This window comes from Lepisma saccharinum, unplaced genomic scaffold (assembly GCF_977018435.1).
Source record: "Lepisma saccharinum unplaced genomic scaffold, izLepSacc3.1 HAP1_SCAFFOLD_516, whole genome shotgun sequence".
Taxonomy (NCBI): Eukaryota; Metazoa; Arthropoda; class Insecta; order Zygentoma; family Lepismatidae; genus Lepisma; species Lepisma saccharinum.
In genome coordinates this window covers 3,360-75,448 of record NW_028143199.1, presented here as the reverse complement: position 1 = coordinate 75,448, position 72,089 = coordinate 3,360, and the positions used below count along the sequence as shown (strand labels likewise).

The window sequence follows — 72,089 nt, the reverse complement described above, 5'->3', positions numbered from 1 at the left end:
GGTAGTATACCTCATGAGTTCTAGAGAACATAATGCAGATGTGAAAATATGACAGAAGCACGAATAGATATTTACGGAAAGATGTTATGCAAATTTTTCTTTGGTTTTGGTTAATTGAAATTTTGTCGATCATTACTGAATAATTTGTCACCTGTTTAATTGAAACCAAGTTAAGCTGGGTTAGTTCTATGATGGGATATGGACAATATATATATAAGAGAGAGCTCTCTGGATTGTATGTTTACTCGAAAGCAAGTTTCAGTCTATGTTACGGAAGTCATTTTTGAACAAAAAATTAATTTTGGCATTGTAGTTTTCTTTTGATCAGAAGATTGTATATTTTTCTTTCAACCTAACTATGTTTGGATTTGTAAATAAATTTATAATCGTTAATTGGTATTTCCTTATAGTAAATTTGTCTCCTAAGTATAAATTAACTGGCATCCTTTGGGTTTGGTGAGGTGTCCCGCCATCACTGGTCAGTGAGGCGGAGGCTTTATCAATCCAAAGGACGTCAGATTCGATTATGCTGATTTCGCTCGCGACTCGCATGCGTATCCTCACTGGTCAGTGGGATGCGGGTGCGATCACGAGGGAAGTTTAAGCACGAGAATGGTTACCTTATTTTGGAGTCTTAGATAAGTAAGCATAAATTTAATTTTAATTATATTATTATTCAAAAGCAGACCTTTACCCGAACTTTGGGATGCGGGGTCTCATGCCCCGCAGGAACTGAGCGTACTCGTGGCATTTATGTATTTATAACAGAAAGATATTTGGTAGGCAGCGACGCCCGGTCTTTGTCTGTCGAGGGGACCGAGCCGGTGTGTCGTGTGTCTTGGCAACGGGCTGACGCCCTTCATTGTTGCAATTTCTTCCTTTGGGCCCGTTTATACACACATCTGCCAAGTATCCTGGAAATCGGGGGGGGACACAGGGGTCAGATCCTCACTTCAATTTGTCCTCATCTTGACATTTGAGGGGGTTTTGCCCCTAAAACAGTTTTTTTAGCTGAAACAAAAAAAAACACGTATTTCTTCCATTGGGCCCCACTATACACCTGCCAAGTTTCATGGAAATCGGAGAAGGACACTTACATAACCTCCCTTGTTAGTCTTACACTTTGTAATTATATAACACCGCATATATTATAATGTTTTATTTTAATTTGTAAATCTGTAACTGTAGAACAATTGTATAATTTTTGTATAACATTTCTATCTTGTTATATGTGTTAAAGGTTTCATCCTGGAATGGAATGTCCCACATTTATGTGTGTTTTCATTTCCAATACATTCGAATGAATACATATTCGTTTCAATGGCATTTACAAAATCACCTCTGACATTTTATGTTAAACAAGTAAGATTATTTTTGTGCACGAGTGTGTTAGCCGATGCGTAGCAAAGTATTTTAGGAACAACACTTGAAAAAATTTATTGTAGGACTAACTAATGAAAAATTTCTTTCTAATCGAAGATCATACCTTTTAAGGTGTGGTAATATTATAATGGGATTGAGATACGAAACTCTCGGATCCGGATCCAAATCCGAAACAGATCCGTAACTTTTGAACCCGGATTTTTCGGATCCGGATCCGTTTGGCCATCCCTAGTCTGAAGTGAAGTCTGTGACACTTGTGCAGAGACGATTTCGTGCACGTTATGGTTTAGGTGCTAAAGAAGTAGTTCCATCGTACATTTCAATAAAGAAATGGGAAAAACAGATACGCGAAACTGGTTCATATCTCAAATCTCGTTAGAGACTTCCAGCATTTCAATGGAAAATAGATAGGAAGAGGTTCGAATTTTATTGAATGGCCCCCACGGTTACCAGATCTCACTTTGTGATTTTTTGTTGTGGGGGGTGCGTTAAGGACAAAGTTTACTGTACACAGGTTAGAGATTTTCAAGACTTGCGTGAAAGAATTGTGGTTGCAGTAAGCAACATTAACCCGCACATGCTTCAAGACGTGTGGCTTGAGGCTGACCACCGGTTTGACATTTGCCGCAGTGGCGTATGCTGGGTTTAAAACCTGGGCTATCTCTTTTTATCATAATGTTTAAATGGGAGACTCTTTTTCGTTCAATTTCTTGGATTTTAAGGTGATGTGACATTGCGATTAAAATACATACATTAGAATTTAGTAAGAATTATAAAAATATCACTGTGTCATTAATATAAAAACAATAAGGAAAACATTTCAAATATTTCATGATTATTTATAAAACATAGAGGCCCATATTGTGAAATATTTATGTAGGCCTACGTGCGAGAATAAAATATACGCGTATAATAAATTTCTTACCTTGAATATTTAATTTGGACAGGAACTCCATTCTTCTCTTGGCAACCTCTGCGGTAAAATGGTTATTAGCACAGCGCACTATGACGCCTCCCAGTCAACACACTAACGTTGCCACAACGTTGTATGTATGTTGTATTTATGATGAATGTTGTATGTAGGGGAACAACGTTGTGATAACGTTGCATCAACGTTACAAAAAAAACATTCCATTGAATACGCTTTAGTTTGGATGGTCACCACCATGAGCGCCACAAGCGTCAGATCGGAGTGTTTTGTTTAATCTGAATTTGTATGTGCACTGACCACCAAACCTTATATTTCCTACAGCGTACACTAGATGGCAGTGCGACTCAAATGCAAAACAAACATAACTTTTAGTAACACAAATAAGGATAACTTCAATTGTAATTAGTAAATAAATGTGTTTTATTATCCTTCAAAAGATGTGTGAATATTGAAGTTGTAAGGAAGATCAGAAAATGAAATATGTTGAATACAAGTGAAACTCCCATGATAAATATTTTTATCCCACACTATATAATCAGGAGCTAAGTGCTGCAAAAAGAATCCTATTAGCAGGTGTAGTTAGAGATTTGTTAATTCATGAAAATCTCCAGACTAGCTATTGTCTACTTTGGTGGAGCAGGAAAAGTTTCTATAATATGTAAAAAGAAACTGACGTTGCAAACATGTGGTATATACAAAAATGTGGCAAGATTGCTAATAGCTTACCATGTGAAATAACCATATTTTAAATGTGCATTGTTATATTCGTAAATTACACAGGCACCAAGGTAATGTTGCAAAAAAGTTGTGGCAATGTTAACCCCTTACATACCTAACGTTGCTACATAATGTTCAGTATATGTTGCGACAACGTTGCAGCAACGTTGAAATAAATGCCCCTTAAACGTTGACACAACGTTTTCGCAACGTTGTATCAACATACATTCAACGTTGTAACAACGTTAGGTATGTTTAACGTTGCCACAACGTTGTGGCAACATTACCTTGTTGACTGGGCTGGGGTCTCGGGGTCAAATCCAGGCATGGACATGGGTATTCTTTGTGAATGGCCCTTCATGAATTTCAACGTATCGTCACTCATTCTCATCGTCGCGATTAACTAAAGTGGCAGAAGAGCAACGCAAAATAACAAATCAAATCCATTCTTCTCTACATGTCCTCAAGATTTGAAGTTTATCCTCATGCAAAAGCAGAGTAAATTGTTTCGGCAATAGTTCGTTAATTATGTCATTCATTTTCGTTCACTACAGGACACAGCACAGATCATTCAAAAAATATATACGTAATTCACTCACTCAATACACATAAGAAAATCCACACAGTAAGAAACCTAATTTTCTTAAACTTCCTTCAACGCGATTTCCACCAGGGAGTCGTAACGTACCCAATTTGCGTTACACGGTACGTTCCATTTTGTAGGAGGAAGAGTATGGTTCAGCTGCTGGTACCCATGGAACGTAACGAAATGCAATATGTTACAGACTGACGTTACAGAGAACGTAACAAAATGTATTATGGTAGATATTAACGTTATAAAGGAACGGAACGAAATGAGCACATTGGAACATAACGTAATATGCAATATGGTATATACTACCGTTACAAGGATACAAGGAACGTAGTAACGAAATGCATTGTGGTATATACTAGCGTTACAAAAAAACGTAACGAAATGCAACATGGTAGTAAATAACGGTACATAGGAACGTAATGAATGCAATCCTCCGTAACGGAACGAAGTGAAAGGCAATATGGTTAATTAACGTTACATAGGAATGTAACAAAATGTAAACCACTGTAGCGGAACGGAACAAAATGCAGTTGGGTACATACCATCTGCATAAGGAACGTAAATAAATTCAGTATGGTAGATGTTAACGTTACAAGGAAAGAACAATTCACAAATGTTTGCTAGTAACGTTATAGGTGCGTGACAAATATAATCTATTAAACATCAAGGAAGAAAAAGGAATAGCCCAAATCTCTTGCCATTCATTGGAACATTGCGAAAAATAACTCAGTATATTGTGTGGGATTAATGTTTCGTTAAAAATATGGTTGTTTGTAAATTAATGAATTTCCACCAGGGTTGTTAAAGGATCAGGAATTTTAAATCAATTCAATTCAGGTTCAGCAGGGAATATTAGCAAGCATAAATGGATCTGGACCGTAAAGAGCCTTTTTATGTTTAAGGTATTTAAATAAGTTCCAGGAACCTTTTTTCTGGATCAATTGAAATACGGCACAGGGTCCTTCGTTCCGGATCAATTTAAAGACGGTCTAAGTTCCATATTTGAAATGAAACAATACGCAACTTGGACCGAATTTACACTGTGATAGAACAGGTTCCGGTATTGTTGCGGAACCCAATAGAACCCATTAGTTGATGGGTTCGTGGACGTTTAAAAACCCTGATTTGAAAATTACATTTTTGGCTCGAAATTGAATAAACCTTCCATGTAGTGTAGAAATGAGTAGCCATAGGCGTGCGCACGAAGTCCAAAGGGGGGGTTAATGCCCCGCCCTAATCATGGACGTCTGCAGATATTTTCGACGGAGGGAGAAGCGAGGTATTTTTCCATGGGGCATATTACCCCGATAATAGTGTTGCCCCCTCAAGAAACACCACTTGAATTCGAAATTATCGCATTCCTGCATACCCATTATAATAATTAATGTAAATTACTATGACTGGAATCAAATTATACGTGTGAAATATATACTTTTAGCTGACATTCGTTTTCTAAAGGAGAGAGGTGGCCATCCGCACCCCCCTTTCAGATTTCCATGCCCCTATATTATTATACTTTAATCCAGAAATTTAGGGGAGAGGAATTTTATCGCCGGTTATTAAACTATATTATGCTCTTGAAGAAAATGAAGTATTTTTAAGCCAATGAAAGTTCACAAAACAACTACGGCTAAAGAAGGTGCAGTGGCGCAACCACAGGGGGGGGGGGGAGATTGGGCCTCAACCTTGGACGGAAATCAATTCTAAGGGGTAAGGTTGCAAACATTGAACTATGGAAAGAAAGGTTGCAGAATCTAAGAGTTGCAGGACAAAACGATACTAAAGACGGATTTAGTTTTCACGTCTTTCGTGCATTATTTCTTCCAGACGGTCAAGAGCATCTGCAAGGAGGCACAGAAGGGCAATTGCCCCCTTTCGATTTATATCTTTATACAAATGTAAATAAAGTTATATAAAATTGTCTAGCTCGTTTCGCTCGCAATATCTGCTTTTCTTACAGTCTTGTCAATTTCAAACCCTTAGCTATAGTGGAACCATGAGCAAAACAACCTGCGCAGACCCACGACTCCTGTACACCATACTCCCGCTTGTAGGGGAGGGGGAGAGTGGACCATGCTTCCTTATGGCCCGAGGTGGAGGGAAGAAGGGAAAGCTGCGCGGGGACTTTTCGTCCCAAGGTTTTTTTCCTTGTGGTCGATGTATAGGGGACGGCGGCAGTCAGCCCTGGACGCCGAACGATGTAAATAGAAAAAAAAATGTAAAAGAGAATGTCATGGGCCTCCATGATTTTTTTGCGCCATATTAAATCAATATTGTTTTCAGTTTGCAAAAATTTGGATCTAAAAGTTTTCTTGATCGCTTCGCTAGCAATTTATTTTCTGTAATGCATTGTAAATTACCAGAGGGAGAAGTAACAAGAAGTAAGTACGTCAGACTATTACAAACAGTTGAGTCTTAAATGTATGAACAATTGTTTGGGGGAGAAGAAGCGCACACATTTCAGAGGCATATTTTTTGTTGTTTGTTGTGGGGGCGAATGAATTCATTATGTAATGTATTAATATAGGCTATATAAATTGTGTACGTATAATAATAGTGCCATTATTACTACTATTATTAATAGTTTATCCAAGTACTCCCCCCGCAGACAAGAATTTGTGGTTACTCCTCTGAGGGGGTGCATCATTTTCTATGTAATTGAAAACTATCGCGCTTCGTTCTCTGGCAAATTTCTTAAAAATAAAAGTAAGGACATTTTGAACAGGACACTTAATAACATAATGGCGATGTCTTCCATTCCTAACTCCCAGGTGTGGGCAGACGTTGTAACATGCACTTTTAGTGACCATTGATTTCTACCATAAATTGCTACTACTAGATAGTGAACATAGAAGTGCATGTTTGGACACACGCCAGAGATTGTGCTTATGGCAATGGTCATCGTTAGTGCTCGAAAGTTGATGTGTGTGTGTGTGTTCAGTAGACTTTCAGCTATGCAATTGCGGGCGCGCACTTATGTGTGTGTAACAAATTTACTTTGTTTTTATATAGTCTTGTGCAACGTACGCATACTGTACTTTAGCGAGGACAAGAATTTACATGACCCCAACTCAGCCATGCAAAAATTAAACTTTGATAGTTATTGGAGCCCATTTTAATATTACAATTGTGGGTTCAGTATTTTTGAGGTATCGATAAGACATGTGGAACGACTGATTCTAACAAAATGAGTCAAGTTCAAAAGATATGTGGATGCTATTTGTCATCTCCATTTACATTCCATGCTGTTACACGGGATGATTTGGTAGTAGAGTGATTGACTATTCGGTTTCCATTCTTCAAAAACTCATTGTCCAGAACATTAGAAAGTAACATGCTGATTTGGATACACACACACAGGCAGACACGTGCGTCCATCAAGGTAATTAATGTACATTAATTTGCATTTGCGTGCGTCTTTTGATAATTTATCAGATGCCATGCAATAATTACTTAGACAAGATAATGACAATGATGTTGCCATTTTTTGATATTTTATTAAGAGAATTTTATAACAAGAGAACTAAACTTAACCTTAGGAAGTAGCGTGTTTGAAAAACAAGAATTGATTTTAGGTTACATATTAGGAGGCTAACAGTAACGTCTGTTATTGAGTGGTGTTCCTGAGTAATTTGCTCTAAATGTTACATTTTGAGGTACATTCTAAAATGGCTGTCAAATTTATCATAAAAAATCTAAAAATTTACACTAATCTCTCACAAAGAAATAGATATCATGGGAATTAATACAATAAAAAAAAATTAGGATTTGTTCACCAACCAAGGAATAACAATATTTGCCATATATTCAACTCCCTACAACATCGAAGCTCAATTTTTTTAAAAAAAATGTAAATATACATATATTTAAAGTATGCATTCGTACTGTATAAGCATAAGAATAGAACGGAGGTTCTGAAAAGTATATATTGAAACAGTTTTTAAAATTTTGTTGAATATCTTTATTATTCTCTTAATCATTCCAAGGTAAATTCTAAAACAAGGAAAAAAAAGACCTTATTACTTAAAAAACTAGAGAAATTTTGTATCTTTCAAAACAAAGCAAATACACTGTCATTTCCTTCAGGTGTCAATTTAAAACTAAACAGAATTCCACAAATTTGACATGAATAAAAATATATTTCATACTCTTGTATAACATCAGTATATCTGTGCAATTTTGTGAACAGGTAAGACAGCTACTCAAAACTAAATGTATTAATTACTAGGAAACATTAAACAAGTACGAGCAAAATTGTTCTTTTAATTAAATTACTTCTTATGGAACCTCTGAAAAGATTTTCTTTGGTTACAGCTACTTATGTATAATGAACTATAAGATCACAAAAAAAATCAAGTAATTATATACATTATTAATCTAGACAGTAATATTCCCCACATTTTCAACATGTTGTACAAGATCTTTCTGTGGTGTATCATTGGATTCCACAAAGTTTGCTACAATGTTTGTAGTCAATTCTGTGCTGCTATTTCTGAGATTGCTTTTTAATGAAGATTTAGTTAGATTTTTTTTCATGAAAATATAATTATTTCTAATAACAAGTATGTCATCAATAATTTCGGTTGCCATATTACACCTGAGTGGGTTTAGTATGAATTTCAGAGATGAAAAGAGTCTCTCGACACTAACTTGTGTTGCAGGAGTAGAGAGAACAATACAAGCCAAAATGTACAATTCGGGACAACTTGATTTTCTAATTTCCCAGAAATTTAGAACATTTTCAGTCCTTTTCAGTCTTCGAGTTGAAACAAAGTAAGTGTCCAATAATGACGCAATATTAAACTTTGGTGCAGATATGGTATTCCGCCGCAATAAATCTTGTTTCTTTAAGTAGTTTGTGACATGGTCACTGTCATCATCTTCAGTGCTGGAATCTTCTTGTTTCTTTACCTCTCCACACACTGATAAGGATTTCATGTGTTCAAGTCTTAACCACAACTTCTGGAGATACACCTTCGCCACATGGATGTTTTCTTCACTTAAAACAGAAAAGTACCTGGGATCCATGTAAATAGAAGCAAGAAATCCTGGATACTCAAATAATGATGGAAGTCTCTCTTCGTTATTGACATATAATGCTTGTTTTTCTCGTTTGTCCATGCCCTCTACTATGTGGCGTGCAAGGTCTGTGTTGATTGTTGATGTTTTAAGGCGACACTCCAGCCATATCCCGTAGAAGTCGCCAAGTAGAAGCTGTTCTTCTTGCAGCCTCTTTGTGGCTACTTTGGCTGGTTCCAGTGACGTCAAAATAGCCTCAATGTATATCCAGTCTTCTTGCTTTATTTTAACTTGCTCTTGATAGTAATCCCCTATGAACTTTTTAAGTGTAAAAAGTGACTGGAGCATATCATTTGTGCTGTTCCATCTTGTCGGGACATCAAGGGATGGTACCGGCAGTGATTCTGCATTCAATTGACGCCGTGCTGTAGGCGATCGTAAGACACGGCATGCTGCTTGACATGTCACAATAATATCCTTAACTTCAGGAATGGAATTGAGAGCATCATTCACGACTAAATGAAGAGTATGCGACGCGCAACGAACGGATTGGAGACGATAATCTTTACTCGTCAATTCCATTTCAATATCTTCATCTTCGTAAGTGTCTTGAGAAATATTAGACATCTTTGTTTCTTGATCTTCCCCAATAAGTTTCCCGGCTTTAATCATGTTTGCTCCAGTGTCTGTAGTTAAACTATATATATTCTCCACGGGCACATTATACTTATCCAGAATGTTCAACAATTCGTAACGCAAATTGCTACCTGTTTGAGACACAAATAACTCTTGAACTGACAAAGTACGCAATTGGAGAGCCCCATTTACAACAAACTGGACGTTGACACCAAAGAATGATCGTCCATTTTTCGAAGTAGAATCAACTTTTAGATGTATCAATTTTCCCTCCATTTCGCCGCGTATTGTTTCTCTGATCTGCTGGGCCTGACTGAATAGCATGTTCCGTACACCTTCCTTGTTCACGATAAACCTGCAGAGAATAAAATTTGCTTTAATCCTTAATTGATAAGTTGTTTCTTGATTTTTGAAATTTTCAAGACATTTGTTTCAAACCCAAAATAGAATTAAAATTCTTAAAAATATTTTTCAAATAGTATGAATTAATTATATTATCAAGCTTTCATCAACTAGGCAAATGCTACAAATATGAGAAAGCAGAACACTTTTTTGGTGAAAGTGAAAAAGATTGTTATTTAAAACCATAATAGGTTAACCTCTATCAGTGTGTCTAGAAACTAACGCAGCTTGCATGCAATAAACAGTGTTATTTGATGCAATCAACGCTCTTTAGTAAAGTTTGAACTAATGAGGAAGTTATAACACCACCCTCCCTGGTCACAGCACTGGGCTTTGGCAATAGGTCTTTTTGCTTCATTCAGATATACCTAAGGCTGTGAAAAGGATATATGTGACACCTATATTTTTTTTATTTTCTAAAATATATTAACAATAGTATATAGGGGATATCTAAATAAGTTGTACTGCATGCTCAGTTCCATCCAGCACTGGAAAGCTACAGAATGTTAGCATAACCTGTCTCTAGGCATATGGAGTACAGTGAGTTTGTTTTGTCTCTGCGCAGAGTTAGCACGTGATATGGGACAGATGCCGGCATTTTCGTCCCGTAACGTCTAGCATGCAGACAATTATACAGTATTTATATTACATATTCCGACCTAACCTGTGTTATAAGAGTTTAAAACGAACGCACTGTATATGTAACAACTTTGTAAAATTGAGGAAAATTTGACATAATATTTGAAAACTTTATATTAATTAGTTTTGTTTGAGTGTACAAAAGTGTGTTAAATATCATTTGATGAAAAAATGTGTCTCATACATATCAGTCTTCAGAAAATTACTTTTCCAGACAGTTATACTTAGTTTACTTATTCAAAGAGTAACTGTTGCAGTTGAAATTACTCATGATTATGTCAGTGAGTAACTAGTTTTACAGTTATTTGAAAAACTAACTTAACGTAATTGCATTCCTTCTAAACATTGTAAGGATATACAGAACTCTCTACCTTCATTACATGAGGCTGGATCAATAAAATCAATGTATTTGAAGTAACCTGAAATGAATTTCTAAGGAATTCTAACTAAAGAAGGTAGCTGTAACCGTAGCAGAGTTTCATTTTTGCAATAGATGTAACTTTATGACGTTACTTTTACTATTCTTTAAGACAAATTTTTAACTTTAAAATTTGTAGCGTTGGGGGAAAAAGTTAAATTTGGCAACACTGTTTCAACTATGGGCTCCCGCGTAGCCAAATTATTAGTGATTTAACATTTGGCGCTAGCGGTCCAGGGTTAAATTCCTGGTGGGAGCCCTCCAAAATTTCAGTCCTGCCCAGCTACGCGAGGACAGTAGTTGAGCTAGTTAAGGAGTGGGTTCTGTCTTGAAAGCCAGAAATAGCTGCGATGGACTATGCGCGGACCAAGCGTCATCCTTCGAAAAATCAGCTTAGAGTTGTTGGCATTTGAATAATTAGTCTTGTTTGTATACGTCAAATTGATTTAAGGGCCTTTCTCTTAGAGGGGTAGTTTAGCTTCCAACTATTTCTTTTCTGGACGCTTTTGTTTCCTTTTTTTTTTCGGAATCTCCTACTAAGGCAAGAAAGCTGGGCTTCGTTCCATTTTGAATTTAGGACATCCACGCTTTGTTGCAATTCGTCATTTCTAGTTGCTCATTAAAACTTCAGTGTTTGGTTTAATCTTGATTGTTGTCATAATATTACAATGCGATGACATACCACAGACATAAAATCCAAAATAAAATTTCTTAAATATTTATTTTCTTGTAATTAATGATCATTGGGTGTGTTCAATTTTTCGCAATAAAATATCCAACAGAAAGTAACTGCAAAAGTAAGTTATTCTTTAAATTGAGTAGCTGCACCGAACCTACTTTTTGAACCAAGCAACTGACTCGAGTAACTTTCCGAACACTGATTAAGACTGTCCGTTACTAACAATGAAAATAATTTCATTCGTATACAATGTGAACATACTAAGGAATACATGTAAAGGACAATCTGACGACATTGATGAAAATACGCACCTGTCAGAAGCTGGCATCGCTTCCAAAAGAGGATTCACTATATCTTGAAATGCTTGGTCATTCATCAGTGAAAAAGGACGTCCGTGCTCCGAGATGAGTCGGATGCAAGACTGCCTGAGGATGTCTGCGGTCATCTTTACATTTAGGAGAATATTGGCTTTCGGATTACTAGAGATAGCATTTCTCATTTTCTTCTTCTGCAGAAATGACAGCTTATCTTGATGCCTCCGCTTGATATGTTTCTCTAGGTTACCACTATGATCTCCCTATAAAGAAAATAGTTTTATTCATACTGAAAGAATTAATATCAAAGTAAAATCTATGTGCGAGTTTGTGTATTCGTACAATATACCCATATACGTAAATATATGGAGACCACTAACTGTCATTATATAACAATATGCTTAATGTATGGAGATTAGTCACAAATTGGAATCCCAGCACTTTTTACGCCTGATTAAAATACTATAGAATACCCTACACATAGTGGACCTTCCCCAATATAAAATACGTCGAAATTCTTGAACATGGGGAAAGCTAGACTACAATGCGTGTGGAGAATTTACAGGACAACGAGCTGGAGGCAACTATAGAGGGGGGCGTGGTGATAAGTGACAGAACAAGACTAATTTGCGGTATAAGCTCGCCTAACTTCTAGATAAACTCTACAGGTTATAGGGAGAAAGTTGTGCTTATGGATTTTGAGATTTTGGGAAAAATTGAAAGTCAATGATTGGGATATGCATTTGAGTTGATTTAGTATATTTTACTTCGCTTTTCTGCCAATTTTGTCTAATTGCGAAGTTGGAGATGAGTGATATGATGAATGGGCACACTTTTGCTCTTTTTACTATAATAATAGAACAAGTAATTTGATTTTGAATTTTAAAAAAAGGATGCAAAGATTGCTCCAATGCAAGAACAATGTGCGTAAAAACTTTGTTCAGTAAAGCCAATTTGTTCAGGCAAATTTGCTTTGAATTTTTAATGCTTAAGTAATGATAAGTAACTTTTGTCAATTCTAGGTAATTTTGAACATTTATAGTAGTTTTCTGAAGATTTTTTGTAGAGTTTGACATTTTATTAATTGAATATCTTTTACCCTTATTTTTCAAATTTTGTCATGTGATAATGTCCTCTTGCTGACTGAAGTAAACCTAGGACACACTGCTTTCAGTATCTTTCAGTTCTTTCAATGAGAGTATAGAGGAGCTTTTCCATGCTGATTTCGATGCATAAGTATTAATTACTAAGCAAATTATCCACCATCGCGTTTGTTCTGTTTTACCCAATGAGAGTTGCGAATTTGAACAAAGCGCCAGACAAGCAACTGAATCTCTACACAAGCATTTATTTCTCAAACACACGCACGATGCAAGAAAAAAAATTAACAAAAGTAATCTTTGTCAATTTCCCACACGATACTTGTGTATCGTACTGTACACGTCTTTACTAGCAGACAATCATTTTTATTTTAGAATCTCCGTCAAGTGTTTATTGATCATATTACTTCAGCTTTATTCTGAAAAGCCATTGCAACTTTTGTCTTCTGTAACAATACAACATAAAATTATTTTTTAAAAAAAATGATTTTAAATCTCACGTATTTGCCAATTCTGCATTAATCTCACTGCTGCTAACAGTGTGTATTACTCCATTTTCCGAACAAGTTGTAGTAAATTTAAACATTTTACACTTATCCATTAAATTTATCAAAAATTAACTCATCAACTGTTAAGGAATTAATAACAAATGATATATTTTTAAAATTTTATTTTTAGGTCATTAATTGCTTCGCCCTGTTATAAACGCTATTTCCTTGATATTAACCAATTACTGCAATTCAATCCTGGACATATTGGACACCCATTCAGAGGTGTGTGTTTTATAAACTACAACCCACGGAAATCTTTCCTGAACCTGATATTTTGTCTTTCCAGTAAAGTCACAATTTGATCTGAAATATTTTCATACGTTCAGTTTTGGCCCGCAACGCCATCAATAAAGCATTTGGTTTCTGACGAAATATAATGTATGTACCAAACGTAAAATTTAACTTACCACTCCATCAAATTGATCAATTTAGTCCAATTTTGCATATACGAATTAAAATAATAAATTTTACTAAACAATTCAAGTGATGGAATAAAGGTCCTACTTGGAATGTTAGAATGTAACCATCCTCCGCAATTTTATATGGATATACTAGCTAATGGATAGTAGGAATTTCCCACGATTGCTCTCTCCACGAAAACAGTCCAGTCAAAGTCTGAGCTTCCCCTTGTCTCCTCCACACCCCTGGTCCTACAGGGTTGCCACACATCTTAGCTGCTCAGTCGACACTTCGCGCGTTGTACAGTGGGATCCATGAGTATTACCGTGCAAATTGTCCATCACCATGTTAGTGCATTTTATTTGACCCAATAAGAGCTTCAAGAATTAAAAGAAAACTCAAAACAAGCTGTTGACAACTTCTGCACCAGTATACATAAAAATCCATCGCTTAAAACACATAGGATGTACGAGAAAAATAACGAAAATAGTCGGACAATTTGCCGAGCAATATTAGTGCATCGCACTGTACGTATGCGGTTGATTGCGTCAGCTGAAATTGTTGCTTATTGGTAGAAGAGGCATATATTTTTGGTAAATAATACAAAATTTCGGTACAATTTTCGGGTTCAAATGCGCTAAATAAAATAAAAATTCGTTGTTATAGCGGTGAAAAATCTGATCAAAAGTGGTGTATAAAATGACAAATTGAATATAATCCTAAATTTGATTAAAAAACTGCACTTATTACACAAAATAAGTATATCCCTTATAGTACATTCGTAGCATATCAGTTCTGTTGGAACGCTACGCATTTATGTAGTTACGAGAGTATTAAGTCTATTCTGTATAAAGGGGTCAATTTATGCTTCTCAAATATTTACAGCAGAATTAATCATTTCTCCGTGAATTACCTAACTCAGGATATTTCAAACTTCAGAAAGTATCGCATCGGTAAATAAACTAATTTTGTGTTTAGGAGTATTTCTTATTTTGCAGATCATTTCGTTACGAAACAGGGTAGGAAAATGCACCTCACCTTTCAGAAACATGAAAAATTAACATTACAGCATGTCATTTCACATTTCGTGTTTTCGTCAAAAACGAAATATGGATGTGTCTACTTACTGGCAAGACTAGGTGAGCGGCGTGACCTTGACTGAACTCTTTTCGTGACTTTAGATTTATAAATTAGCAGTTTGCACCTTTTCATTAAGTAGCCTCCTTCCTTTTTTGTCTTATTTCTACAGAGACTAGTTGAATATCTAGTAAAATGACGCGCTGTATTACAATTACTAATAGTATTACAAATTGTACACAAACATCAAAGAATGAAATACATTAGACACGAGTTTTCTGAAAATTTCTTCTTTTTCAAACTTTATACAGACGAAAATCGTGAATGGTAGTGAGCTCGCCCTGTTGAATAGGATGGGATTTCTGAGTGGAATGTTCAATGCAGCATATTGATCAAGATACAACAACTGAATTACGGCGAAGTAGGTTAGAAACCCTGCGTGCTCAAGAGCAGCTTCGATAAGGCACCTGAATTGTCTAGAGCTGAACAAGGAAATGGGCGATCTTTATTTCCCAAGGCCATTCCGCAAAACTAATGCCACAAGAAGTTTCCTGTGTGGATTTGTGAGCATGAAATTGTAGGTTGATGATAGTACTACAAGACGTCAAGTGGATTTTTTCCGTTTCGTTATTTTATATCGCTTTGCTACCTATAGAGTTTGAATAACTAATTAATCATTTGATGAGCAGACAAACACAAAGTAGCCGATCCCGTGGCAAATTAATTAGCGTACTACAATGCGAAGTCTAAAGTCTGATTAGAACCTGGACTAGAAGATATTGTCTTTATACCACTTCCATCATCTATCGCATCCTTTATCATCGCGATTAACAGTGGTAGACGCGAAATAAAAATAGAACCTTTGCAAGGACGTCCGAAAGAGGGGCAAGGGGTGGACGACCCCCCTGGAAAATGAAAGTCAACCAAAAATTATATATATATATATATATATATATATATCACATATAATGTCATTTCAGCTACAATAATATACGTTAATTATTGCATGAACATAACTTCAAATTAAAGTAATGTTTTTTTTTAAAAGACAACACTTATGGTGTAGGACATGCACCTTGTTTCCCCCCCTGGAAAAAACTACCTTGCTTGCCCTTCCCTGAAAAAAAATGCGGGCGTCCATGAACCATTGGTATCTACTTCGGAGTATAAAGCGTTGTTTCTTCAATGTATAGCGCGGAAGTAGACCGCAACAGCCTCTTATTTGACAGGAAATAGCAACACGAGAATAGGGATTCCTCGTATTTTAGATTTTCTCAAACTAATTTCAAGTATGTGGTGGAAATTCCTTCTATATAGTATGCAAATCGAGGTTTGCAGTTTGAATGGGCGTATTCCTTTTCTCGGTTTTTCCTGGAGACTATATTTTCAATTACTTTGAAGCATTTTGTACCATTTTTTATTTTTATAAGCAATTTCATTAATTATACATATGATAGAATGATCTAAACATGAAACTCATTGTCTCTTCCAATGATTAACAGTTTTCCTTGCCTTTCATTACGCTAGGCCTCTCAGTCGCTATCTTTGTTGTGAACCTAGATTAAGTGTGGGGCTTATCCTCTATGCTTTCATCATACAGCATGGCTGTGGGCTACATGCTTGACATCTTAACACAACTCCTTTCAAATATTTCTCGGGAAACGTATTTCACCTATCGTCCTACGGGAATCAGACGAACGTAACTACAAAAATGCGGTTTTCAGTTTTGTTAAAAAAAAAATCCTCTGAAGGGTATTTGAAGTAAATCGACATTTTTCCACTTCTAATTCTTATCTGTAAGACTGAGTCACGTTTAAGAGTCAGACTTTATGCACAGTAAGGCTAATCGGAACTGAACCTACAGTTTATAAAATTGGATCCGAACCACTGTGTGCCTCCACCGGGTATCGAACCCGGGACCCCTGGAATACAAGGCGACGACGCTACCACTGCGACATCGGGGAAGCCGACCTTCACTTCAAGTATCGCTATCACTTTTTAGTAGTCAAGGAGTATTGCATTCATTTCAATTTGGAGTAAGAGTTCAGCATTCACGTAAATCAGCAAACTTTGAGTTTTAGATACCATGTTCAATAACAACTTATATCGTCACGGCCAACAAAATAATGGCCATGAAAAAATTAGTATCAAGACACCATACTAAAATTGCTGCTTGAAGAACACCGTAAAGACTAAAGTCGTTGCCTGCTCCGTGACTGATCAGCTAAGCTGCTATTTGAAACCCTGGCTAAGGTATGGACGTACCATTGAGTTTGTCCCAATATCTATTCAACCTCAACATAGTAAATAACTGAAGAGGTAGGAAAGCTACGTAAAATTGCCGAAATAGGAAATAAAATACTCCTCTACCCCCCACACATGCATATGCAGCCGAGTTTTGAAATGCCGAAGCAACTATTGCCCACGGTCAGACTATATCAGTTGCTTTCAAACGTTAACATGATGAAATGAACGTTTCTATATGCACCTCCATGCAAATAATTTCATAGAATCCCAAATAAAGTTAAATTAATTAATGTATTGAAACTAGGCATTTGAATTTTCCCAAGGCAAACCTGCAGACATGAAAAGATCTGCCCATAGTCTTCAAGCACCTTTAAATACGCTGGCTCATAGCAGAATGTGATGTGTGAGCAAGAGTGCACTCGTGCACAATCCTACGTGTAATTTACAAACGTTAATTATTTTCCATTTCCTTTCGCCTGCATCCTAACATTTTTTTAATCCACGACAATCCGAGCAAAAAGTTTAGTTAGTTTTTTATGATAAGATTGAATTCCTGCAGAAATGAACAGAAACTACTGTGGGACCACAAGGATATAAACCTGAGCAGACTCGCGGCTCGCGTGCACCGTACTCTCGCGTGGAGGAGAGGGGCACAGTAAAGCATGCTTTCTTATGGCCAGAGCTGAATGGAAGAAGGAAAATCTGTGCGTACACTTTTCGGCGTTTTTTTTCCCCTTGTGGTCGCTCTATACGACGTATAACCCCATTGCACTCTAAACTAAGGCTCTCCGACATTTAGACGAGCTGTTTTCAGTTTCCTTTTTCGAGACCACGTTCTCTACGTTGACCCTCACTGGCAGAACAATTGAGAGGAAGAATGTAACTTATAAGATAGAAAACACTTATGATGTTTAAATAGTAATAACACGATCAAGGTGGCTTCGGTCTAGGACGGCTATGAGATTCGACAAGTTAAGATAAGTCCCATCCTGAAATCCTAAATAACGGAATTTACGGCGAGAACTGAAACATTTCAACCTGCCCGAAGATTGCACTTACCGCAACTTTCTTTCCGCAGCCCGGAATAAGACAGTGAGATTCTCGTCGTATGTCATCAAAGGAGAAAAACATGCGAACGGGATTTTTTCTCTTTCTTCCCTTGGATAGCGAAGAACCTTCTCCTTCCATTGTAACCAATCGTAAAAGACCGAGATTCCCATTCACGCTAGTTTTAAGGATCCCAATTTCTTCATCTACCTCCGCTGTAAAATGTAGTTCTAACCTCCTACCCCTCCCTTAAATCGAACACTGCGAATCTGATTGGCTCCATGTAGAAGCAGCTTGTGGCGTATTTGTACACTGCTGAAAAATGCAGAAGCAGAAATAGTTATTTCCGTGGGTTAAAGCAAGATATATATATCTTGCTTTAGTATATATATATACTAAAATGACAAAAAGGTAAGTAAAATAACCTAATTCAATTAATCATATACATATACACACCTGAACGATTATCGCCTGCACCATATTACTGAACAAATCCAAAATAAAACTTTATAATCACTCATTCCACTAAATGCCCTTGAGAACTGGAGATAGGTTGTCGTCGTCTTCTTTGTTTGGCACACACCGCCTATTAGCGATTTCTTGCCAGAGGTCCTATTTGGTAGTATTACACTTCTCTTAAGAAAAACACTTGAGGTGTTTTATCAAACTTTCTAGGGTGCACGCAGTGATTCTAATCCATTTCACCAAAAATATACTTTTGTCCCTATGGATTCATGTCTCACCATATGTACGCTTAGATTTATTTATTGATTTATTTATTTCAGATGTTACCCCTAATGAAGTTAAGGAGTTTTCATTTAATGCCCTTGCATTTTCTTTCTTGTGTCCCTCTGCTTTGATACCGAAATGCTCTTTTGTTGTAAAACACACCTACAAATACTTAAAAAAATAATAATTCTAAAACGTATTAGCTAAAAAATACATTTTTCTTGGACTTCTTTATTAGGCACAAATGTGTACACTAAATACATATTCAACAAATACAAAGTGAGATCACTTACCTTTAAGAAGCCGGGTTCGCATCCAGGATAAAACGTTCAATAAATGTTAGTATTAATATCTCCATTTCCTCTCTTCTTTTTCACTTAGAATTCCATCAAATAAACAGGCGTAATTCTGCAATTCCCCATCATTTGACATTTACAATCAGTGAATATGATAACAAAAGTGCTCACATGTCTACAAATGTCTTTATACTTCACTACCTTCGAGACGTTACGTTGTTCACGTCGCAAACAACAGAAAAACGCTTCGCTAAATAGGTAGACTCTCGAATATTTGGCCAGATAAGACGTTTTCATTTTAAGGCATGTCAGACACATTTTAAATGAAGGAACGTTAGAATTTTTTTTAAAAAAATATCTTCGGTATCGTAGATGTGTGATACAAAGTGGAACAATTTTGAAAAAATACAATTTAGTCAGATATTAAATTATGAACGTTGGACTTTACATAGCAGCAACATTAATATTCGGATACACTTAATAAAATAAGGAACAAAGGAAGTAGCTAAAAATGAGTACATAAAAAATATTACGTGGTAGAGTGGCACAGCACGCTACGACGCCAGGGGTTCCGGTTTCGAATCCCGACCTGTGCAGGAGTGTTCTTTGTGATTGTCCCTTCATCAGTTTCACCATTTCGTCGCTCATACTCATCGTTGCTTTCTTAACCGCCAGATTACCATTTCGGATGTACAGACGGGATCAAATGAAATGTACTTCCGTTTTCCTACCAACTCAGAAGCGAGTTGGAAACTCTTCATTGCTCCTGTATAGATAAGAAAGTGGGGGAGGGCAATAGCAGACAAGGCCAGCACGCAAACTTGTTTCCGGCAAAGCGTCTTGTTGGAGTCTTGGCAGTTTGTGGAAGGATTTTGTGTTCCTCCCCCACCCCAACCCCGCCTTTCTCTCTCTCCTTGAGTTTGTGTTTGTGTGTGTGTGTGTGTGTGTGCGCGCGCCGACACCTGTTTCATTTTAAGTTTGACGTATTTTTATTGCATCGACTAATTGCTGTCATGACTGGAAATGAAACAGGTTAGCAATGGAGACATAATGAGGGATCAAAAATACAAAAATTCCGGGCATGAGTACTTAGTAGTAGTAAAGGTAAGGTAAAGTTCGTCGTGCGTATAGAACCGTGCCATGAAGGCACATTTAAGGGTTTGTGGCAGTAGGGTGTCGCATATTCTCGAGTTCGGACATTTTGGAGGTCATATGACCAGCACCACGCTCCAGCCGTCTTTACTCCCCAAGGATGTAGAAGAAACGAGAAAATAAAAATGTTTTACATTCTGCGTATGTGACAAGTAATTTTTTGGATATTGTCTTTGAAGTATCTGTTAACATCCTAACCCGCAATTTTGTTTAAGGATAAAACTGGTTGAAGGCCGCGAGTGTTCCTGAGAAGTAATGAACATATCACAGAACGCGCAATAGTTTAGCTCGCGTTTTTCTGAAAAAAAGAAAGAATGATATACAAATCAATCCTACGAATGCTTACGTCATTGTGACCATGGAGTGCATTTTGCACACTAACGAGGATCTGGCGTCATGACATAAGGTCAGTATAATGGTCTGTGGGGTTTGGACTGTGTCCTATCCATTTACGTTTGTAGTTGTCCTTTCACAAATTTCATCTTAACACACCTTTCATACTTATCTTTGTGATTACCCAAAAGTGGAAGAAAAGCGAAATAAAATAAATAAACACATCGATTATTGTGTCCCTGCGTTTTTCAATCTTTCTTCATGACCGAAAATTTATGTTTCACTGATGTAATGCATCACTTTAATCATGTGAATTATTTTCCGTCATCGTTGTGTGCTTAATCATTCCTTAAAGCATAGACTCTAATGCTGTTGTCCTTAGTGTAATTGATCTTATTGTGTGGAAGTTTTGATGTGGACAAAATAATGGTGAAGAATAAATCTCAATTGATTGTTCGAAATTTAAAATATAATAACTCCGAGGTGACGCATATTAACTGTTCTTAGTTCGATGTCAAAGAACGATTTCTCCTATACATTAAGAAGGATTCCGGCCTCCGTGGTAGAGTGGTTAGCACAGCTTGCTTAAACACCGGCTTTGGCATTGTGTTCATTCGGTGTTCATTGTGAGTGTCCCTTCATTAATTTCATCATTTCATCGACCATCCTCATCGTCGCGTTTAGCCAAAAGTGGCACAAGAAGCGAATTAAAATAAAGCAAATCAATCAATCAATCGATCATAGGGTCTCCGGTTTCATAGAGCAGTATGCAAAGCACTTCGTCATGGATGCCCTCAAAATTCAAATAATAATTTGCAACAGAAAACCTGATATTAGAGTATTTTAATAGTTTAGGCATATTAACAATTCACGTCAACCAACAATAAACAATTTATTGATTGATTTTCTTTTATTATACTTCGCTTTTTGTGCCACTTTTGGCTAATTTGCAAAGATCAAACATTCATGGCCAGGCCAGGATTCGAACCCGGAACCCCTGGTTCTGAGATTTCGGCCTGTGTATGGGGTTGGTGGCCATCCACCGTCGTGAGGAAATTGAGGAGCTACAAATTAGTAACGTGACGCGGCCATGGAAACCTGCAAAGACTGAAGACCACAGATTAGCTGAAGACTTGTCTTGTTAACCACGCGTCACCCCATAATTCCAACCTCGGCAGGTGGAAGTGAAGCCGGCAGTCGGTAGGTAGGACGTGGCCCTCACGGACCGTTGCGTCACGGGTTATTATTATTATTATTATTATTATCATCATCTTCAATCAAATAAAGCTTTATCGTTATATATTACCGTATTTCATCGCATAATCGTCGCACCCTGTTTTTCAATCCAAAGAGAGAGAGGAGGGGGGGAAGGCAGAACACAAAATCCTTCCACAAACTGCCAAGACTCCAACATAAAGCTTGCTGGAAACCAGTGTTGCCACAATCTGTAAGCACAATTTCCCTTTCCAAGGGGTAAAATTTCCCTTTTTCGCCCATTTTTTCCCTTCATCTAAAGAATTATTATTATTATTATTATTATTATTAATAATAATAATAATAATAATAATTAAATACTATCGTTGACCCATGTTCGTATGTATGTATAAAATGTTAATCAATTTAACTTTTAAATGTTACGACGCCAGGGGTACCGGGTTCGAATCCCGGCCTGGGCATGGCTGTTTGTGAGTGTCCATTCATAAATTTAATCATATCATTACTCATCCCCATCTTTGCAATTAGTCAAAAGTGGCAGAAAAGCGAAGTAAAATAAACCAAATCAATAAACAATAAAATCAATAACTTTTAAATGTTTTTTTGGAAGATTTAGATTTTATTTCTAAACCAAGCAAATTTTTTTGTTTTGAGATGAAAGCTAAAACTATGTTATAGTTGGCAACTGAAGATTTTCATTAGTAAAAAGCAAAACACACAAACAGAGATTTGATTTAGGGAGGGCAATGCCCCTTGTCTTCATCACACCATCAGAAGAAAATTAAAAATATTCTACACAAAATGCTGTTCTAGTAAGGCGCACATATGAAGAGTTTGTGTGGATATCACATTTTTGCCTCCCCATAAAAATGTTAAGTTCGGCGCATGGATATACGCGTTTTATTAAAAAAAGATATATAGTACATACCTGAGCAAATGTTCTATTCTGGTAAATTTCACATATTAGGTGGAAACTTCTAAAACACAGCAAGTTTTTTATTAAAATTTAATCCATTGTTGGTCACTTCTTGCCACTCTGCACGGAATTTTTTAACTTGTTTCTGCTGTGTTTTTTCGTCTTCCGATAATTCTCCACGACGTTTTCTAATATATTCTGGAGTTGCAGATAGTCTCCTTTGCTTCCCTTGTTCTCGCTTCGTCCAAGACGGGCACAGCCTTCCACCAAACACTCGTACACGACGAATAACCCACCCAGTGTCCAATGAAGGTTTGCGACAAAGATAACTTTATGGTTTGCACGTGAAGTGTTTGAGGCAAAGTTCAGGAAACCGGGGAAAGCTTAAATAAACAATACCCTCGGACTCCCACTCCCATAAGGGTGAATGGCCAAAGACCTCCGGCCCCAAACGGTAGACAGATGTGGGTCAACCCAAATTCCACCCTTCCTCTCAGAACAAAGTATACGACAAATTAAAAAAAAGAATTTCTCATTTTCAAAACTGGAATCTGTTATAATGTTTAATATAATTAATGTTTAGTCTGTCTTAAAATTTCCCTGAAAATTCGCTATTTTTCATCGAATTTCCCTTTTCCCTTTTCACTTAAAATTAGCTCCAAATTTCCCTTCAAAAAGGGAAATTTCCCTTCATGTGGCAACACTGCTGGAAACAAGTTTCCGTGGTGGCCTTGTCTGCTACTGCCCTCCCCCACTTTCTTATCTATACAGGAGCAATGAAGAGTTTCCAACTCGCTTCTGAGTTGGTAGGAAAACGGAAGTACATTTCATTTTATCCCGTCTGTAAAGCAGTCCCAATGTCTGCTCCAAGTTGCACAGCTGCTTTCAGAGCCCTTGGTTTGAGAAGGGGGTGGGGGTGAGGAAAGGGTCTTGATTTTTCATACCGAAGCTCCTTCATTTCTTTCTCCCATTTATCTTGGTTGAATTTTCTGAGATACGGAATTTACCTCATTTTGCTTTTCATTACGTTTTATTGCGTTACCCACGGTACGCTTACATGTACTTAACATTTTCAATTTCCTTGCACGTACCGACACCCTTTGGTTAGATACGGCAAATATAAATAGCTGTCGTTCGTCAAATGTTGTTTTTTTGTTTTGTTACCCATTTTTCTCGTACTTCAGTCAGGGATCAATGCAGTTACTCATAACAGATGTAGTCAGGAAGTAGCATGAATTGTTCTTTCCCCGCATTGTAGTTGACCGGTAAAAAACTATGTAACAGTAACAGAAGGCTTTCAAGATTTGTCTGAATATTAAAGTGATCTTTTTTTTCACACCCAAATATAAATAACTAATTTCAGATTTGAAAACGTAACAGGGGTGTAAGGGGTGACCTTCCACGCAGTACATACACCCGATCGTCAAAATCAGTTCCACGTAGTACACCCTGGGCTGCCTTTTGCTGACTAACAAGTCTCTGGCGACTGGCCAGTATAATTCTGTATGTTCTCCTGCTTTTTGTCATGTGTGCTGAGTGCCCCTTTACAGCCTCAGCTTTTAACCTAAGTCAGAATATTTTCATATTTCAGTTATGCGACCTTACAGTTATGTTATTTGTTGTGGTAAGGGGCTGGACCCAGTATAACGTGGCGGGTGCAAAATAGCCTAAGTGCTGAAACACCCAAAATTAAAAAAAAAAAGAAAAACGTAACAGGGAATATAGCTTTAATAAATGCGTATAAATATTTCACAATGGATTATATTTATGTACATGTTGTTAATTGTGAAATATTGTGAAGAAATGAAACAAAATGCTACGTTTCGGTTACTAATGTGAGCCACTGTATATGTAATGTTTTTATTTCATTAACAATGTACAATGGTCAAATACAACTTTGCAGACCTCCGTGGCGGAGCGGTTAGCACATCGCAATACGACGCCACAGGTCCCGAGTTCGTATCCCAGCCTATGCATCATTTTCATTTTTCTTTGTGATGTCCTTTCGTCAATTTTGTAATTTCATCACCCATCCTCGTCTTCGCGATTAGCCAAAAGTGGCAGAAAACCAAAGTTAAATATAACAAATCAAAATCAAACATTACTTGGCATGACAAGAATGGATAGGTTATTTTGAAGCTGCTGTTATTAAAAGCAAATTTTATGTAGCTTTCCTAGACAGAAGTTTCAAACACAGAAACTGATTGATTGGATAACGCCTGTGGATTCCTACTCGAGCAGAAAATGTATATGTTTTCATTTATTACTTACAACAATAGCAGACTGATTTCCCGCTAAATCAAAGAAAACTTGCATTCACAGTTACAAATTGACGTGTTGAATGATTTCTCTCACTCCAATTCTGCTTAATCGAACAGCACACCACAACGTGGGTCATTAAATATTTGCAACTTACTCTCGAGTTCCTCAACTAAAAATAAATTGACTGCGAAACAAGACCTCGTCTGCGATAACTATATACCACGTTATATGAAGAGTATACGCAAGTTGAAATTCCATCATAATAATTTGAATTCTTCTAGTAGCTACAAACATATTTTTTCATACATATTTTCTTAGCAAAATATGAAGTTCCTCACTTCAACAAGGACAACATATACACAGTATTCCACAAGAGTTTTTAGTTCGAGCTAGTCGTAATATGAATATACACGTCACTTCATTACTTAGTTTAAAAAAAGTGCCAGGCAATGTGAATTCGACGGCATGCCTGAAATTATTTGCAGTATCTCATGTATCAAGGGGGCTTTTTAAGTAAAATGAAGGACACATACCACATGCTTGGGTCAATTGAGAGTAGTAGAAACGTAATTATACTGCATGTTGCAACTGAAACAGTATCCTCGAAGCCGAAGTCGTTGAGTGATCCACTCATAAACTCTCTACCAAACATTTCAAGTTCGAGTAGACACCTGGGCATGAGCGTTTTCTTTGGTAACCATCCCTTCATAGATTTAATATGATCATCATTAATGTTCATAGTCGCGATTATCTACAAGTGGCAGAAAAGCGATACAAGAACAATACAAAAGTAGAAGAAACAAAAGAGGATAAAAGGATGAACTTAGTTAATGATAGGAAGTTTTATAAAATTACTGTTTCTTGAAGAATCTTGTCCTTTGTTCCGATTGTATTTCTCAGTCACACGTTGCTCAATGTCCATGTCGACTGTCGTTCTTACATTCTTGAAAATTACTTTAATGTCTGCCTATGCTCTTCTTTCAAACGTGGTAGGCGCTCTGTCTGTTTCTACACCAAAAAGTTTAATTCATCTCCTGTCCAAAAAGGCACGAATTACTGAAAGTAATTTTCAAAATTGTAAGCAGATGAGGGCCCTTGTAAAATACGTGTACTGTCCTTTTATTCGCTTAGTTTTGAGAATCACTCTCCATACAATTGTTGCCTACTTCAGAGTCCAAAGGCCCTGTCTAGCTACAGACCAGTTGCGCAAACGCGGTTTCATTTGTTTCGTACACAAATTCCATCCTTTATACGTATTTTCTACTTGCTAAAAGCAGCGGCGGCTCAAGGGGGAGAGCCGCCGTGCCATGGCACTACCCTCAGAAGAAATGCATACCTAGCCCCTAGCCCAAGTATTGTTAAATTAATACATTGATAGTTTACAGACAATGAGATTCGAATCTTTCAATCGGTCAAGCTGACGTGACGACCGCCCCAACCACAGACTAGATATGAACCGCCCCAACCTCCTCACTGCATCGCCAGCTGTTTCGTATCCTCGGCGAGGCAGCGGTCGGCGCCACCCAAGAGCTGGCCTAACCAAGTTGAAACGCGTGCAGAGGGTTGGTGAAGTCTCAGCGAGTAACCTTTGCACCATAAGCCGGGAAGAAGGTGGCAGGGGGTGGTGTTAGCCAATGGGGTTAGCCCATAAGACACCAGCCGTGCCCGTTTAGCACAGCGAGGGAACTTTCTCAGTGTTGACACCGTTGCCATCTTCAGAGATAAGTCGCTAAATACGACGGATTTGTACGACCCGTTGGGGAAGTAATTCGTGAAAAAGGTACTATCTACTTTTCTGCCAACATTTGGAGAAACGAACCTAGTATTTTTCCGAAGTTAAATGAACATTTTGATAATAGATAGATGCGCCTAGAGGGCCATCCAGACTTTTTAAAAATATAAAAGTAAAAATTCCTTTGGCATTTCGACAATTTCTTTTTACATCAAATGTAGAATATTTTCAACGTCCAGTTGGAATACGTGTGCATGGGGGAGGAGAAGGTGAGAAGATTTGCTTTCCCTTCCTCTTGTAATTGTGTTTTTAGTGAAGTGTCCTGTAGTGTTTAAAGATAGGTTAGTGAGTGAAGATGAATCGTATTAGTGTGTTATTACTTAAACACACTGTTTTCCACGTTACCAAACAAGGATATACATCTTGGCCAGTGGGGCAACCTCAAGGAGGGGGGCCAAGGCATTGCGGAGGTTTTTTTTCTTCGATTTCTTGATCACGTTGACAGTACCCGCCGGCCGCCACTGGCTAAAAGTGCCTTTCATATCGCCTCAGGGCGTTGTCTACTCGGATGCTTCGTGATCGAAGGTCACGTGTACAAAGTTTCAGATTTTCCGATTTGCGTGGTGCTGCTGCTATCAGTTCGGTTCGCCTTCTCAAGGTCGCGCAGCAAGCAATTATTTTTCGTCTTCCGATAGGAAAAAGCTTGCCTCTCGCTTATGTGGACGAACGCGTGGCACGGATGACTTTTTGGCTCGACCATGGTTGGTCCTTTATGTTTCGTCCTTCAGCATTTTAATCTAAGAACGAATCATTCTCATCGAAAAACATAATGTATTTTTTTTTAATTGATGTAACACATGTAAACCGAGAGCGAGAGATAGATAGATAGATAGAAACGTTTTCCTTCAACAAACGTTTGTTTTCCTATTGTATAAAGTGAACGCACATGTTAAAATTCATCTTGCATAGATATTCAAATTAGAACAAATTCACGTAAAGTGATTAAGTATGCAGAAAAGAAATATATTTGTGATAAATACATAGTTAGTCAGTAAATTCCGATAACCAGAATTCTGTCACGCCGAATGAAACGTTTTGTTTTACAATTTAATGTTTTCACTGACATCCAAAACGAAAATACGTATTATAACTTAATGACTTTCAAGGTGTCAAAATATTGTAATGTTACTATGCTGCCGATCACAATTATGAGAACGCTACGGGTCCCGGGTCCGAATCCCGGCCTGGGCGTGGATGTTTGTGAGTGTGCATTCATCAATTTCATATTGTTATCACCAATCTCCATCTTCGAGAATTAGCCAAAAGTGGCAAAAAAAAAAGCGAAGTCAAATAAAGCATATCAAAATCAAACAATTATGAGACTTCTTCGAAAACGCCTTCGATAACGGTATTTGCTATTCGTAACGGATATGTGTATCACTTTTTCGAAACAGACTTTTGTGGAGGAAAAGAACTGTAACGTTACAAAAGTAACGAGCACAATTATACGAGAGACCTATGTTATTCTCTCCGGAACACGGCATCGGACACGGTATTGCACATCGGAACGTCTGTATGATACCAGCTATAAATAACGTTGTTGCTTTGAAAAAAGGAGTGTAACGTTTTTTCAGTAGTGACCTCAATTAAGTTACTGGTTAATTGTAACGTTACTATCACTTTCCACACACACTAAAGTTACTAGTCAATACGTGACGAACCTCTTTCTTACCCTGTAACGTTACTGGTTGCCGGCAATGGATGTAACGTTAAAGTGTCACGTGAAGACCTACTTCTTTAAAGATCAGTTATGGTTCGGTACCGTTATGCACACCTGTAACGTAATGTTCATATACCTGAGGTAACGTTTCTGTTCACGAAAAAAGTTATTCTGTTTCTGGTTGTAACGTAACGGAAACCGTAATTGAAAATACCGTTCCATTTCGTTACGTTACGACTCCCTGATTTCCACTCGCAAAATGCCCTTTGTCATCTCCAGCCAGTCAGTCTACCTCAGCCAGTCATAAACAAAGCAGCAGACGGGTTGAAAACGTCGTTGGTTGAAGGTCAGCGGCCTGTGAGTTCTGTATGTGTTCGATGGGGACCAGGGACGGCGCCAGAAATTTTCGACCGGGTGGGCAGAAGTTCTTTATTGATAGATTAGGGTGGGCAGTATAATTGTAAGACCATGTATGTGTACAGTACGTAAGACGTATGTATCCCCCTCTCTCTTACACTCCTGATTTTCCTCTTACTTCTTTTTCCCTTTCCTTGTTTTACTCTTTATTTTTGTCTAATCTCTTCTCGCATCTTGTTCCATTTCCTTGAGTTTTGTCTCTGATGGACACAATTATTTCAAGGAAGTGTTTACTCATGCGCAGCCATACCCCAGCCATACATTCTAAATCATATTCTTTCATGCATGTTAATACAGTGAAATAAATGTGAATTAGGTTTAAGCTTCTGTTGCAAATACAAGGCACATACTTCATTTTATGTATTCGGCGACAATGATAGAAAGTGCGATGGTAGATAATCGTGAAGTTACTCGTAATTTAAATGCATGTTCCTGAGCATAGTATTTTCATCGTATGAGTTTTTGACTGAAAGACTTTTCTTACTCCTTTGGGGATCACTTTTCTAGCTTACAAGGTTTGCACAACTGACAAATCTATCTGAATGTTTGTAGTAATGGCGATTGGGTGCCAACATTTGAGGGGCAAGGACAATATACATTTTCTTGGTAGAAAAGGCTTAGCATCAAAAGGCCATAGTGCAGGGGCAAAAAGTGGCAACATTTGGCGAGGGAACTGCATCCCCCACTTCCCGGTTCTCCTAATCCTAATTATAACACCATTAAGCCTTGTTTCCATGATTATGAAAAACTAAGTATGCTGACCAAGGCAGTCATTTATTTTATTAAAAACATAAACTAAACGTAACGTTTCAACCTTCTAGCAAGGTCTTCATCACACTCTGTATCAAGTACAAAAGTAACGAGTTACACAAAAAGGGCATTATATATACACAAACATTACTCCCTCCAGACTATTAGAAAGTTGTTTGGAACTTTCTAGCAGGTTGCTTTCACTTGCCAACTGTACGTTCACCTAAAAGGCTAAACATAAAAACTTTCATATAGAATGTGGTTGGACTTTTTATCTCACGCTCTTTTTCCTTCCTTTTTCTCCCTTCTCCTCTCCTCTTTCCCTCTTGTCCTTTCCACTCTTTCTAACACCTTCTTCTATTCTTTGTTTAACTTTAAGTCCCCCATAATAGTCTGAAGGGAGTAATGTTTGTGTATATATAATGCCCTTTTTGTGTATCTTGTTACTTTTGTACTTGATACAGAGTCTGATGAAGACCTTGCTAGAAGGTTGAAAGGTTACGTTTAGTTTATGTTTTTAATAAAATAAATTACTGCCTTGGTCAGTATACTTATTTTTTCCTAATCCTAATGTTTGGATTAAAATGAACGTCTTATTAGGTATGATTTAAAACACACGCGGAAATCAAATTCTTTGTTCATTGTCCATGAATTATTCCTAGGCTAATCAAAGGCTATTTTGACAGAATATCACTCACAAACAAGATCGAAAAATCTTTTCAGAATTGAAGAGATTATTAGCTAAGTTAATAACGGCGAACGCGATTTTTTTCATTGAAATTTGGGGACTTGGCCCCTCCCAACCTCGTTTTTCTCACTTGGGCTATCTGAATTGTACACGGTCGCGTGCTCCGATGCTTTTGTTTTCAAACAAAAGTTATCCGAAGTAGATTGCTCAAATAGTCTCCGAGATATAAAGTTTTTCTGAAATAAGTGTAAAAATTTAAAAATCGCGTGCTAAGGCTGCGGCGAGAGAGGGGTTACTTCCGAAAACCGGCTCGGCTGTTTAAAGGTTAAATATAACAAATCAACCACAACTTACTGTTCCAAAAATGGAGTTGCATTAGTTCATACCTCTTAGAAAGTTGAGATGGTAGTTTCAATTGCACAGCGTTTCGTTAGTGGATCAAGTCAAGCCAGCTAATTCCGTGAACAATGATGTTGTTTTCCGAAAGTCTCAAATATTTGTCTCAGGCAATCACCCTCATAAAATGGACGCATCTTCTGTGGTGATAAAGTGCCACGTTTGGTGCGAGTTCTTTCTGTATATTTTTCCCCAAAAGGCATAACGCTGTCGCATTATAATGAAGACGTCCTGTGTTCGACTTCCCCCTCCTTTGGTGGAAGCGAAGTGCACACTGGTTCCACGTTAAACTGTAGGTTTAGTCCCGATTAGCCTATCTGAGAATAAAAGTAGATTTAAAAACAAACTAATAAAATCGTCTTCTGGATACTTCGTGACATAACTTTTTTCTTTACTTCAGCATCTACAGATTCTGTTGACATTTTCGGCTGATTCATGTGGCAAAATTTATGTATGGAACGAGGATTTCTAAATAGAATAAGCCACTCATTAGCAATTGAATAATTCTGTAGCTTTTTCCATACATAACTGGTTTATTAAAATGTATTCACTGCAGTATTGCAGTGATTATTGTGATTCCTTCTTATTAGTAAAATGAATATAAAGTTGATATATCGCATACCATATTGATATTTGAAGATAACAAGTATATAAAAATTGTAATGAAATAAAAAAAGGGATACTTCTGGAATTTTAATGCAGAGCTAATTAAAACTATATTATACTCTCTAGGTTTATGGCTTCAGCAACAGAAGCCTTCCATCTGTCCCTATTCGGGGCAAGATCAATCCAATCTTTTTTGATCGTTGCCGATTTCTTTTAGGTCCATCTCAACGTTATCCCTCCATCCTCCTCTTGGCCTTCCTACTGGTCTCTTACTATCAGGTTTCCCAACAAGAATCCTGTAAACTATTTTTTCCTCTGCCATTCGTGTCACATGGCCTGCCCATCTAAGTCTTCTTGATTAAATTATTCTCATAATAATAATAATTAAAAAGTCAAAATAATGTATTGTGTTGCCCCAGGAAGTAACGCTAAGATAATTATTTTATTTGTTTATTTAGAGATTATTTTAACCATACCCAGGCCGGGATTTATATCCGTATGTGGAGGCCTGGAACTGCAGTCCTCAAGTTCACCATAAATTCTGATCTAATCTTGATCATACCCTGCATAATTTTGAGCCTCCTAAGCCTACTAACTGTTTTTAATTATGGAAGTATTCATTTGATCACAGTTTTTGTTTCAATAGCTCTAGTAATTACTTTCACTTTCTAATGACAAAATTGGCTTTTTATGGGTTGATAATATGTGAATATTTCTAGCATAGATAACATTCACAAATAAAATATACATGTTATGAACACCATATCGAATTATTCATATATCTCCAAGTATATGTACTTATTGAATTTGATTGGGTGGGCAATCGGGTGGGCACAGGAATTTTTGGGTGGGCGCTTGCCCACCCGTGCCCACCCCTGGCGCCGTCCCTGATGGGGACAGTGTTGTTTTGGCCTAGAGGACAAATTCCCTATCACATGCCAGCCACTCTTTTTCCCGTTCCTGTAATAGCAGTTTAGTTTCAAAGTTTCCCTTAGCTACCTGGGAAAATCCCATGCTGGTTAGTGCATTGGCATCGCTGTAAGGTTTTACCGCCGTTGTAAAACGAAGAGTTCCCTGTCTAAGAAGCCACTACAAATACGTCACCGACCGCCTCCAGGCGCTGGTCGGGGAAGAATATAACCGCTGAAGTCTGGTGGTAGTTTTAAAGCAAAGGAGTCCATCCCCATGTATAGAGCGAGCACAAGGAAAACAAACCGTGGACGAAAAATCCCTGCGCAGCCTTTTCTTCCGTTGAGCTCGGGCCATAAGGAAGCATGGTCCACTCTCCCCCTCCTCTCCTCGTGGGAGTACGGTGCACAGGAGTGGCGGGTTTTATACTATCATTTTTTTTTTCCCGCGGTCGTTGTTTGAGAGTGAAGCATCAGTCACATTTGATAGTCGATTATTTTCTGTATTTAATCTGGGCTTCGGCGATAGCCTAAGTAGCTTAGAATATACGCGCCTGATTTGCCGTGCCACTAAGGGTTCACATGTGGAAGTGCACTAGTTTTCTTGATTTGTAAAGAAAAATTCTGAGTTGTTACATGTTTGTACAAAGTTTGTACAAAAAATATTGGTAAATAAAAAAGTTGTGATTTTTTCTTTTATTATAGTATAAGCGGGACACGCTGTACAAAGAACGTGTTAACAAGACAACTACCCTTCACATTACAACTCCCATTAACTACAATTTCCCGATACCTTACCTTTGAAAGCAGCTGAAATTTTTGCTTCAGTGCGAGAAAGATCAAGCAAGAGGAAAATAAACAACTCACATTAAGCTATAGGCAATTATCGAAAACCAAACAGACCACTTGAAGAAACAAACGAAGAAATATTCATAAGAACAATACTGACAAATAAAAAACGGCCGCTGCTCTTTATAGAGGCGCTGGCGCCTGGCGCTGCCCCTGCAAATAACCGTTGACTAGAGAATTATTTCATTAAAAAGTTGACATGCTCCTAGAATTTGATAAAAATCGAATGTTTAGAAAATAATTTCGTTCTATTGCTTTCATAAATATATTTATGTACTACTACTTAATAGTATTAGTAGTAGTGGTGGTGATGGTGGTAGTAGTAACAGAACCAGCATTAGTAGTAATAGTAGTAGTAACTAGTAATTAAAAATTAAAGTATAATAAAACACTGGTAATGTGAATTTGGATAAACAGTTTTAGAAATAACCCCCCTGATAAAATTCTGCATACGCTACTGATTGTTAGATCCAGTTGACGAAGAGTAAAGTTCCTAATTAATATTTTCTGCATATTTGTGCTTCAAGGCTATAAGATCCCAATATAATCCTTGCCCTTCGATAAGTTCAATCAATAACCACTGATTATACAACAAATGCTAAACAAGTCAATTTTCATGATTCATTTAGTATTTCGTGTATATTTTTTTTGGGGGGGGGGGTCCGGACTCCCCTCTTAAATACGTTCTTGGAAAAAAACACTACAAAGAAACATCAATACATGCTTTACATGTAACTTCATCCCACTACTCAGTCCTGGCTTTAGAAATTACCAGACTGGACACACAATCGCGCCATAATAAAGCTCAGCAGGGGGGGCAAGATACCACTAATTCCTGGGCTCTAGATTAATCATGACAAGATGAATGATGATTAGAGGAAAGGAAATAAATGAGAGAACAATCACCTATGACTAGGTCGGCACTGGAACTTTGAAAGAAAGTCAGATGTACATACTGTATATAAAATTAAATTAAATTTATGAACTAAGTTTGGTAATTTAAACAGGAAAAGATAACATTCTTAGAAAAGATGTAACTCGCCATAGTCTTAGAAGTGAAGACCCTTATTATTCGGTATTTCATTAATGCTAGCCTCCCTCTCTGGCAGGCACGTAACCTGGGGGAGGGCTCTGGGGGCTGAAGCCCCCTCTGAAATCCTTTAAATAGTGTATTGGTAATTATTTTCCCTTCATTAGCACAATTAAACATCTTGTATAATAAGTTGTAATAGATTGAGTGCTTGAATATTAAACTATGGTAGTTGGAATTATATTCATTTTCAGTTCTTCTAACCCCCAATTGTACGCCTTTAGATGGCAGCTGCTGATAAGGGATGAGGCCCCTTTGAAATAAATTTCTGGTTACGGACCTCCCTCTGGAGATGTCAAAGGTCCTTGGGACTGAGCACAAAAGGATTAAGTGTACATGTGGGGGGGGGGGGGGGATTACTAAAATTATCACATTAAAGGTGAAAATGAATATTTTTGCACTAATTCCATTTTACCATTATTCCTCCTCAGTTTCCACTTTCAATATATTCTCCCTTGCAATATTGACTCCCCCACTATGCTTCATAATCCCCACAATGCGAATTACGTAATGTTCAAAATGTAGAACGTATCCAGCTCCAAACTGTGAGTTTGTGCATGGTACGATCAGATTCAAAATCATCCATTTGATGATGTTTAATTCTCATCAGACGAAAAATCTTCAGCCTCTGTAATATTCAGCCTCATATCATATTCTCTGCTGTACAGTGTACATTGACGCCAACATCAAAGTTAACAACTTTCTACTGAAAACTTAACCATTGTGTATACATATATGTAAAAAAAATCAAGGATAAATAGTACATATTATGTTGAAAATTAAAAGTTTTCAGTCGACCTAAACCTTCTAGGCGACACACGTTTACAATCTCTAAAGCCCTTCGGATACAGATAAGAAGGCTATTTTTAAAATGTAAATCTCCAGCTTATCTTACAAGTGATCAATCAATTCAGTGACGTTAGGTTATCTTTGTTTAATGTTTATGCTGAACTAAAAATAAAGTATTTATGGGAATCAACTGTTAAAGAGCATTCTACCTGAAGATTTTTTTTTAAAAAAAAACAAGACATTCATTATTTCCCTCTCACATGAACATTTCGAATCACATCCTGATCACATTTATATGAGATGACGTAAATGGCATTATTAGAGAGACCATTGTTGTGGAAATAGTGTTATCAGTGTGAGCGCAGAGCTCTCACACAACCGATTACGTTATATATCTTTTTATTTACATTTGTGCATTATTTAGTCAATAGGTATATCCTGTTTCTAGTGAGTTTTCGTACCTATAGGGTAACTTCGGTGAATAACGCCACCAATTGGTCATTTTGTTCTATAACTCATACATTTTTATTGTTAGGAACATGAAACTTACATGTATAGGAGAATGAACTTTCCACTATTGTGTAATAATGAAATATTGATTGCACTGTTATAATGAAAGCAATAAAATACTAAATTCTGTGTTAATGCAAAATGGCGTTATTTCCAGACCTGTCGGGTAATAACGCCATGTTCTTAATTACAAGTAAAACATTCACATTATCTTAATTACAAATAAAACATTCACATTTTCTTTACTAAACTGTACTAGGAAAAATAATTACTGTAGTAAGTTATTAGAAAAAGCATGTCTTTTTTTGTCTTTTCGCGATACCCAGTCCCTCAAAGTTCTGCGAGGAATTTGGAACAAACGTGCAGCATATGCTTTCTTCATTCCTTGTTTGACGGCTGCCATAGCTTGCCTAAAGTCATCTACTGACCATTTGGCCTGGATATTTCTACATTTTCTCGCCATCTGAAAGAGGAAATTAACCGAGAATAAATATCTGTACGCCTCGAAAGTAACTGAGCAAGGATAAACATATTTTCGAAATCAACATTTCCTTAAATTTGAGTTTAAATTGAGTGGCGTTATTCCCCGACACAATGATGGCGTTATTTCCCGAAACAACAGATTGCAGTTTAACCAACTGTTCTAAACTTACGACACCGACCCTGAAAACCGTACACACATCATTCTCTTACGTAATAAACGTATTGTGTACGTACAACATTGTTAACATTTAAAATCTAATCCTACAATAGAAAAACACTCATCTTTGTCGGCGCTATGAAAATGTGGACCCTTTTTCCTCGAAACGCAACTCAAACGTCTACACTGTTCAAAGTATTTCTCTTAAATGAAGGATCGACAATGGTAACCGTTCTTATCAGCAATGCTACCAGGCACCATTGTTTATCGCAAAACGGTGAGTCACCCCTTAACTTTACATGCGTCCATGCTTTCAGAGTTGAAACTTTGAAATGGCGTTGTTTCCCGCCTGGCGTTATTCACCGAAGTTACCCTATGTTCTTGTCATGTTAATAGAAAATTCGAAAAGGTGTTGTAGTGATTTTATATCATATCAGATTTCTGGAGATCAGATGGAACTACCTCAGAGGAACGTGAGCTTTTTGTTAACGCTGAGACTTGTTGCTTCAACGATGTATACTACGCTGTTTGAAAACAAATAAACATTTTGAAACAAAAATTTAATGAATAAGAAGGATTATAATAAACAGACCATTACAAGTACAAAAAATAAATTAAAAAAAATTAAAATATGGTGAAATATGCCTCAAAAGCAAGGGTAAGCACCATGCTCACCCGTCACGTGACTACAGCGAGCGCAACCGATCCCGGGTTAAAACAAAATTTATATATGAATGGAAGGTGATAATTGAGAAAATGTATGTTTTTCAGGGGAATGTGAAGGAAAGTGTGATAGCGTAGAAAAAGAAAAAATATAAGAAGAAATTATCGGTAGAGTGGTAACATAAGCTGTTCACTGCAGATTTTCATGGCATGTATTGACACTCATTATGCAACTGAAGTTTGCCACACATATCACATGCTACGTGGCAAACTTGCTATCACTATGCACCACTGTCAAGCAGCACCATAAAAATTGTTCACTCAACATTGCTAAACTCACATTCTTACATACTTCTACATTCACACCTTGACAGGCAGAATAGGCATGGTTAAGGTGCAGCGGCGGCTCGTGACTTTTCAAAGATGCGTGCTACAACTGATGCTTTTTTTCATGCACTTATAATGGCTCCCCCCCCCCCACACACACACACACATACGTGCTGGCTCTGTGGCCGCGAACGTTAAGTGGTCGACTTTCGATCTCGCCATCGAAGTTCCGGGTTGGAATCTCGGCCCGGGTATGGGTATTCTTTGTGAATGCCCCTTCATTAATTTCATCATATCATCTCTCATCCTAATCGTCGCGATTAAACAAAATAGATAGAAAAGCGTCGCAAAAGAATACCAGTGAAAAATGATTTGTTTTACTCATCAACAAAGAAAAGAAAATAAGAAAGCTTCCATGCATTAACTCACCTATCGCCTGAAGGTTAATTCCATTCTTCTGTTCTTCCTTGAGCAAAATTTTTCTATCACCTCCGCGTTGAAGTCACTCATATTTGTCACCAGCCTCTTCTCAATTGATAGCATAGCAAGGGCAGTCAAGCGGTCCTGGGCCATTGTATTTCTTAGAAAAGTCTTGATTCTTTTCAGGGAAGAGAAGCATCGTTCAGGTTCGGCGGTTGTCATCGGCGTTGTGGCTACGATTCTTAGTAAAATGGTAATTTGGGAAAATGTATTTTCCAAATTATTCTTTAGAATCACGTTCAAAAGAGGGATGGCTCCTTCTACAGAACGGAAGTCATCTCGTTCGTACAGCACGGAGAGTTCAGTATGCAACTTCCTTTTGTTAAGGACTGGATAACTTCGGACTGCTATGTCCAATTCGCGTTCTGGAAAGTCATTCGTGTATTCCGGGAATCTTGAAGAGTTAAGCAATTGCGCAGAATCCAAATGATTTGAGAATTCAAATCTGTGTGAAGCTTCGGTGGTGATGCGATCGCACACTTCTTTTGCATCTGATGTCAGATCTGATTCACGACGCCGTCGCTTATTTGCTTGGGTGGTTTCCGATTCTCTAGGTAGGGAGTCTACATTATCTCGTACCTTTTGGATGGCGCTCTTGAAAGCAGCAGTGGCATTTTTTACTTTTACTGTGTCGGTCTGCCTTGCTTGCAATTGATTGTACAGTATATCAACATGCGGCATAATTCTGTGATAGAACGAAAGCCAGAATACAAATTCGCGATCCTCCAGACTGTGACGCAGGCCTCGCGCTTCTTGAATGGTTGTGCATGACGCTGAATTTTCCAAGTCATGCAAACAGTTTGCAAGTTCTTCTTGATATTCGTACACAACATTTATCGTACGCGACTTAAAATTCCACCGTGTTCTTGAGCCAGAAGGAATACGACGTGCAACCTCGGTTTCCAATGACAAGAGTCGCTGAGGTGAGCGTGAAAAGAACGTTGGAAATGCTGACAAGCTGCAAAAAAACACCCTAGCTGATTGATTTTGGGAAGCAGCTCGCTCCATTATTAAATTCAATTGGTGCGCATAACAGTGAATGTAATGAGCAAGTGGAAAGTGTTCTTTGATGCGAGATTGAACTCCATTTTTCTCTCCTCTCATCACCGAAGCTCCATCAAATGTTTGGGCAATTATTTTATCCGGTTGCTCACCAAATAAACTGTTCATCTCTTTCATGATGCAACGGGAAATTGCCTCTGTGTCCTGTCCGTCCGGATTAAGGAAGCTCCAGAATCTTTCGTGTACAACCCCCTTAAGTTCGTACCTGTATACGAGAACCAACTGCAACTGATCGGATACGTCTGTGGTTTCATCACACATCAATGCCACAAATTTTGCTTCCGACATTTCTTTTACAATTTTCTCCTGGCACACCTCAAGCATACAGTCTAATTCATTTTGGATGGTTTTCGAGGTGCCTTTAAATACAGTGCTGTTGTTAAGATGTTCTTTAACAGCGTTGTCTAAACTGCTAACAAAATCAACGAGCCCCAAAAATACCCCAGGGTTTGCGGAGGAATCTGTTTCATCGTGGCCACGCAGGGCCAACTCAAAAGCTCCACAGAACTTGATGCAGTCTATGATTTTTGACAAGACGTAGCGATTTTTTTCAACTTGTTCATTATGCTTTTGAAGCGATTCTAGATAAGCGCTGCTTAACTGCGTTGCTATGTTGACAGTTCCGAGAGAGACAAAATTTAACTCATTATTCATGTGCTTTTTGCTTTCACTGTGCTTTCTCATATATTCACTTAAATGTCCTAGATCTTTTACCCCTCCTTTAGACCACGAATCAAAAAGTATGCAAGGAAAACAAAATAATGCATTTCGAATTTGACACCCACAAAGCCATGGTTCACTATCGTACAGTTTTCTATTAAATCGCCTTTTATATGTAGCGTTCTTACCTCCCTTTGCATTTTGCGATAGATCCAAATCTGGCAACGGCCGTCCTAGCGCTTTTATTGCCAACTTTTCTTCAAGTGTTCTTGAAGAAAAAGGTCGCTGCAACAAAGAATCCACCGAATTCATGGTACACTAACACACACTCACTTTCACTTCTAACAACAACAACAACAAAAAGCTAATCCTTAACAACAATGACCACCACTTCACGTGCCACGCGATTTTAACACAATGAACCGCGCGGAAAATTTTTGGGTCTGGAAGCCGGGGGAAAAAACGGTACTCTGCAAGTTTGTTTCTGGACGATTGAAGAGCTACATAAACATAAGGAAATATATTTCTAGCATTTAAAAACAGGTAATTTAGATAAAATATAAAATTAAAATTTCCTAAATATAAATTACATAGCCGAATCCACTTTCGGAAGCAAGAAAGGCACGGACTATAGTTTCAGAGTTGCAATATTTACAACTTACCACCGAAATAGATAAAACGCTAAGGGATAATGTCAATTCGCGTTCCAACTTTTTGCAGGTGCTGCTAATGTATACGACATGTTACAAACATTACATAAGTCTACACTGATAACGTAGAGAACGTTTGAAAGTGACATTAATAAACGTTGTTCTGACAGAGGCAATAGGTTGTCGTAGACTTTCTTCTTGTCCTGAGATGGCACACTTACCGTGCTGAATCTGCCTGTAGCACGCTAGCAGACGATTTTACTCGAGACGAGACGCTATCCCCCGTACGAATCGAGGAGTGGGGGTGTACAGTATTCATGCGCGGAGGATGAAAAAGGGGCGAAAACGTGCTGTTGAGATTCTAGCACGGTACGGTATTCCTTATAGCCCCAACAGCGCGAGGGAAATACGTGGCGCCGCTGTTAAATGTTGAGGCTCTTAACATGAGAAGTTTCAATTCAGTTTAGGGCTTCATTAAACTTCTTGCATCTCTGAGATTTGCTTTTTTCTTCTTTTCATTTTAACAAATTTAGCAACGTGCTATAGCACGGTAGCACGTATTAAGCAGCCGCCGCTGTTAAGGTGTCTGGAAACATAGAGAGGATAGGATCAGAAATACTTCCAGTGAAAGCATGCACGAGAAAAAAGCTAAAAAGGAAAATGAAGATGTCAATGGAAAAATCAGGTGGTGGAGAGTGTGAGAAGAGGGCACAATGGAATGTAGCAGAAAGTGAAGAACAGTGGAAGCATGGAATATCTTTAGTCTGTGTAGCATCTGCTACAACTACGTAAGTAAATATACTGAAATAAAATACTTATGTTTATTCTGAAAGAGCATAGGTACAAAAATATGTTAAAAAACAGGTATGCTTAAGTCTGAATATTCATGTCTTTGTAACAGTACATTCGTCATAAAATTAATCACTTTAAGAACTTGAATTGAAATCCTGTTTCCTTCCAAAATATGTAAAAAACAGAAGAAACCACATCCACACTTAATAACATTTCCTGATAACAAAGCAGAGCAAGGTTGAAGTACCTCTTCCACATTTCTCAACAGTACAATTGAGTAAGGTATTGCAAAAAATTAAATAAAAAACACTACATGTCTTCTTTTGGTGAATAGCAACACATTACTGCTATTTATTGGACAACAATCTAAAACAGACATGGATTTGTCCTCCATACAGGTATCACAATATAATATACATAATAGAAACCACCAATTTTTTTTTTAAAAAAATTGTGACTTTTTTGAGGTGTCAACTTATGGCACTTGTGAATGACATCAATAAATAAATTTTATATTTTAAAAACTTATCCAACCCTACACTGGCAAGTCTTTTATGGACAATATTCAATGATTAAGGCAGATTTCTCTTCAACTAATTACATTAATAACTATCCTCCTCCTTCAAAGAATTCTGTAATATTTTGATTTTGGGTAAAAGTTTAATGTACATAATTCAACTTTTTATTTGATTAGGTGAGTTGATAACTTTTCGGTAGTTTGTGCAATATTTAATAAAATATAATGCACTTTTACAAATTGTGATCTACGTTACTTTAAGTGACATTCTGACTTCGAATAATGTTGTATTAGTGGGGGAATAATACCTTGTTTGTAATAGCTATTAACAGAACATTGGCAGTAATTAAATAAATCATAATAAGAAATGTTAATCTTGAGGTAATAATAATAATAATAATAAAAAGGATACAAGTTAAAAAGTCTCAAAAGGCCAACCATTGTCTATTGCACCTGCAGGAAGGCCTATGTTCATCATACTGAAATTGGTGAGCAGTATTATTGAGAATTACACAAAAGCAGATACATATTTATTGACAAATTATGTACACTGTCGTACAACGATGATATTTACAAACTATCATCATATTTTACCTAATTAAGCCTAAATATAGCTGAAATTTTGTTATTTGTTTTTACCTGTGAGTAAATTTACATATTAAATTCTACACGATTGCTATTTACATGTAAATTTTGGAAACTTAACAGTTCTATACACTGGAATTATTCATGAAACTATTTGTAAATGGTTCCATTAATTTCAGTGGCCACCATTAACTTCGGAACTTGTTGCTACTGCTTAACAGGCTATCGGGGTGGATGGTAGCAGTGTCCATCGAAATTAATACAACCATCAATAAATAGTTTTGCAGATAAAGTCAAATCTTGTTTACAGCTTTTTGTTCCCTGAAATATGAATTAATGGTTCAATGTACAGGGGAGTAATTTGGGCACACAGCTAACATTAGTCAGTGAGTATAGGAAATTTTCTACCCTATTCCATCATAAAGTAGAAAACTATGTGCATTAACTGTGATATGCTCTTGTTTATCATAAGTATTTTGACCAATCTAGTATGGACCTTTAAAGTGTTCATTCTGAAAATAAAATAAAAAGTTGGACTGATCAAAAGAAGGGTTTCGCACCTTTCTTTACTTATACAAAAAACTAAAAAAATAGGATTCACAAAAAAATGGTGTTCAACAGCAGCCACATGTTTTCAGTGCCATATTAACCTAATTTATTTTTAGACATTTAATAATCATTGATAACCTTTTTTTGTATTACCAGCATTTTATTTGCAAAAAATCCCTAAAATATTAGGGATGAATATGTAACATATCACAGTTAAGGCATGTAATCTCTTTATCTTAAATTAGAATTCAGAGTGCAACAACACAGAACTGGTAGCACTATAACGAAGTACAATAAGCCAGACTTATAATTCGAGAAATGGAAAACATGGTGAAAAATTGATTCCTTTTACAGACTCATACCTTGAATAGCAGATCAAATCATACCATTATGTAACATACAATATTTATATATACCTACTCCATACTGGATTATAATAAACAAACATATGAAATGATAACACCATTAAGCCTTGTTTCCATGATATGAAATACTCACTATGCTGACCAAGGCAGAAATTTATTTTATTTTACTTTATTATGGAAAAGAATGGCTACGAGAAGGAGGATAGACTGGACATAAATAGAAGAAGGAAGAAAAGTGGCAGGGAGAAGGGGAAGAGAAAGAAAAAGAGAGATGGTTTGGAATAAGGAGTATGGGGTAGACCACAGAAAAGATATGCAAAGTGCTTAGGAAAGTGGGCATTAAAACTCACAGGAAGGGAGGGCGAAGCATCTTAAAAATAGTGAAGAATCCCAACAAGAAAAAGGAAAACAGAGAAGAGGAAGGGATTATCTACGAAGTGAAGTGTAAAGAATGTCAGTGTGTGTACATAGGAGAAACGAAAAAGAGGCTTAAAGACAGGTTGAAACAACATAGGGATGATGTACGAGAGAGAAATGCGATATTTAAACACACGAGAGAAACAGGACATGACATAGAGTGGGATGAGGCTAAACAGATAGGAAGGGAGAAGGGAGTACTAGTGAGAAAATGGAAGGAGGCCAAGGAAATAGGGAAGAAAGGAGAAGAAGACACAATGAACTGTCGTGTCTTTAAATAAATAAATAAACAAAGAATGGAAGAAGGTGTTAGAAAGAGTGGAAATGACAAGAGCGAAAGAGGAGAGAAGAAAGAAAGGAAAAAGACAGTGAGATAAAGAGTCCAACCACTTTCCAGATGAAAGGAAATGTAAATCACCTGTCGGGTGAAAGTACAGTTGACAAGGGAAGGCCACCTGCTGGAATGTTCCAGAAACAACTTCCTAATAATCTTGTGTCTGGAGGGGAGTGATTTTTGTGTATATACCGTATTTACGCGTGTATATACCGTATTTACGCGTGTATAGTGCGCGTGCATGTATAATGCGCACCCTGGTTTTTAATGGGTAAAAGTGACAAAAAATTATATCTCATATATAAAGCGCAGAACAATCCAGTTTCAAGAAATGGCTTTCTTAGTTGTAGGTATGCTGATCAAGAGTGAATGACGTCATACCTATTCAATTGCATATTATTTGGCCAGTAATACATTTTAATTTTTATTATCTTTTTCCTTATGTTTTCTTTCATCCAAAGTACCATAAAAATCAGAACGTTTCTTCAGGTTTTGATGAACTTATTTCAACCACATTTCACATTAGTGTTGTTATCTTGTATGGAATACTGTTTCCATATTCAGAAACTGCAGGATTCAAGCTTTACAACGATATATAACATGATAGGGTTCCGTAAACATGAAAAATCAATGCTAGTGTCCCAAAATCATGGAACAACCCTGTATGGTTTCATGTTGGCTGTCTGAATTATTCCGTGCATAATATGCACCACAGTTTTTGGGGGCAAAAATTTTGGAAAAAAGTGCGCATTATACATGAGTAAATACGGTATATATCTTCCTGTTTTGTACCTTGTTTCATTTGTACTTAGTACAGAGTCTGAAGAAAACCGTGCTAGAAGGTTGGAATGTTACATTTAGTTTATGTTTTAAAATAAAATAAATTTCTGCCTTGGTCAGCATAGTGAGTTTTTCATATGAAATGAATATCTTAGAAAACTTCAACCAGTTTCTCATAAGTACATACAAGTGAGAGCAGTCCATTGGAATATAACATTATAAAAATCACAGCAAAACCTTAAACACATTGCAATAAACCTTCAACACTGAGATCTATGAATCAATTTGCATTGTAAACATTCAGCACTTTCACCATGATAGTACACAGATTGAACCACCAAATCAAGATGATTGTTGCTGCAATACTGGGGCACTCCTAAAAACAGAAATTATCAAAATTAAAATAATAGTATAAAATAAATACATAAATATTCAACATGTTACGGATGGATTGATGCAAAATATTATTATGATATTCCAAGAACATGTTTAGTTCACACCTCCTTCAACCACCTTCCTACGTGGGTTTACAGCTAGGTTACCCAAATCAGACATCTCAGCCATGCTAACAGGGTAAACAGATGACCAGGCCCTAACTGGTCACTGATGTCTGATTTATGAAATGAAAAGTTTATGGAATTTTTTTTCCAATATAAGTCTTATTTATTGTCCTTTATGCAGATCTGCGAACAAATATGTAACAGACAACCCTTCCAAGATTAATCACGGTTTTATAGTATCGCAAGAACCTGGCTCAGAAGCAGTAGATTTATGAGAAACTAGCCCAAGCATAAGTCAATTTGCCCATTTAGGGTACAGCTAGTTCTCCCTACGAGGTTAACCTGTGATATCAGCCTAATGGCAAGCGGGCAAGAAAGCCAAAAAATACAGAAATCTGGTCCTTTTTTTATACAGAATGGTTGTTTACAAAATACCAAGGAAACTTGGTCGATGTTTACACGTATCCATGGATCTGCATAATTACATCATGTAATTTAGACTTTTACAATATTTACATAAAATTATTAAAGTTGTAAATTACATACATTCTTAAAATATTTTTCCAATGCTGAAAAAGTTCACAAAATAATTACTTTTGATATCTAAAAAGATTGCAGATTAATTCGAGAATGTTCGAGTTTCGTGCATGGCACAGATAATGTACGCACAGATGTCGGGCTGCTGGTTAAAAATGGAAGCACGACCAGATTCGACTGGGGCTTAAACTTATCATTAACAATACTGTGCTATTGATATCAAATCTTGCACTTATCGAGATGAATTTCTGTTCTTACATAACATAATAGTTCACAAAGATGTCAGTGTGGTGTACCCCAAACACAGGTGGCACCAAAGTGTGAGCCATTGTCAACCAAAAATCAGTTTGGAGTACTTGCTGGCCCATCCTGTCAAAATGTAATAAGCAAATTTCATAAAAAAATGGAAGTACGTATTATGAATATGATGAGGAGAGTCAAATTCAGGATGGCTGGTTTTGAAGCTCCCTCTATGAACCCCCAGATCATACAGGTCTGAACCTAAAATTTAAAAGTATGGCTGAGCTGATAATAATGATATACTGTGATGTATTGGTATTGGCTGGAAGGATTAGTTGGGATTTACTTACTGATACTGACTCATACTTTTCTGACATTTTGGTCTTTCACGGGATCTGCAAAAAATGCCATGTAACACTTTCACAGAGTCCAATTTTCCCAAGATAATATGTAAAATTTTAAGTTTATTTTTACTCTTCACCAGCATTGTGTGAAAAACTGGATTTTGTGATTACATATTCTTATGTAATTCCAGAATATTTTAAAGCAAAACTCATGCATATAATTGGAGTGGAGTACTTGCTCACCAATATTAATCAATATTTTGAACATCTATTAATTACTGCAATTTTCAAGGATCGGTGCTGGTGGGAAATAGTGAGAGAATCAGCATCAGTATGGCTATCGGTTCAAAGTATTGGATCAGGTCTATTTAAACATTTTCAATCCAACATTTAAATTTGTACATGGTTTTTATTCCATTTTATTACTTGATCATATAACAAAAATGTGGATATAAAAGCACATTTTTCTCTTCAAATGTGGTCAACCCTGGAATAATGGGTTATCTCACTGGATATGTAGTAAATCATGGGATTGTTGTGGAGGCCACAGTGGTCCAGTCGGTAGTGAATATGACTGCCATGCATTTGTTCATTCTCAGAGTGGGTGATTTTTAAAACCTAGTCCCTGCATAAAGTGGCTCTGCGTTACACCCAATTTGAATAAATGGGTATGTAGTGGACAACCATGGGAAGTAAAGGAAGATGTAGCATGGTGCTGATACGACCACCTCCAAAATAGGCTAAGATTGTGAATGTGTGTAACTGATCAGTGATAGAACTCACCTTCTTTGAAATCCAAATTGACTGAGCAGACTCTGTTGTTTGTTGACCTTGCTTCTGCTTAATCCTGACACACGACACACCTTGGATTTCTTGGGAGCTGTCTTTGGAGTTGCCTGTATGACTTGAGACTTTGGAGTAGTTAGGCTTTCCTCCTCACTGACAGAACACTGTGAAAAATGGACATAGCCATCACAAGAGTGACAAAAGTTACAAGTAACAATAACTACACTATGCTGCCAACATACAAAGTATAATTTATTCTATCAACAAAAGAGGCTTCAACACGGACTTTCAGATGGAAATTGCAGCTTCAATAGCAAAGTATACTAATATTCTCATTAAATGTGATGAATAAATGTTACTTGCTGATTCATTATTCAATTCCAATAGCAACAATTTAAAATAGAGAAATTTTGAGCACGACACCTTATCGCTGGCTGAATACTGTTTTGTTGTATGTCCATCTGCACTAACTCTTCAGGAGAGCTGAAGTTTGATTTATGTGGATTTTGAACACAAGATTTGCGCAATGCACACCACTTGACATCTACATATGTTGCTTCAGAACATGATAATGTCATCAACTCGCTTCTGACGAAAAGTGGAGAGATACGACAAAACAGTAATGAGCCAGCATTATGTTAGGCAGCTTTCAGACTTAAGCAACAAGCGACATGTATTGCTTGCATGTCACTCAGACTGGGATGTTTTCTCAACAGCATGCATTGTGTAGTTTCAGCTTCTTAGTCGTGAATGCACAATGAAGGTTTTTTTTTTTTAAATACTGGAGAGACTCATGTTCCTTATTGGTTCGTTCTGAAATATGGTTGACAAAATGGTTGAGTGAAAATCTATAACAAATATATTGTGCATTATCATACTTTAACCCATGAATAAAAAAATAAAGGAACTCACATCACTTTTTTGCGTAAGTGTGGAGGAGCTGCCAATGGAAGACTGAGTGCATTCAATTCCACTGTCATCAACGTCATTCGCAGATAATAACAAATCATTAACACACACTTTGTTTGGTGAGTCCAAAACTGCATCTACCAGCCCAGTTGGTTCACAAGAATCTTCTTTCACACAATTTATTATTCTCACAGGCTTAAATTCCTTCCCTGCCGTAGGTGAAGAAGAGATGTTCTTTAGACTAGTTAAGTCTTTAGTCCATTTGAAACGAGAGAGCGAAGATGCCACTTGCTCTTTCTTTGATTTCAAAGATGAATTCCTTCCATCACTGTCACCATTGTCCGCTGCATCTGTTTTCAGCAATGATGACTTTCCACTCTTGTTTTCCTGCGATGAATTTTCACTTCCGTTGCACAAACTTCTCTCAAGATTAGCCAGCTTTTCTTCCAAGATGTCTCTATCGGTACATTGTAAAGGTCTCTGGTCGTTATCACTTGAAACTTTCAGAGGAGGGGCATTGGTGGCAAAGGGTTGTGCTTGTCCTGTACTTGAAGGCTTAGTGCCTTGAGGATCACTGCTGGAGAAATACCTGCAAGATAGGTGAGAAACAATAAAATAAATTGCAAGTATAAGTTGCTAAACAGTATGAGCTAGGCATCAGTACAAGATAGAACAAATAAACTAGCCTAACATCACTAACCAATAGGTATTATGGATGAGGCAATTATTATTCTTTTAAGCTTATTTCAAAGCGTCAAAACTTGGATTTGATTTTATTTAACAATGAATGAAGAAGGATTTCCCATACCCTGAGTGGCATCTAGTGAATGCTATCCAGCTACTGAGTTTCATTTGAATATATTCTTGGTTTCATAAAAAATAAGGTTCTTTTAAGAAAAGAACATGTCCAACCAGTGGTGGTGAATAGAGGAGGCATTTTGCATTGCCCCCCCCCCTTTCTTTTTGCCCCATGCTATGCCCTCTTAATGCTAAGCCTTCTCTACCAAGAAAAAGTAGATATCCTTCCACCCTCCTTTCCCCATTCAGTTATCAAAATCTTAATGCAAGAGTACATTTCTCTTTACAATGCTGCTTCTACAGGAGATTCTTGGTTTTTTGAAGACAGTGAAAGTGATACTTTGCACTATAGCACTTTGAGTGAAAGTGAAAATGAAGTGCAATGGATATTCACCGTTCCAGTAAGTTAATTGAGAATGAAGTGGGATATATTTTTATGCTAAATTTTCATCCTAAAATTAAGGGTGCATCTCAGGGTCTGAAAAACATGGGAAAAGTGGATAAATAGTTCTGTAGGATGTCTCACAGGTTAATAAAAATATTGGACAGATACAATGAGCAGTAAAACTAACCGAAAAAATATATACTATGACCAAAAGATAAACTATTTTTACAGCACTGGAATAAAATGTTAAGGTTTCAAGCTCCAAATGCCTTTTGGTATGTTATTAATTAATTATGTGATTGCCACTTTACCTGCTTCGAATTACAGTGGACGGATCCACAACTGTCCTCGACAGCTTTCCGAATTTAGAAAGAGCACTGAATTTCTTCTGCGAAGGTGTATTTGAGGTAGAAGTCTCTTTAGAGGGTTGGGGTATGTCAGTTCCTATGACTTCAAACAAAGACTTTTCACTGTCCACTTTGGCAAAGGGGTTCTTTGTTCTCTTCCTGCTTATGATGGGGGACGTGCACTCATCATTTGGAGACTGTTCTGGACTATTTTCAGTTGGAATTTCTGAACCATTTGTTTCAGCTGTATTCTCGACTTCATCATCATCATCTGATTCTTCAGTTCGAGGCTTCTTCACAGGAGATGAATTGTTATCGTGATACATGGATGTAAGATCTGCCTCTGATTGAGATTCTTCTTCCATAACTGTAAATGAAAAATTAATTCATTCCATGATTTGTGAATATGGCGGATAAATGCACCAACCATATTTGGATACTGAATTGTAACAAAGTAAGTACTACATAAAGCACGTATACCATTAATTACAATACAATAACTTGTAAAAAGATTGGAGAGCATTACTTATATTACTGGTCGTTCTATTCTGCTTTCAATGTTTTGATCTTTGAGGGAGCTTTGAGACCAAACTTACAAGTGATAAGTGGAGAGATACAAGGGTTATACACAAAAGCGACAAGCGTAAGCCACATAGGCTACTCCAGTCTGTAAGAATGCATTCACACAACATGCATAACCAACAGACCAAGGTGACACGCAAGTGACAAGAGACATGTACAATTTGTTGTGCCACTCCAGATGAAAGGTTGCATTTGGTTTCTGAAGGTTCATTTCCACGTAACACATGATGTTTGTCGCTTGTGGCTTGTCACTTCAGTCTGACAGCTGCCTTACTTTGCTTTTCTTCAGCAAACTTCAGTTTTGAAACCTCTGATAAAATTAGTAAACGGTACAAACAGGTTAAAAATTAAATAAAAAAATAAATTTTTGACTCCTGTCATTCGATCACATGGTGCATTGGTTTCTGTTCTAACAAATATTATATTTACTACCAACTACTAGCAGAAACGATGTCTGCTATATGATGAAGCAGTTATTACCTCTAGAACATGAATGAATTTTAGCTGCACTATTTAATTTCAACTCAGCAAACCAAACGTAGCTATGTCATATAGTAAATTTCCCAAAGTAACTGCAGTGCCATATTTTGGTAGGAACTGAAACACTACAAAAGCACTTTTGCAAGTGTTCCTTTCAAGTGGAACCTGTTGCTTCCTTAAATTCTTGATTACCAGGCTGCCAAAACAAATTCCCAGACTTTTCCATGTTTTTCAGATAAGGTAAATTGTAAAACTGGAGTTCCACTGAATTTCGATAATACAATCTTTGCATGTCAATCACATTAGGTGGAGACCACTGAAGTGGATAGCATGCAAATTACATGAAGAAATAGGAAACACACATGCTTAAGTCAAATTAATAACGATACACATAACAGAGTATGCTCACCATCCAGACATCGCTTTCCAAAGTTGCTAGATGAGAATTTGATGCTCTTAACAACTTGTTTCCCCCTTGTGGTCTCAAATGCAACAGCTTTCAAGTTCTCTTTTGCCAAGGGCCTCTTTGCCACAAAATCCTTCTCCCAGATGCTTTTGTGAGGAGCTCTGTTGGATTTACACGCACTTCTACTGTAGCTCTGTAATAAAGTAGAGCATGCAAAATTATTTTAATACTTCTTACATGCATAGTATACATAAAATGATACTACACACTTCCAATATGTATACATTGATTGATTGATTTGGTGTTTTAAGTCAACTTTATGCACAGCAAGGCTAATCGCGACTGGACCTACAGTTGAAAGTGGGATCCGAACCACTATGTGCCTCCACCGGGTATCAAACCCTTAACCTCTTGATTACAAGGTGATGACGCAACCACTGCACCTTCAGGAAGACCCTATAATACGTATACAGGGGAACTTCATCTATGCTTCTTCAGTTGAAGAAAGTGTATAATTTGGGAAAATTGTTGAACATTTTGCTTTAGCTGGACCAGAAATATAAAATAAATAAAGCAGGACATTGTAAAAATCAGGTACCACTGTAATACTGATGATACTAATGGTACTACTATTAGAGATTACCACTTCAATATTAGTCACTGATGGCATATTTTTTTATACAAAGTATATTTATTCTACAGGTTTAACAAAATGCCAACACCTTTGTGGTGCCTGTGTATCCTGGGAATTTTGCAAAACATAGAATTTGTGATTAAATTACAAATATTTTAATTGGGTTTCATTGACTGATTGATTTGGTTTATTTTACCTTCCTTTTATGCCACCTTTGGCTAATCGTAAAAATGAGGTAGAGTGATGATACAATGGATTGACTTGGTGTTTTAAGTCCACTTTATGCACAGTAAGGCTAATCGGGACTGGACCTACAGTTTAAAGTGGGATCCGAACCACTTGTGCCTCCATGAACCCTGGACCCCTTGATTACAAGGCGACGACGCAACCACTGCGATGCCCCGATAATACAATGGAATTCATGAAGGGACACTAACAAAGAACACCACTGCCCAGTCTGGGACTGGACATTTTATTGCAAAATAAAATAATGATTTTATATATTGCTTAATAAAAAGGTATACCTTGGGATTTTATCAATTCTTTAGATTGTACTTTTGAGGGCTGTATCGATATCAGAAAGTATTGGTTAGAATTTATTCATTGATATCCCAGCTGGAATTTTCTATTGGTTCCAATTGGAATGAATCTGATTCTATCGGATGCCTAATATAGGTATCGGATTGGATTGGTCTCAATCGGAATCTCAACTGAAACCAATTGGAAAATCAAGACAATTTCAAATTGGTGAATTGTATCCAGTTGTAAGTTTGTATATATTGTAGTGTCAATATGTTATAAATTCATTTATTGACTCAAAGCATAGGTAGTTTAATTCTTGACACCACATTTCCTGTGATTTAGAAGTTCATTGAAAAAACAGCACACTTGAACTGAATTTCTTCTGAATTCTAATGCATACTACTGAAGTCAGATATATCTTAATAAATACCTAAGAAGAACTCTTTCTTAAGAACCAACTCAACCTTAACCTTTTGCATCCCGAGCATCTCGATCAAGATCCTCTAGCATGCTCGTAGTTTTTAAGTTATAATGTCGCTATTTTTGGTTGGATTTGCGATTTTATTCTTTTGCATTATTGTTAACTCATATTCTGCACTTGCATGTCTTGTTCTTCCATAGAAAGGGGAAGAAATGGGGGGAAAATGGCAGCTTCCTTTGAAACTGAGTCAGTGGCACATAGACATGTCATTTGGGGGGTACAAGTCGTGTTCTATTGCTCGTATGATAATAGTGCAATTATTTTCTTGTTCCAGACATGCCAGCGATCATTTCCATGTGTATTTTGACAATGTCCTGTACTTTGTTGTCCAGGGACAGACGGGGGGAAGGGACATTTTTCTTCAGAAATTTTGGAATTTTCCGGTTCCTCTTCTCCCCCTGCATCCATATATACACTCAATGTGCATAAATTGTATGTAGTCCGAATCTATGGTTCATTCCACGTATAACGGTACTTGATTTGTTCGTCTAGGGCAATTAGCTTCGGACCTACAGTCGTTTCAAGGTAACTGCGCCTTTTGCTGAATGGTTCAGTAGCGTACAGACATAATTTTGGGGGTAGAAGTCGTGTTGTATTGTTCATATCATAATAGTGCAATTATTTTCTTGTTCCAGACATGCCAGCTATCATTTCCATGTGTATTTTGAAAATGTCCTGTACTTTGTTGTCCACTGGCGGAGGGGCATTTTTTCTGAGATTTTGGAATTGTTTGAATTGTTGTGTCAGTTGTCAGTTCAAACATCAGTCCATAGGAAAAAATTAGCAGGGGAAAAATACATCCATGCCAATTCATAACATTCACGTATAACAATGGATAATATATTTTTAATTTTTTTTCTGAGAGCACAAAGACTATGTTCTAATAATAAGGATATAAAAAATGAAGAAGAAAGGATTCTTAATATAGCAAAAGAAAATGGCTTTCACACTAACAGAATAAACCAAATCAAAAAACAAGTCGCAAGAAAACTAAAGGAAGAGAGAAATACAGACAAAGATGAAAAATCTGTTGAAAATAAATTTGTGTGCATTCCATTCCACAAGGGATTCTCACATACAATTGCCAAAATTTTTAGATTTAATTTCAAAATTGTTTTTAGATCACCAAGAAGTTTGGAATGTACATTTAATGAATTCAAAATGAGAAACTCTCTACCAGATGTGGAAACCACATGAATATATAATATAAGTTGTTCATGTTCAAAGGATTATGTAGGACAAACAGCAAGGAAAATGGCAAGAACACAATTTGGACATTATTAAATGTCTGATGAAGGGAGCACGTGTTCTCCTGAAACGTCACAACGAAAAACTGTTTTCTTATGCTTGTAATAACCGTAAACTACAGGAAAATAATTCTACAATGCAAGCAATGCATACATACAAGAAAAACTAATAAAATACTTTCCAATAAAAAACAATTCATTACAATTGACCAATTTGTTCAATTGGACAATCGGTTAAGATTGACCAATTGGTTCCGATAGAATGTCTAAAATCTCATACATATTGGCTATCGGAACTAATTGGAAAAATTTCCAGCTGGGATCAACTGATACTTTTCTGTAGTCTACAAAAATGAGAGGCGATACTTTCGTGGAGTCTAAATATTCCAGATATTACACAAAATGTGCATTTTTCATTATTTTTGTGGGGAGAAATGGATTTGTGATTAAATAATTACCTCATGTGACATTATGGCTATTTTAAAAAGAAAGAAAAAAACTGGTAGATTTCTGTGATATAATTCCAATGGAGAACATTTATATTATAAGTTATAAATATTTTGAACTACTTAGAACTCATACTATGGGAATGAGAGACACGGTAATAAATAATTCAGGTGAGTACCTGAATTACTTAGAATTGTTACAATTTTCAGGTACTGGCAGGAATCAGTAAGAGTAACAGAACTGGTATCAGTATTGTTTCAAAGTAGTATTGACAGCCTAGTTTTTAGGTCATACTTTCGTAAATTTTACAGCATAGATGCATGCATAATTCCAATCTTTTATTGGCAATAAAAATGAGCGTGTCTATAAAGGCAGTTAGTGTGATACACTAACTCAAAAAGTTCATATTGTGTTCAATACACTTCAACATGTGCACTTTAGGTGGCACATTCAACATACATCATTGGTATTTCAACCCTGCCCATACTTGACAACTGGAAATAGCACTAGTTGTTTTTCTGAAAAAAAAAAAAAAAAAAGAGAAAATAATTGGATTGTAATGTTAAGGACCTAGGAGGCCATTTCTACCAATCCAAGTACTAGGAAAATTTGATTCATTTTCAAGTTATGAAACTTCTGTCACCTGGAATAGGCCAACAGATTATGAATGACTATCAAATTGAGTTGGTGCATCACTTGAAGGGTCATGTTAGTAAATTGTGAAGTTGTAAACTACCGTTGTAGACACCCTATATTATATGAACATAAGTTACACAGTCTCTTGTTCTTTCTATTTTAGGGGGTACGGGGACCGAAGTTTCAGATTACTTTTGGTTAACCTATTTAACACAATTATTAATTAAAGGTAAAATGCACAGTACAGGCTAATAAATTACCTGGAACACATCAGGGTTAAAGTTATCCATCTTCTCTAAAGTCAAAGGGTTGAGATTGCCCAGAGCCAGATTGAGCGCTTTGGTTGGAGAAATTGGCTCCCCAGCATTCTTCGAAGGGATGGTTCCATCAGGAGGTGTATTTAGAGGCACAATGGTCCTGTTGACTGGATCATAAACCAACTGGTACAGAAAAGTATGATCGGCTTCCAGAAAGCCATCAATATAGTCTTGCGTTACTTGCAAATTGGTCATGTTGAGTTGCATGGGAAGTTTTTTCAAAACCTAAAATAAGAAACACACATAATGGTAAATTCATTGTAAGCAAGATGGTTTGATTTAAATCTGATTTTTTTTAAAACTACTGATTCAAATCACTTTCAGGAAATAACTTACAGAATAATGTACAAAAGGTATTTATAGATCACTTTTGGTGGAAGTACATTAATCTCGTAATCACTGAATGGTGTTTATTAGGCTCTAAGAATGGAAAAAAAAAAATATGTACTGATGGGGCAAAGCTCATACAAAAGGAAATGTAATATGTAAACTGTAAACACACTTAAATTTCCTCTTGATTTAAAATTCAATCATTTTTATAGGCAAAATTAGCAAACATTTTTGTGTAGAATAATATACAAAATACTAATCATGTCAAACCATAAGTAGTGTCATTATCATTAAGCTGTAAATAAACATGGCAGCTGATATTTTGCAAAATATCATTTAAAAAATCACCAAAATTCAGTTACAAAGACTACAAAAAATATTTTAAGTTACAATTATATCGTATATCCAGAATTTTTATTTTCACTGAAAGAAAAGTTACTGAAATTATTATAGTTTCATTATCATATTCAAAATTCCATAGTAGGTTCGTATATACAGTATCAGAAATGATATTTACATATCCTTTTTTTATTTGCTTTCATCAAACTTCAAATATTTTAGAGCTGTTTACCAGAAAAAGTCTTTCTATAAAAAATATACATTTATATATATGGTGTCAAAAAACATACAAGCAATTTTAAGTGTTAAAAAAAATCATAAAAATATTTTTTTGAATAAGTCACGATTTTTATCCATGCTGATTGTAAGTAGGTGTATGAAAATGTAGTTTTTGAGAGACTTGACCCTGTAAGCATGCTAATGAGGCTCTGGCGCCTGACATTATAATCATCTGTGATTATTTGTCCTGCATATCATTCATTTCATCTTATCACCATTAATCTCAATCATCATAATTAGCCAAATGTGGCAAACAAAGAAGGTAAAATACACAACAACACATGTTATACCACAGTTTCCAACTCCATCTGAACATGGAGAAGCCTTGACCACTGATGAAAAATCACCCTAGGTGGTATTCTGTATTGAGCATCTAACCAACCTTCGGATTGTGTACAACCCAATCAAAGTCCACATAGGTAATAACAGCCCCCCCCCCACTTCATTTTAGAACTTTGGGGTGGGGAAACAAATGGTTTGTTTGAGTCACAATTTGAAGTAAGTGGTCCTAGGTTGTTGTAGTGTGTCTTGATTTTAGATTGCTCTATGACAACAGCCACTTGGGTGGCCAAGCATGCCGAGTTGTTGCCTAAGGTTCTGGTTCAAATGCTGACCTCGGCATGGGCGCGAGTGTTCTCTCACAATTTCATCTATTCATCATTCATCTTTATCATCACGATTAGCAAAAATGACAGAATAGTAATGTAAAAAAATAAAAAAATGCAATTCTTTATTATTAGCAATAATGAGTAACGTGATAAAACAGATGAGAAATGAAAAACAAAAAAATAACCTTACAAGCTATACAAATAAGTACTCTTTTAGAACTGTATTGGTGATGAAATTCACATGGTACTTACGAGTTACGACACCAATTTCTCTGGCAGTTCAAGCATGTGCAAAACACGGAAAGTAGCAAATGGCTTGGATTTTCAGTTTTACATCTGAGAAAAAGTAACACACATGTGCACACACACTAAACACATGCCATTTCAGCAAATAAAAAGGAAATACTAACACTTGAAATATCCTGACTACTAGTCCTGGTAACAAACCGGCAGGCTTTTCCTAGTCCAATTCCTGGAAGCGAAGGGAGATAGTCACAACCAGATAATATGCACATGTGTCGAAATTTGTCAAAAGTAAAATTCTCAGGTCGAACACCCATGGCAAGGTGCAATCGTTCCTTTTCTACTAGCAATCCACTCCCTCCAATATCCATTTTAAAGAGAATCTGTAAAAGAAAAGCATAAACTTTACAAACTGATAAATAGCTATTCACAAGAACATTTATTTTAAAGTATACACTTCTTTTGTTAATTGTTTTCCCCTTATTAAACTTTGTTTAGGAATAAGTAAATATTTCTTATGCTTTTTAGGAATTTTTCTCTCTCAGTTCTATAATTACAGCCTGCTACCATATCGTAATGCTGTGTCACCCATAGAAAATGAATGTTATTTCTAAAACTTTGAACATCAATGAAATTTGCAATTACAACTCATTAAAAATATGCTTTTTTATATTATGTAGATGTAATATACTCTGGGCAAATTATTCTTATATTTTCACAATTAAACATGTGCAAATGAACAACTTGTTAACAATTCCTTTTTATATACAAGGAGTTATTACTTCACAGTTTACTTAATGTGGTACGAAACAAGGAATGTGAAGTCAAAACACCACATCTGATTCATCCAATATGAACATCACTGGTTGGCCAAGCACAGGTGCCAGACTTACGACAGTCTCAGGTTCAAGTCCTGGCATTGGCATGGGTGTTCCTTTGTTGAGTTTGGCTTTTAAGTCCATTTTATGCACAGATAAGCTAATCAGGAGTGGAACTACAGTTTATAGTGCGATTCCAGCCACTAAGTGCCTCCACTCTGTATTGAACCTAGGTCCCCTTGATTACAAGGTGACAATGTTACCACTATGCCACTATGTCAAGTGATTTCAAATTACATCAAACCGAGGGGTCTCTTGGCCTTGACATATTATACAAGTACCACAAAATTAGCAAAATTGCATTCAAAATCAATACAAATATGCTCCTGAAATCTTTCTTGATAACACGATTTGGCTTTTAAGAGTAATTCACTGTGAAACCCAAACGTTCTTCAATAACTGTTTCATTTTTGGTATGGTTTTCGATGAAAATGGATGTGTGCATACCTTGTATGCTACAAAACAAGGTCTGGTTAGGGTGACCACCTCCAGCATCCAAGCACTTTTGAGTGAGCATCTGCAAATTGGCGAAGACATGTGACATCAGTAATGGCAGCAACTTCCCACCATATTACATCTTTGAGGTGTCAATTGTTTGTGACTTACTGCTGAGTGCATGTTTGTGCACATGCAGTCACTTTGCACCGAGTCAAGCACCTGCTTGGTGATCACGGGTACAGTATATTTGGTTCAGAGCTGTGATGTTTCTGCTTTGATAGACACAGGGGACCATAAAAAACGCAATAGGATAAAGATAAATCTAATGAACAGACGGTGAAATATACTGCATTGCAAATCATACCTTATTACAACCAAACAGCACCAAGTCCGAGTCTTCAGTTATCACCAACTGAACAATATTTTTCTTGTTCAGAAATGCGAGCTGTGCATCTGCTTCGTAAGGAGCAACAATGCAGTCAACATTTCTTCGTCGACATTCCTGAATGAGCTTCAGGGCCATGTCCGGAGTTACATCGGTGCACCGTCGAAAGTAGTCCCTGGCTTCCTGGATCTTCCCTGCTCTCAGCATTTCAGCTGCTTTGCGACGATTCTGTTCACGGCTCCTTTAATAGTTATGGAAAATAATAATAATGAATAAAATGATTTTTTTTGGGGGGGGACTGATTCTAAATTTATAGCATTTATTATGGCCACTAAATAGATTCCTTATCCATCTCAAACCATTCACCTCAACTCATGCTCCTTCTAAATCATGCACCATATTTTGATAATTTTATTGTCAAATTATAGTGCAAGTAATATCATAATGCTTGTGTACGTTTCATGCACAAAGCTCAAAACTGAAGTCTCTACAAAGGTTTCAAAATGTCAAAAATGATAAAAATATGAAAAAAAAAAAACTGACATTGTGGCAGATTATGAAAGTGTACAACTTGCATGGATATACAGCTCATAACCAGACATAAATAACATTTATCCTGAATAGGCAAGCAACCCATTATGGTGAACAATGCAAAATCATTTAAAAAGTGTTTGGATTTAATTATGTCAAGAAGACACTTGATCGTCACAGGTGAAACTATGATGTGCCACTATGGTTATCCCACATAAGGAAGTGACTGATAACCAAAGTGCTACCACATTTCAAAATTATAAGCTTTGTTCAACTATATTGCATCAATCAATGCAAACATTTTATCTAAAAATTTCTGATACTTTTTATTTTTTGGTTCTTGGATATACTACTAAATGTTAATCATGTACATTTATTTTGTCGCCTTCAAAATAGGCCCCATCAGATGCAACACACATATGTCAAAGCTTAACCCAGTCTTCAAAACACTTTTCAAATGCAGAAGACGGTATCACCCTGAGTTCCTTCTGTGAATTTCCTTTATGGATTCAAAATGCCTTCCCCTAAGTGGTAACTTGAGTCGCGAAAAGAGGAAAAAATCACACGGAGACATATCTGGAGAATATGGGGCTTGGGCGAGGACATCGGCTGAGTTATTGGAAAAAAAAATTGCGAACATGAGTCGACGTGTGTGACGACGCATTATCGTGGTGCAAAATCCAAGAATTGTTTTTCCATAACTATGGTCTTTCCCGTTCAACATTCTCACGCAGACGCATCATAACGGTCACATAAAAGTCTTTATTCACAGTTTGTACCGCTGGAAAGAATTCTCAGTGCATAACACCACGATAATGGAAGAAAACAAGGAGCATGACCTTAATTTTTGAGCGACTTTGGTGTGGTTTTATGGGTTTTGGTTCATTTTCGAAGCGCCATTCCGAAGATTGTTGACCTGTTTGCATGTCATACTCATACACCCATGTCTCATCACCAGTTATGAAGCGCTTCATGAAGGTTGTCACTACAGGCTCGCGAAATCATGTCTTCAGCAACATCCCTGTGATGTGCTTTTGCAGGAAATTCAGCTCCTTCGGAACAAGTCGTGCTGCGACACGTTTCATGCCTAACACATCAGTCAAAATGTTGTGAACAGACATGTGTGATATGCCAAGCTCATGAGCCATCTCTCTCACACTCAGGTTTTCAAGCACCATTGTTCTGATTTTACAGACGTTTTTGTCAGTTGTCGACGTGGAAGGTTGACCAGAACGGGGCAAATCAGCAACAAATTCTCTGCCTTCTTTGAAAGCCTTGTACCATGCATACACTTGTGTTTTCGACAGACACGAATCACCAACGGCCTTTTGTAGCATTCTCAACGATTCAGCACACGACAGTCTGTTGGCAACACAAAATTTCAAACAAATTCTTTGCTCGATATTTGTCTTCAATCTGCAAATTGCAGGACACTCGTCAACACAACTAACTTAAACAGCTGCTGTGCACAAACTAATGGATAGATTACTATTCCTCTCTGCGTGGTCATTCAGTACAATGCTGCCATCCTATGGACAAAATGAATTCTCGTTATTTCCAATGTGAGACTTTTACCAGCCAAATTCCGGGTACTTTTTATACTGAAGGTATGTTCTTTCATTTCTGATGATTTGAGGAAAATATCCTGAAAAACCCACTGGCTTGTACTACATTAATTATTTTTAGTATTACAAGCTCTGATAACCTTTTCTTCACAAGTTTTCAAAACATTTTTCACAATCGTAGAACCTCTCAAGTATTTAAAGCAATAATTTACAACATTTTCTGAAAAAAAAAAAAAAAAAACACTTCTTGACTGTTTCTTTAGGTGCATTTTTGTGAAAAAAACCATGTGGGGAAAATTGGGCTGGGCCTAGCCTGGGGATCAAACCAAAGATTACTTACAAAGCTGCTGCAGTGTTACCACTGTACCAAAGGGGAGTCGCCATTAATGAATGGTTAGAATTAACATGTAGTTTACGTCAGTAAAAAAATTATTACATTTGATATGGCATAACCTACTGAGCAAAGAGTATTGGACATAGATTTATCAATTATTTAAACAAACATACATAGGTAATTTAATCTGCATACTTACTCTCGTCGTTTCTTTTCTGTATTGGCCTTGGCAGCGAGATGCCTTCCATCAAATACAAGAATTGGTTTGATGTCATGAGACAAAAGCATGTTAACAAATTTCATACAATAGTAAACATACCTGAAACAAGCAAAGAAAGGAATTAAGAGAAGATCAGAAACTCTCATTTTGAATTGTTTAAAATACTTTAAATACAACAGAAAAACAGAACATGTGGAAATGACAACTGTTCCATTAAATATAACTAATAAACACCATACATTTCTTTGTGCACATCCAGGTAGACATATATTGGGGTACACAAAACTAAATACTTGAAGGCATCAGTCCAGCTGCTTTTTCTCAGGAGCCAGTTTTTTTTATTTATACATATTTCTTTTTTTGGAGTGACAATATTCAGCAGGTGGTGAAGCTAGCTTCTGAGCTATTTTCAGCAGATTTTAAACTGCATGTGCATGATCTACAACCTGACCTGGCCTGTTACACGGATGAGTGTATTCTTTAGTTGTTGTGTATGAAGCGTATGTTGGTGTGTTAGGGCCTCCCCGATGGTGCAGTGGTAATGTCGTTGCCTTGTAATCAAGGGGTCTTGGGTTCGATACCCAGTGGAGGCACATAGTGGTTCGGATCTCACTTTAAACTGTAGGTCAAGTCCCTGTTAGCCTTACTGTGCAAAAAGCAGACTTAAAACACCAATGTCGGTGTGCATTTATTTTCATGCAGGACACAAGTACTTGTTTTCCATGAATTGGAAAAATACAGCAAGGTGTTTTGATATGGACTAATGCTTCTACAGAGCATTCCCTGACATTCGCTACGAGACTCGGCGGCGAGCGGCCCGGCGTCAGCGCTTGTCTTTCCCTGCGAACGGGATCCACGACAGTCAGTTATAAATATTACAGTTTTCATATTGTGTACTAACCTTGACTACAGAAGGTGTTGAAAATAATGTCACTCTGCTGCAACACATTCCTGGTATCCCCGAAGAAAATTGGCATTTACACGTGCAAGTCAGTCTACTGTAATTCTCCCGATTTCTTGTACAATACTTTCTTTTAACTCATGGATGTGTGCGGATTGTCTTTGTATACTTTATTTTTTAGATTTCCCCATAAATAAAAATCGCAGGCTGACAAATCGGGGGACCTAGAGGGTTTTTGAAACACCCGTTTCTTGTGAGAGGCGGCGGATAGATTTCTGAGGAGACTGTTCTAACCTTTGTCCTATCTCATTGAGTTTTTCCTCAGTAAGTACACGTGGGTTTTTCTTTCCACTTTTATTCAGAACTGATCCTGTTACTCTAAACTTTTATACGAGGTTTACTATAGTGGTCCTATGTGAAACGGGAACACCAGGAAATTTCGTTGCAAAACATCGTCACACTTCTCTACAATTCCTCTTTCCGAAGTAACACTTGACAAGACAAATCCTTTGTTGTAATGTAAACTTTTGTGGTGCCATATTAAGCCACAATCTTCAACACACGGACACAACACAACTTCCAACGGAGGATTATACTGGTGTCAGTCTGAAACGTCAACAGAAGGGGAGCGAAGGCAGGGAGAGCGAAAAAGCAGACTGTAGTATGCGACTGTCGCGGACCCCATTCACCGGGAAAGACAAGCACTGATGCCGGACCGCTTGCCGCCGAGTCTCATAGCGAATGTCAGGGAATGCTCTGTAGTATGTGACATGACATAAGTATGAAGGGGTATTACGTTCCTAAATGCTTTCATTGTTAGGTTAGGCAGTCCAGGTTTAGGGCTATTGGAATTAAAATTAGTTACCTATACTTCTCTAGATACCCTCAAACACCTGATCATGTAATTTCTGGTCTTCAGCACTTTCTGCTATTCTCACTACCTGGTGACAGTAGTAGTCGAACCTTTTTTAATTTTAAATTACTTCTTAACAGCAAGTTCAGAAACACTGCCAATGAATATAAAAAAATAAGATAAAATACAATGTTATGATATGATTCAGGTAATTACTTTGCTGGTGAAAATAGCCCTGTATGCTATTCTCACCATGTGGTGTAAATAGCCGAGGCCTTATTTTTTTTTGCAAATATGAGCTAAGAAACCATGAATCCAACTAAGATATGAAATATGATCTCAAGATATTTAATTTATTAATTAATACAAGATTGGATTAGAAATAATTCATTCTTGCACCAGAGTGGCTTTCCTAAAGAAGGTTCAACTGAGAACAGCATGAATAACGGTAAAACTTCGATAGCATCCCAACACCTCTCATACGTTTATTTCGTCATTTTTAACATTCGTACTTACCTATTCTGCATTGCGAAAGATTCTTCAAGGTGCTATTTTGCTTTTTTCATGAAAAAAAGTTCAATTTTTGACAAACAGTAATTATTAGACCATTGACGTTAGCCCGACAAACCATTGAAGTTAGCCTCAAAAACCACTGACATTAGCCCCAAAAACCATTGACGTTAGCCAAAAAAATTCATGACAGGCCCACGAACCATCATGGGGACGAGGTACGCCTACGAGGTTAGGTTAGGCCTGTTAGGTTAGATTCCATTAGCACTCATTTCGTTCAATTTAGCATATACGGACAACATTGTTTTTGTCGATGTAAGAAAATATCAACAAGAACTTCTAAATGCTAGAGAAACTCATTTCGGTAAGTAGTTTCTTGTGTAAAAATGAAGAAATCCGTTGGGACGCTCTCGAAGTTTTACCTGAATAACTATGCAATACATTCTAATATACGACCATCTCTACCATACCGCTGCAGATTTTAAAATTCGGCTAACAACAGTACAAAAATTTATAATGGCATGTTGATTATTTTGATTTAATGATACAACACACAAACACTAAAACACACATACTGCACTTGCTATTTAAAAACATAATGGAAATGTTTGTAAGCAAAGTCGGAATATTAAAAAAGCAATATTTAGAACTGAATTTAAAAATTTTCAGGTGCCATGGTCATGTATAAAGAAATACACTTAGTATATGTGCTCATAGGACCATTAAAATCAGTCTGAGAACTGTATGCCACATGATTTTTGCAAACTGTACAACAGACAAATTATTGTCATTGTTACAGAATCATTAAAATGCACCCTAAAATTGACATAATTTGTTTCCTTTTAACCAGAAAAGCCAGGTACTAGTACAACTTCATGCAAGGTGATTGTTCAGGATAGGGCGTAAGTGGTAGGAATTTAAGGGTGTTTTTCAAATAGACAATAAGAATGGTAATTTACTCCTGACAGTACAACAGGGAGAGGCAGGTATTTACAACTCTCCAAAATTACTGTGAATTAATCAAATGATAATCCACATTACTTCAAAGGGAAAGAATAGGGACAGATGAATATGCAATTAATAATAAAGCTACACCATAATGAGCACAAATGATATGTAGAACATTTTGCAGAATTCATAGCCTACATATAAATAATTTCTTGATTTTTAAATTTACCATGTCTTTTATTCTTGGCATGACATTGATTATTGTTGTTAGGTTTAGGGTAGGCTAATAATTCGTGATATGAATAATTACATTGCAGGTGTTTTAGATAACTTAAGAAAAATCAAAATTATACTAATTGAATTGAAAATAACAAATACAAGTAAGAATTGCTAGTTCTTCTCGAGTTCCACGATGGTGAATTAATAATAGTGTCGACTATGATTGAAAATAAATAACTACTTCGATAAGAAGTAGGAAGTGAATTACATACAGACTTTCTCTATATTGTCAATTCTTACCACAAAAAAAAGAAAAAACCTTACGCTTCTGTATATTCTCCTTTTGCAAGCTTCTCAGCACAAGAAAATGCGCCCTTATGCAACCAGCAGTAAGCATCCACGGCCACTGTGCATCCGGAAAACTCCGTTACATTGACGGGACGAGAAGCCTTCTTGAGGAAGGGAATTAAACCCTGAATACCCATCCTGTTTTGTAACACTACAATCAATCAGTTATATATTCCATGTAACATTCTTCAAGCAAACTTCATAACGAAAACAACCAATTTTCGTCATGCTTCTGCTGTAAGATCCCGCGCGTTCTTAAAGTTAGCGCTTACCAGAATTGCCAACTCACACCCATCTAAACTTCCTCAACCAAGAGTAAGTTTCTGTTTCATAGATTTTAGCATAAAATATTACTATTTGAATATTTATTCATACATTATATACAATTATTGGGCTGTGTGCGTATGATGTGATTATTATTACTAATTATGTAAGAAAAAGATTACATTTGTTTAAAATAACTCAGACCTTAGATTACTTTATGCTTATATATTCATGGTTGGCAATGATGTCAATGTTTTGATTGATGCGCTGAGGCTGCGGGGGGTGGGGGGGATGAAAAAGATGAAAAACTGAATTGATTTTTAACAAAAAATAATACGAACAGAGTAATTTTTCGTGCAATTTCTTTTTGTAATGCGCACTTATTGTTATCGAAATTGAGAGAAAATGTAAGATTTTTGTTTTGGGAGGGAATGGTTTCCATGAGATGAGTATTCTGTGTGGTGGTGATTTATCTGTACTGTACTAAAGGTAATATGTTTGTTTTGGTAATTATAGAATACTTTTTAAGCGATTGTATACAAATGTGTAAAATTGATTTTTGTAAGAAGTTAAATAATTAGGATATGAGCGAGCGCGTGGTGTGAGGTATTTTTTTATATTTTAACATAATTGCTTTGAGATAAGCTGTAATTGTGGAAGTGCAAGGACGATATTTTGTGTTCCCTGTATATGTTAAATAATGAAGAATAATTTTCTTTTTAATTTTTTTCACTTGACACGAGATTCCATCCGGTAACGATTCCGATTGTCTCAAGATTTTTTCAAATATTCCTAGCAGATACACTAATTATCGTCGAATTTTGACGCTCTATAACTTACCGACATCGACATCCAGGAAAACGCTGCAGGGCATCGGCGCGCTCATGGTTGCCAGGGGTACAAGAAAGTACTCGCCGATATATCATATTCTCGCCACACTTACAAGACGGAGTGAACTGTCATTTACGTGGGATATACCTGATACTTTGTGTAACAGTAGGAAGTAAAAAAAAAGGAGCTTACACGTCTTTTATATTTGGGGAAGACGTAGCGAACTTTCATGTACAGGGTGGATACATGATACCTTTTGTAATAATATTCAGTAAAAAAAATTGAGCTAACACTTTTTCCCGATTTTCACCCACCCCATCGACAACCTATTACGAAATTTCAAAGAAATAACATGGGAAATTACATCATTTTCTCGCCGCGATTACGACCGAACGGTAAGACGTAGCGAACTTTCATGTACAGGGTGGATACATGATACCTTTTGTAATAATATTCAGTAAAAAAAATTGAGCTAACACTTTTCCCCGATTTTCACCCACCCCATCGACAACCTATTACGAAATTTCAAAGAAATAACATGGGAAATTTCATAATTTTCTCGCCGCGATTACGACCGAACGGTAAGACGTAGCGAACTTTCATGTACAGGGTGGATACATGATACCTTTTGTAATAATATTCAGTAAAAAAAATTGAGCTAACACTTTTCCCCGATTATTGCTCACCCCATCGACAACCTATTACGAAATTTCAAAGAAATAACATGGGAAATTACATCATTTTCTCGCCGCGATTACGACCGAACGGGAAGACGTAGCGAACTTTCATGTACAGGGTGGATACATGATACCTTTTGTAATAATATTCAGTAAAAAAAATTGAGCTAACACTTTTCCCCGATTTTCACCCACCCCATCGACAACCTATTACGAAATTTCAAAGAAATAACATGGGAAATTACATCATTTTCTCGCCGCGATTACGACCGAACGGTAAGACGTAGCGAACTTTCATGTACAGGGTGGATACATGATACCTTTTGTAATAATATTCAGTAAAAAAAATTGAGCTAACACGTTTCCCCGATTTTCACCCACCCCATCGACAACCTATTACGAAATTTCAAAGAAATAACATGGGAAATTACATCATTTTCTCGCCGCGATTACGACCGAATCGGAAGACGTAGCGAACTTTCATGTACAGGGTGGATACATGATACCTTTTGTAATAATATTCAGTAAAAAAAATTGAGCTAACACTTTTCCCCGATTTTCACCCACCCCATCGACAACCTATTACGAAATTTCAAAGAAATAACATGGGAAATTACATCATTTTCTCGCCGCGATTACGACCGAACGGTAAGACGTAGCGAACTTTCATGTACAGGGTGGATACATGATACCTTTTGTAATAATATTCAGTAAAAAAAATTGAGCTAACACTTTTCCCCGATTTTCACCCACCCCATCGACAACCTATTACGAAATTTCAAAGAAATAACATGGGAAATTACATCATTTTCTCGCCGCGATTACGACCGAATCGGAAGACGTAGCGAACTTTCATGTACAGGGTGGATACATGATACCTTTTGTAATAATATTCAGTAAAAAAAATTGAGCTAACACTTTTCCCCGATTATTGCTCACCCCACCGACAACCTATTAAGAAATTTCAAAGAAATAACATGGGATATTACATCATTTTCTCGCCGCGATTACGACCGAACGGGAAGACGTAGCGAACTTTCATGTACAGGGTAGATATATGATACCTTTTGTAATAATATTCAGTAAAAAAAATTGAGCTAACACTTTTTCCCGATTTTCACCCACCCCATCGACAACCTATTACGAAATTTCAAAGAAATAACATGGGAAATTACATCATTTTCTCGCCGCGATTACGACCGAACGGTAAGACGTAGCGAACTTTCATGTACAGGGTGGATACATGATACCTTTTGTAATAATATTCAGTAAAAAAAATTGAGCTAACACTTTTCCCCGATTTTCACCCACCCCATCGACAACCTATTACGAAATTTCAAAGAAATAACATGGGAAATTTCATAATTTTCTCGCCGCGATTACGACCGAACGGTAAGACGTAGCGAACTTTCATGTACAGGGTGGATACATGATACCTTTTGTAATAATATTCAGTAAAAAAAATTGAGCTAACACTTTTCCCCGATTTTCACCCACCCCATCGACAACCTATTACGAAATTTCAAAGAAATAACATGGGAAATTACATCATTTTCTCGCCGCGATTACGACCGAATCGGAAGACGTAGCGAACTTTCATGTACAGGGTGGATACATGATACCTTTTGTAATAATATTCAGTAAAAAAAATTGAGCTAACACTTTTCCCCGATTTTCACCCACCCCATCGACAACCTATTACGAAATTTCAAAGAAATAACATGGGAAATTACATCATTTTCTCGCCGCGATTACGACCGAACGGTAAGACGTAGCGAACTTTCATGTACAGGGTGGATACATGATACCTTTTGTAATAATATTCAGTAAAAAAAATTGAGCTAACACTTTTCCCCGATTTTCACCCACCCCATCGACAACCTATTACGAAATTTCAAAGAAATAACATGGGAAATTTCATAATTTTCTCGCCGCGATTACGACCGAACGGTAAGACGTAGCGAACTTTCATGTACAGGGTGGATACATGATACCTTTTGTAATAATATTCAGTAAAAAAAATTGAGCTAACACTTTTCCCCGATTTTCACCCACCCCATCGACAACCTATTACGAAATTTCAAAGAAATAACATGGGAAATTACATCATTTTCTCGCCGCGATTACGACCGAACGGGAAGACGTAGCGAACTTTCATGTACAGGGTGGATACATGATACCTTTTGTAATAATATTCAGTAAAAAAAAATTGAGCTAACACTTTTCCCCGATTATTGCTCACACCATCGACAACCTATTACGAAATTTCAAAGAAATAACATGGGAAATTACATCATTTTCTCGCCGCGATTACGACCGAACGGGAAGACGTAGCGAACTTTCATGTACAGGGTGGATATATGATACCTTTTGTAATAATATTCAGTAAAAAAAATTGAGCTAACACTTTTTCCCGATTTTCACCCACCCCATCGACAACCTATTAGGAAATTTCAAAGAAATAACATGGGAAATTACATCATTTTCTCGCCACGATTACGACCGAACGGTAAGACGTAGCGAACTTTCATGTACAGGGTGGATACATGATACCTTTTGTAATAATATTCAGTAAAAAAAATTGAGCTAACACGTTTCCCCGATTTTCACCCACCCCATCGACAACCTATTACGAAATTTCAAAGAAATAACATGGGAAATTACATCATTTTCTCGCCGCGATTACGACCGAATCGGAAGACGTAGCGAACTTTCATGTACAGGGTGGATACATGATACCTTTTGTAATAATATTCAGTAAAAAAAATTGAGCTAACACTTTTCCCCGATTTTCACCCACCCCATCGACAACCTATTACGAAATTTCAAAGAAATAACATGGGAAATTACATCATTTTCTCGCCGCGATTACGACCGAACGGGAAGACGTAGCGAACTTTCATGTACAGGGTGGATACATGATACCTTTTGTAATAATATTCAGTAAAAAAAATTGAGCTAACACTTTTCCCCGATTATTGCTCACCCCATCGACAACCTATTACGAAATTTCAAAGAAATAACATGGGAAATTACATCATTTTCTCGCCGCGATTACGACCGAACGGGAAGACGTAGCGAACTTTCATGTACAGGGTGGATACATGATACCTTTTGTAATAATATTCAGTAAAAAAAATTGAGCTAACACTTTTCCCCGATTTTCACCCACCCCATCGACAACCTATTACGAAATTTCAAAGAAATAACATGGGAAATTACATCATTTTCTCGCCGCGATTACGACCGAACGGTAAGACGTAGCGAACTTTCATGTACAGGGTGGATACATGATACCTTTTGTAATAATATTCAGTAAAAAAAATTGAGCTAACACGTTTCCCCGATTTTCACCCACCCCATCGACAACCTATTACGAAATTTCAAAGAAATAACATGGGAAATTACATCATTTTCTCGCCGCGATTACGACCGAATCGGAAGACGTAGCGAACTTTCATGTACAGGGTGGATACATGATACCTTTTGTAATAATATTCAGTAAAAAAAATTGAGCTAACACTTTTCCCCGATTTTCACCCACCCCATCGACAACCTATTACGAAATTTCAAAGAAATAACATGGGAAATTACATCATTTTCTCGCCGCGATTACGACCGAACGGTAAGACGTAGCGAACTTTCATGTACAGGGTGGATACATGATACCTTTTGTAATAATATTCAGTAAAAAAAATTGAGCTAACACTTTTCCCCGATTTTCACCCACCCCATCGACAACCTATTACGAAATTTCAAAGAAAGAACATGGGAAATTACATCATTTTCTCGCCGCGATTACGACCGAATCGGAAGACGTAGCGAACTTTCATGTACAGGGTGGATACATGATACCTTTTGTAATAATATTCAGTAAAAAAAATTGAGCTAACACTTTTCCCCGATTATTGCTCACCCCACCGACAACCTATTAAGAAATTTCAAAGAAATAACATGGGATATTACATCATTTTCTCGCCGCGATTACGACCGAACGGGAAGACGTAGCGAACTTTCATGTACAGGGTAGATATATGATACCTTTTGTAATAATATTCAGTAAAAAAAATTGAGCTAACACTTTTTCCCGATTTTCACCCACCCCATCGACAACCTATTACGAAATTTCAAAGAAATAACATGGGAAATTACATCATTTTCTCGCCGCGATTACGACCGAACGGTAAGACGTAGCGAACTTTCATGTACAGGGTGGATACATGATACCTTTTGTAATAATATTCAGTAAAAAAAATTGAGCTAACACTTTTCCCCGATTTTCACCCACCCCATCGACAACCTATTACGAAATTTCAAAGAAATAACATGGGAAATTTCATAATTTTCTCGCCGCGATTACGACCGAACGGTAAGACGTAGCGAACTTTCATGTACAGGGTGGATACATGATACCTTTTGTAATAATATTCAGTAAAAAAAATTGAGCTAACACTTTTCCCCGATTTTCACCCACCCCATCGACAACCTATTACGAAATTTCAAAGAAATAACATGGGAAATTACATCATTTTCTCGCCGCGATTACGACCGAACGGGAAGACGTAGCGAACTTTCATGTACAGGGTGGATACATGATACCTTTTGTAATAATATTCAGTAAAAAAAATTGAGCTAACACTTTTCCCCGATTATTGCTCACCCCATCGACAACCTATTACGAAATTTCAAAGAAATAACATGGGAAATTACATCATTTTCTCGCCGCGATTACGACCGAACGGGAAGACGTAGCGAACTTTCATGTACAGGGTGGATACATGATACCTTTTGTAATAATATTCAGTAAAAAAAATTGAGCTAACACTTTTCCCCGATTTTCACCCACCCCATCGACAACCTATTACGAAATTTCAAAGAAATAACATGGGAAATTACATCATTTTCTCGCCGCGATTACGACCGAACGGTAAGACGTAGCGAACTTTCATGTACAGGGTGGATACATGATACCTTTTGTAATAATATTCAGTAAAAAAAATTGAGCTAACACGTTTCCCCGATTTTCACCCACCCCATCGACAACCTATTACGAAATTTCAAAGAAATAACATGGGAAATTACATCATTTTCTCGCCGCGATTACGACCGAATCGGAAGACGTAGCGAACTTTCATGTACAGGGTGGATACATGATACCTTTTGTAATAATATTCAGTAAAAAAAATTGAGCTAACACTTTTCCCCGATTTTCACCCACCCCATCGACAACCTATTACGAAATTTCAAAGAAATAACATGGGAAATTACATCATTTTCTCGCCGCGATTACGACCGAACGGTAAGACGTAGCGAACTTTCATGTACAGGGTGGATACATGATACCTTTTGTAATAATATTCAGTAAAAAAAATTGAGCTAACACTTTTCCCCGATTTTCACCCACCCCATCGACAACCTATTACGAAATTTCAAAGAAAGAACATGGGAAATTACATC

General features: G+C 36.9%; 3 protein-coding genes across 3 annotated transcripts in view; all 3 read right to left on the bottom strand.

Annotated features, from left to right (window-relative positions):
- The window catches only part of LOC145982983 (uncharacterized), a 13,620-nt gene extending 1,756 nt beyond the window's left edge, over positions 1 to 11,864 (bottom strand). Inside the window, exons 1-2 of the mRNA XM_083116263.1 lie at positions 11,731 to 11,864; positions 8,490 to 9,636 (exon numbers count right to left, since the gene is read on the bottom strand). Coding sequence (XP_082972389.1) covers positions 8,490 to 9,636; positions 11,731 to 11,864 — 1,281 coding nt within the window. The remainder of the gene's footprint in view (positions 1 to 8,489; positions 9,637 to 11,730) is intronic.
- Positions 11,865 to 37,571: 25,707 nt separating this feature from the next.
- On the bottom strand, positions 37,572 to 39,338 carry LOC145982982 (zinc finger MYM-type protein 1-like). The gene has a single exon (XM_083116262.1). It carries the CDS (start codon positions 39,336 to 39,338, stop codon positions 37,572 to 37,574), a length of 1,767 nt encoding a protein of 588 aa, XP_082972388.1.
- Positions 39,339 to 44,634: 5,296 nt separating this feature from the next.
- On the bottom strand, positions 44,635 to 65,103 carry LOC145982980 (exonuclease 1-like). Its single transcript, XM_083116260.1, has 10 exons — positions 64,837 to 65,103; positions 61,061 to 61,180; positions 58,411 to 58,672; positions 56,898 to 57,113; positions 54,875 to 55,156; positions 50,651 to 50,840; positions 49,144 to 49,546; positions 47,653 to 48,238; positions 46,738 to 46,904; positions 44,635 to 44,709 (listed from the first exon to the last, which is right to left on the bottom strand). Exons 1-10 carry the CDS (start codon positions 64,995 to 64,997, stop codon positions 44,676 to 44,678), a joined length of 2,421 nt encoding a protein of 806 aa, XP_082972386.1. The 5' UTR covers positions 64,998 to 65,103; the 3' UTR covers positions 44,635 to 44,675.
- Between the last annotated feature and the right edge of the window lie 6,986 nt (positions 65,104 to 72,089).

Coding starts and splice junctions, on each gene's coding strand:
- LOC145982980 (XM_083116260.1), bottom strand. CDS start 64,997: ATGGGTATTCAGGGTTTAATTCCCTTCCTCAAGAAGGCTTCTCGTCCC. Junction 55,157..56,897: donor GTAGTCAGGATATTTCAAGT/GTTAGTATTTCC, acceptor TTCTTATTTTAG/GTTTTGAAAAAACTTCCCAT. Junction 46,905..47,652: donor CACTTACGCAAAAAAGTGAT/GTGAGTTCCTTT, acceptor CATTTTTCACAG/TGTTCTGTCAGTGAGGAGGA.
- LOC145982982 (XM_083116262.1), bottom strand. CDS start 39,338: ATGAATAATGAGTTAAATTTTGTCTCTCTCGGAACTGTCAACATAGCA.